Source organism: Asterias rubens, chromosome 8 (genome assembly GCF_902459465.1).
Source record: "Asterias rubens chromosome 8, eAstRub1.3, whole genome shotgun sequence".
Taxonomy (NCBI): domain Eukaryota; kingdom Metazoa; phylum Echinodermata; class Asteroidea; order Forcipulatida; family Asteriidae; genus Asterias; species Asterias rubens.
This window is the reverse complement of record NC_047069.1, coordinates 7,732,065-7,785,632: the sequence shown is the minus strand read 5'-3', so window position 1 is coordinate 7,785,632 and position 53,568 is coordinate 7,732,065. Positions and strand designations below refer to the sequence as shown.

Below are 53,568 nucleotides of genomic sequence, written 5' to 3'. Positions count from 1 at the left end.
TTAACAAAGCAAAATAGCAAACTTAAAATTATTTGATTTATGCTCAATCCTTATATGAAAGTAAAAAAAAAACTATTGACGTTTTGGTAATTAGTGTTTTTGCAGCTGTTTATTTGAGCAATACTAAAGCTTTGTTTTTTTAAGACAAATTTGCGGTCATCAGTTTTTGATTGCTCTTTTAAAACTTGATATAAAAAAAAGTCATATATATACACATATATTTATATATCTTTAAGTGTTAAGGCTATTCATTCAACCAATCACAACTTAATTGGTGTTAATTGGTATTTTTTAAGTCAAATAATTTGACTGTTTTTTAATAAGGTATTACTTAATTTTATTAATTTTTGAAATAAATCAATAGAATTGTGTAGTATAAAAAGTGCTTTACTTGCAATAAGGGCACCAGATTGGCTTAGTGGTTTCTTTTTTCTGCCTTTTGTCTCGGTGAACCGTTGTTCGAATCTAACATCAATCAAAAGCCTTGCCTATTGAATGGGTTTACAGTCCGATTCTACATCTAAAACTGGACATTTCTTGGTGTTTCCTATTTGGTACTTGGTGGTTATCCTCCTGAAACTTCCGCTGGGGAACTTGACAATAGGTCAGGAGAGCGTCGTCTAATTTGGTTTTGTGTTGTTTTAATTGTGATTGTAATTGCTTTCAAAGATTTGGTGGGATTTGGAATCTATTAGGGATTGTTGAAGATTATTCCATAACTTCAGTGTTCTTGGAAAAAAAAGGATTGTTTGCAGATAGTAGATGAGATGCTGGGTATTTTGAACTGATTGTCAATGCCCCTTCTTGCACTCTGTGGTTGCATTCTAAAATTCACCATCCCATTATTGCGCTGCGCCGTGTTTAATGAAATCAGTGGCGAAGCTAAGTATAAAGTTTATGGCAATTGTGATCGTTTGTTTGGGGATTGTGGGTTCAAATTCCACCCTAGTAACCTGCAGGATCGAAACACTCCAAATACAGAGCTATAGGCTATAGCAGCTGATGTCTTTTCCCTGGTCTTCCTATTAATTAGCCAAACTGAGGCTAGCAGGGAAAAACAGTCTGGTGCCATTTGTCTGAAGAGACACCTACTTGTAATTGCCTACTATGGGATTATCACATAATTTACTTGTGTAAAGAAACCAGTTTTGTTTATCTCCAGTAATCAAACGTATTATTTTGTGTAGATAAGTATCTTGTCAAAATCAAGCTATTATATTGAAAAGTCGTGAAACCCGCCAACTTAACATTTTGACTCTAGTGTTAAAGTCAAAGTTAAAGTATTTCTTTATGGAAATTAAAGTTATATTGTCAAGCAAAACATATTTGTCACATACTGTTTTCTAGCCTAAAAGATTATAGGCCTATATGACACCCCCCCCCCCCCCCATCCCTATACATTTAAATAAAATTATGAAAACATTTCAAAGGGCCTTATAATAACTAACATGTGAATATTTGTTGGTTCTACTCATATTTTGTTTATCAACAGTTTAGTTAGCAACCCCTCAACGACTATTTGAGATTAGGCTGTCTGAATTTATTTCATCAAGTCATAAAACAGCCGTTGTACCGACCGCCATGTTGACTTGACACATGCGATGTGTTTAAAAATGCCGACCGTTGCCCTTTGCGCGGTCACAGTATTGTTTGCATGCTCAAGTAAGACAAAAAGCTATTGTGTGGCTACATAGTGTGACACCTGAGTGCAGTGTGAGCTGTTGTCTTCATAGCTCAGCAGAACAATTAAAGGCGAATTTGGAATTTGACAGCTCTCCATTAACTTGTCTTCGTGTACAATAGCGGTTTTCAAACAACCACACAGCGGGAGCATACCCAATGCAATAACGACATCATGGTGAACACGATGAACATACACGAAGCCGGTGAGTACAAAATGACAATTTGTGTTTGGTTATTATTTTTCCCAGTGAAGGAATTTTCTATCATACGGGTAGACAGTTGATAAAACAAATCTCAAGGTTGATCCTGAGTGCTTGTCTGACTGCCTTTCCACACTGAGAAGGCATTTGGCTATAAAAACATTTGTAAAATATTGCTTCAATTTCAACCGAGTTCTTTTTTTTTAACTCGCTGTTGTACAAATTTATCTCTAAATTTATTGCACATTTTTAAGAGGAGTGCAAGGTTCATTTCAATCTGCTTGAAGTTTTTAAGTAAACATTCCATGTGGTTTTATGGACGTTTAAGAGAAACGGAAAATAACGGTTTGTGGTTTTAATTGTCGTTTTTGTTTTTGCCTTTTGATTATGATACATAATATAATATGAATATTTTCATGTGGCTATTGATTAAGATAAGGATTAAGATAAGAATTAAGTTTTAGGGAACAGTTTATAGCTATAAACTAGGGGCTCTGGCTCTTTTTTAATGGCTTTTGTATATTGTACTATGTGTGAGTGTGATAATACAAATGTTAACAAAAATTCAGTACACAGCACTAGATACGGTGTCTCTGTTCTAGGCAAAATTTCTGATATTACTCGGACGGTTTTGCAACTAAAAAATTTACCCAAAATGAGGATGATAGCGTCAGACTTGAATGAATTTAGAAGGCTGAATGTAAGTCTGGCTAGTGAGAAGGGCAAACTGAAACCTGTCATTTTTCCACGAAAAATAATGAAGTGTTTTAAGATTGTCATTCAAAACCTATTTTTATATTTGTAGTCATATAGGCTATAATACATAAATTAAAGTATTAGGACATGACCTTAAAACCTCTTCATGAAGGACTGAGGACTGAAGGCCCAAATTAACAATTTGCTCATCAGCATGGTCCAGGCATACCAATCTTTACCCGAGTCAAATTTCATATCTCTGCAGCTCTGCTTACCACAAGCAAAGAATCGGCGCTTGAGGGGAAGCAGGCAATTCCGCGCTAAAGTCAAGTGTATTTCAGGGTTTGGCAGGAATTAATAAATCTACACTAATTTTTGTCAGTATTATTGAATGATCACTTGAATAGGGAAAACTGATATTTTTTGCATTTAAATATTTGGTATATTGTTTTCGATTTAACCAACCATCTTCCATAAGTTAACTAAAATTGTTCTGTGACCTCCCCCCCCCCTTCCCCCCATTTTTGGGAGATAAGTATTAAAGTCACCTGGAAGTGGTATTTTTTCAAAATAAAGCTTTTGTCACTAATATATGTGTTTTGATGAGTGGAAAATCAGTTCTTATGTTATTTACAAATTTAAGAGTAGACCCCGACCAGAGAGGGCTCTGTTCGTGACGTCAATCAAGGCAGACTTTGCCTGTAATGCATAGAGTAAACACAATTGCAAAGTACATGTACGGACCAAGTCGTGAGTTTGTACGTTTCAAAAAAATTTTTTTTTTGCTTTTTTCTGCTTTTTTCCGGCAATGCCGACCAGGTGTATTGCTGCTGAATGCAGAAAAACACTTTTTGAAGCGTACCAACTCACGACTTGGACGTACATGTACTTTGCACGTACATGTACTTTGCACGTGTGTTTACTATACGCATTGCAGGCAAAGTCTGCCTCGATTGACGTCACAAAAGGGGTAGGCGGAGTCAGCCCCCCAAACAACTTTGTATATTTTTTAAACATATAAATCGTGACATTGACAAACAATTACTAAAAAAATTGTTTTATTGTTCGTAAGCATATATGTTTGAAAGAAAAAAAATTATATTTCCAGGTGACTTTAATACGGGTAATAGGTTTTTTTTTCTCGGCCAATTTCAAAATTTTAACACCAAGCTCCATTTTAACATTCGAGCGGTCAGAAGTAAAAAGCTGTAATTAAATTTTCAGTGAAAATGTCACGCTATAATTGCTTGTAAAATATCTATAAAAATATGCAAAAATATCAGTTTTCGCTGTTCGAAAGATCAATAACACTGAGAAAAATAACAGAGTGTTGATTGAACAAATAATAATAAATTTTGTTTTGATGCTGAATTTCCATGGTCAGTAAACTCCATACTGCGTGATTGCAAATGATATGCAGTCTCGAATATTAGTAAACTAAGATTTTCCTGCATAATTTAATTTAATTTTCCATTAGGCAAAGTTCAAAGCCTCAGAGAATGTATTTATCGTCTCCTTTCTTAAATATTTATATGGGATGAGGTCTGAAGATGAAGTTGATGGCTAATTTAAAGGGGCTTGTGGGATCAGCCATTATGAGTTCACGTTAAAGAATTTTTTTTTTGTACTTTTTCAAAATGTCCACAGATTTACATTAAACTTACATGGTTTGAAGATAATGATAGTAGAAAGCTTCCCTTCAAATATTACTTGCTGAGGTGCTGTAGTTTTTGAGAAATGAGTAAAACAATCACAAAATAATGTTCTTCTCATTAGACACAAATTATTTTAGCATGTAAAAACGTATTAACCAATTATGGTATTACACCATAAACATACTATACCTGGTTAATACGTTTTTACATGCTAAAACTGAGACCAAATTATTTTTGTGACATTGTTTTCCTCATTTCTCAAAAACTGTAGCACCTCATCAGTAAGTAATATTTTGAGGGAGGGGAACTTTCCACTGTCATTATCTTCAAACTGTGTAAGTTTAATGTAAATCTGTGGACATTGTGTTTTGTGTTAGAAAAAGTACATAGACATACATACCTTTGTTGTCAAAATACAATAAAACTAACCTTTGAAAAAAATTCACTCCAACAATTTGGGGTTTAGATAAGATTGCAATGCCTGACCCAGTGATAAGTAATGGTTATTTGTGCCAAGAAAGGATTTGTGAGGGCAAGGGATTTAAAGAACATCAAATCTTTTTGTATTGCTTCAATTAAAATAAGCATTATTATTTCATTTGCATATCTTTAGTTAAATGTACATATTTGGTTGTGTCCAATAAAACCACACAATTATACAATTAAAATGTCCTTGTAATTTATACAAATTCTGCATTTATAAACAGTTCTGCTAACACTACATGTTAACTACATTGTAGCATATTTTATTAGGTTAGACTCTGCTCTTACACTGCCTAGATCTGATCACTGATGTCATTTATTTTATTTTTTTTTATTGGTTGCCTGGTAACAGCCTTCAACGGTGACCACAGACAGTTGACGGTTGCCCTTGACAACGGTCAGGTAAGTGAACAAAAACCTCTCATATACTCAATTCTCTCTTGCATCAATTCTTTAAAGGTATCATACATTATTGGCTTTAGGATACTCATAAATTATTTATAATGTACATAGCAGTTCAGGTTTAAAGTATCTGAGTCTTGTATGTATCTTTCTGGTATGAATAGACCTGTACATGAACAGTATAGTGGCTGCTTAGGCTTTGTACCCCCCCCCCCCCCCCCCCCTGTCCGCCCTCCCATTTGAAATCTGGACTTCGAGATTTTACAAATAACCAAAGTAAAATGTAGCATTTACACTTTCGGCACAGAAAAAAAAAAGAATAAAAGTTCACAGATTTTCTAATAAACTACAGGGTTTACAGAAGGTTATGGTGAAAGACTTCTCTTGAAATATGATTCCATGAAATGCTTCACTTTTCGAGAAAACATTAAAACAATATAAATTCTCGTTAGCGAGAATTGCGGATTTATTTTAAACACATGTCATGACACGGCAAAACGTGCGGAAACCAAGGGTGGGTTTTCCCATTATGTTCTCCCGACTCCGATGACCGATTGAGCCAAAATTTTCACAGGTTTGTTATTTTATGTTGTGATACACGAAGTGTGGGACTTGGACAATACTGTTTACTGAAAGTGTCCAATGGCTTGAATGCAATTATTTTAATAACATAACTGTTACTTTGTCCATTTACTGCAGACATTTTTTAGTTTTTTACCACTTACTTGCATTGAGTAAAAAAATTGCATTGAAAAGGGCCTTGTTTAGGAGAAATGCAAATGAAAACTACAATTTGAATCAGCCCTTTTAATTGGCCAGAATTGCTTCCTAGAAAACAAATTGTGCCCCCCCCCCCTCGAGAAATATCCTTCGCAATCACAGACCCAAAATTTCAAGATATTTTATTACATTGTTCCTCATATTTAAATCATTACAGAGTATAATCATATTAAGAGTAAAAAGAGTCTCATATTTAGCGCTTGTATCTACAAATAAGGTACTCGGGGCCCTTGAACAAAGCGATTCATAGTTTGTTAATATCATATTCTATTCAATTCAATTTAATAAATCTAGCCCAGAGGACGATTTCACAAAGATAGTCCTAACTTGGGACTATTCCTGGGACTGTTAAGGAGTTTTTAAAAACTAAAGGGTGGTTCTAACTTGGCTGAACTCAAGATAGGACTAGTCTTAACCCCGCTGGAAAAGCGCTGAGAATTTTACTCGTCTTAAAGTGCTGAATCTGCAAGGAAAGGCGGTTCCCTGGGTCTGCTGTGTTGACTATCCATACACCTTGCTGGAACTTATTGCTGAGGGTTACCGCACAGTAGGTTTCTTCCTGAAGAACTTCAGAATCTTTAAGATTCCTCAGCGGTTTCTCATTGACCAGGAGAGAGGATTCCTCAGCACAGCGATATACCAGGATGTATTCTTTGACTTCACTGCCTGCTGTTGTGGGGGTGGCAGCAATTGCGCTGTCTGTGAACTGCTCTGTCGGCACAGTGAGAACACTGGCACTGTCTAGGAGTTTTTTTAAACTAAAGGCTAGTCCTAACTCGGCTGAACTCAAGATAGGACTAGTCTTAACCCTTTGTGGAATCCATCCAAGTAGGGGGATACCTTCCCCCTAGGGAACTACTCCCTAGCCTTGGTTGTTATGGGATTTCACTTTACTGCTTTATAGTAGGTATGCTGCACCTCATCGCCCAGGCTAAGCGTACTGTATCTGTTAGAGTTTGCAGTCTGAAGACCACCCTGGTCCTCAAGCGTCTTGCCTCTTGCTGATGTGCAGTATGAATGCTCAATGGGGGTGTCATTTCCAATTGACTCGTAGATGAGGAGCTCTGATGGAGTACCTCCTTCGTTTGGTGTAACGGGTTCACCTCCATGTCGTACCCCACTGAGGCTTGGTGTCCAGGGTTCACCTCCTCCACGTCCCCCTCTGAGGTTTGGTGTCCAGGGTTCACCTCCTCCACGTCCCCCTCTGAGGTTTGGTGTCTTGGGTTCACCTCCTCCACGTCCCCCTCTGAGGTTTGGTGTCTTGGGTTCACCTCCTCCACGTCCCCCTCTGAGGTTTGGTGTCTTGGGTTCACCTCCTCCCTGTCCCCCTCTGAGGTTTGGTGTCTTGGGTTCATGCACCAACCGAGGAGAGACTGAGAATCTTACTGCTCTCTCTTGAACCCTGAAGTTACGCCTTTGCCGTTTACGGCTGCATGATAAAACACATCAAACAAAACAAGATTGTAAACAAAACAAGCTATAGTCCTCGAATAGACCGTTCCATTGAGCTCCGCCCCATTGCATATTGACCAATCACAACCCATTGCACAACCAAAAGTCTGACACTATAAGGTCCGACATGTGTACGGGTATGCTTGGCGAGCGCGGCAGAGTTGTGCAGAATGGCATTGGAGAGGCTCACGTGCTCTTGCTCACACGTGCGCCGTGGGTGGAGCCTAATGGATCGTTGTATTAACCCATGGCGCCCACAGCAATTGCCGTTTTGCCATGTGCTTTTGCTGTGGTGCACCTCTTTAAGGTTCCGATACAAACTTACATTTTCTTAGTAGAAAGTGCCCCTTAGCAGAGATAAACTGCTGCCCCCATTCAAGAGCAAAGTTCAAGACCTGCGAGCTAGTTTATTATTATTTCAAACTTTTCAAAATTTGACACTTTAAAGCACAGCTCTTAATGAATTTTTCTATTTTGATTTGAAAGAAAGTCAATTAATAAATATTAGCAATAGGTTTGAATTGTTGATTCTGTAGTGTTGGCAGCTCATAAAGGTTGGAATAAAATTAGACAGGTCTTTGGAAACTCTGAACCCCCTTTCACAAGAGAGCAATTTAGCAAGGGTCCCTTGCTAAATTGTAGCGTGGTTTTTAAAATTTGACAAAATGTACCTCGTGTGAAAGGACAACAATTTGTTTTACTGTCCAAGTTCTTTTGCAAAATCTTGTCAAACATTGCTACATTTTACAACCATGCTAAAATTAAGCAAGGGACCCCAGTTGTGTGCATAGCACTGAAGTCTCCAAAATTTAAATGTTATAAATCATTATATGTGATGTGTAACACAACCACCTTTTGAAATTAAATTTTCAGATGTTAGTCTTATCATCTACACATCTATCATCTACACATCTACATTAAATGTTACGGATTCAAACAATCGATAAATTCCGAAAACCAAAGGATATATACATGACACAGTACTTTGCCTTTAAGGGGAAAAAAAAAACAGACTATGAAATGAATATTTTTGAAGCAATTGAACACCTACCGGACACAGGCTTTTACATGGCACATTAAAAAAGGGATTAAAACAACGACCATGGCGCCACACACTCCTAGTAAGAAGATTTCAAAGACAGTTAGCATTTGAACACCTGAACCTGTGTCAGGAGCAACAGTCGATCTGAAAATATCTCCGGAAGTAGGCTCTGAAGATTTGAGAGAGTAGAACAAGAAATGTTTGTCATTGATATGGGGTTTGAATGGTGGGATGGTGGGATATCAGTATATATTTGGTTTGCGGTAACACCATGTGTGTGTCTACTAGCTGGTAGATATTGTTCTTTTGAGAAATTGTCTAGCTTTCTATTCTTCTACCGTTATTTTTTAGAATTCGGGAGACATCTAAAAAGAACTGTAATGCTTTTCAGGGCGGTAGGTAGAAAATTGGGTGGGACTGCTACTTTTGCTTTAGTGGATCGAGGGGACTTCTCGTTATAAACTTCACTTCCGTGGAGTGAGTTCTTAATTGGTCTTTTTGTTTCGACTAGCTTGTGCTCTAGTCATCATCAGATGAGTAATTGATGATGCACTTTTGAATGTCGTAGGTGAGAGTAGTTTCCCAATGGTGGAGTGGTTTTGTTATGTTTTCATTCAAGTTGAGAAAGTTAAACATTTCATTTCTTTCAGCAACTCTCTACAAACTAAATGCATAGAAACAGTGTTTTAGCCACAATGGGCGGTGCCGGTTGAGCCTGCCCAGAACTAACAAGTTTCGCCCGGCACTCTGTGCAACAGCACATATTTCTTTAAGATTGCACTTCTCAGTAACGATGGCCCCATATCTAAACATACAGGTGGACTTAAATTGTCAAAGACCAGTCTTCCCACTTGTTGTATCTCAAACATATGCATAAAATAACAAACCTGTGAAAATTTGAGCTCAATCGGTCCTCGAAGTTGCAAGATAATGATCAAAGAAAGAAGATAAAAAAAACCTTGTCACACGAAGTTGTGTGCTTTTTGATGCTAGATTTTGAGATCTCAAATTCTAAATCTGAGGTCTAAAAATCAGATTCGTGGAAAATTACTTCTTTCTTGAAAACTACGTCGCTTCAGAGGGAGCTGTTTCTCACAAAGTGTTATACTATGAACCTCTCCCCATTACTCGTCACCAAGTAAGGTTTTATGCTAATAATTATTTTGAGTAATTACCAATACTATCCACTGCCTTTAATTGGATCTATAGAGCCCACCACCAAACTTGGTCTAGCGGCAACACTGCATAGAAAAGTTTTTTAACTGCATTTACCATGTTTGTGTTGCTGTGAGGTTTGATGTGCACCTGAGGATGAAGCTGGTGTTGATGCTTCAAGGGAGGATTGCCCAGCTATGTCTTTGTCTCTGGAGATCATGAGGCTTTGCCGGTTGAGCATCATTCCCGCTGGAAAAGCGCTAAGAATTTTACTGGTCTTAAAGTGCTGAATCTGCAAGGAAAGGTGGTTCCCTGGGTCTGTTGTGTTGACTATCCATACATCTTGCTGGAACTCATTGCCAAGGGTTACCGCACAGTAGGTTTCTTCCCGAAGAACTTCCGAATCTTTAAGATTCCTCAGCGGTTTCTCATTGACCAGGAGAGAGGATTCCTCAGCACAGCGATATACCAGGATGTATTCTTTGACTTCACTGCGTGCTGTTGTGGGGGTGGCAGCAATTGCGCTGTTTGTGAACTGCTCTGTCGGCACAGTGAGAACACTGGCACTCGACTTTCCACCTGCAATGTATTGGACTACCATGACTGCCCTGTCTGCCGTTAACATGACAATCTTGCTCGTTTCCAATTTGTAGTCGTACCAGATTGGGTCATAGACAGTGACACGTGTGACGTGATTGTCTGTGAATGTCAGAGTTGTGTTGGGGAAAGGCGCAAGGATTCTCCAGACATCGACATTAACAAGGCCAGGGCGACCATCCGTGTGGGCAAGAACGAAAGAGTGCCCCCAGGTTGAAACGGGGGGCAACTGCTCCACCAAATAAGAGCAGTAACGGAAAACTAGCAGGGTATCGGAGCAGTCATTGCCGGCTACCAATGCCACCGCTCGCGACGCTGTCACCTTTGACCCGGTGAGATCACTGGAACTCTCTATCTGGGCCGACTCCTTCCAGCGGAGTTCAAACTCGATTGTCTCTCCAGCCTGGTAGAGTGTATTAAAGGTAGCGGCTGTTCGGAGCTCCACAGACACAAGCGTGTTATCTTGTGTTGCTGTAATAATGAACTTGGACAGGTGTTCTTGATGATGTCCGAACTCATTCAAAGTTTCTCCTGTATCATACGTCACAACGTAATATTCTTTGTCAAGAGCATCCACCGGAATAGCCAGAAATCCATCGGCGTAGGTACCTACGACGGTGTCAACAATGCAGGTGACGCTGACATCTTTACTGGCGTAGACTACAACCGCCCCGTCAAAGAACCCTGCTCCCCTCGCTACTGCCTCTGATTTTAGCCAAAAGGATGCCACCTCACCGTAGCTGATATTCTGTTGGTAGGAGCGTTCGAAAGCTGGCTGGTCCACGCTGATCTCTGTCACTCCATGTGATTCACTCATCACTTCGATGACCGGTATTGAACTTGAGCCCTCGCTGTGACCGGGGATCGCAAAGATGAACTCACGCCCTTTGCTATCCAATGGAGGCACTGTATAAAAAAAAGTACAGGAATATTATTGTTGGTTTTTACCCATACACCGATGTGTGTTAGCACTGTAAACTCAGTACTTTCCCGAGTCCTGTGAACAAATATCACAGGCATATTACTCGGGTGGGATTCGAACCCATGACCCTTGCAATTCTAGAGCAGTGTCTTACCAACTAGACCACCGAGATTGCCCGGTAGCTAGAGGCAATTCAACTCCTATGTGTTGGCAGCGGGTACCGCAACGATATAATAGATGTTAAATTTGCATCGAAGATAAAAATTATTAAGTTTGGTTTTACCAATACACCAATGTGTGTTAACACAATTGAAAATCATAAGAATATAACAGCAGTTATATTTGCTACGAATAAAAAAAACTTTTAAAAAACGGTTGGATTAAAGTCATTATACACTTTCGATTAACAGTATTGTCCAAGTCCCACACTTTGTGTATCACAACTTATATATAAAATAACAAACCTGTGAAAATTTAGGCTCAATCGGTCATCGGAGTCGGGAAAAAAAAACGGGAAAACCCACTCTTGTTTCTGCGCGTTTCGCCGTGTCATGACATGTGTTTACTATAAATCCGTAATTCTATTGATTTTGTGTTATTGTTTTCTCAAAAAGTAAAGCATTTCATGGAATAATATTTCAAAAGAAGTCTTTCACCATTACCTTCTGTAAACCCTGTGAATTATTTGTAAATCTGTGAACTTTTTTGTTTGTTTCTGTACCGAAAGTGTATAATGGCTTTAAATACACTTGAATACAAAGTAAAATTACTTTAAAATAAGACAACCGAACTTAAACTGGGCCAACTGGACTCGTACAGGCCTGCAGTCAAGTTGAAATTATGAGCCAGCCCCACAAGTCAGCATTTTCTTAAAAAATGCAACAATTACCAATGATGTAATTTCCCATTAACCATTATTGCCTCGTCCTTCCGATGGGGCATAAAGTGTACTTTATGCCCCTTGTTTTGTGTATTCCAAGTAAAAGTAATCCGGTTACACATGACCCAAAAGAGAGGAGGGTAATTGACCTCATTGTTCCTTTTATGGCTGGTTGCAGTTTGCACCAATTCCCCATGTAAACCCTGTATCAGCCCCATTCAGTAAAATGCACTAAACAAGTTTGTTATTTTTTCAAAGACAAGTAATCTAACTTGGTGTGTAAAATAACAAAACTGTGAAAGTTGTAGCTCAATTGGTCATTGAAGTTGCAAGAAAATAATGAAATCAAAAACACCCCTGTTGCACAACTTTTGGTGCTTTGAGATGCATTATAAAAGTCTTCAGCAGATAAAGCCCTTATTGTTTGAGTGAGAAATGACCTCTTTCTCAAAAATGATGTAACCTTCAGAGGGAGCCTTTTCTTTTATACTATCAACAGCTCTCCATTGAGTGTACCGAGTATACAGTGCTAACACACATCGGTGTATGGGTAAAAACCAAAATTAATATTCTTTATCCCCGATGCAAATTTAACATCTATTATATCGTTGCAGTACCCGCTGCCAAAACATAGGATTCGAACTGCCTCTAGCTGCCGGGCAACCTCGGTAGTCTAGTTGGTAAGACACTGCTCTAGAATTGCAAGGGTCGTGGGTTCGAATCCCACCCGAGTAACATGCCTGTGATATTTTTCACAGGACTCGGGAAAGTACTGAGTATACAGTGCTAACACACATCGGTGTATGGGTAAAAACCAAAATTAATATTCTTTATCCCCGATGCAAATTTAACATCTATTATATCGTTGCAGTACCCGCTGCCAAAACATAGGATTCGAACTGCCTCTAGCTGCCGGGCAACCTCGGTAGTCTAGTTGGTAAGACACTGCTCTAGAATTGCAAGGGTCGTGGGTTCGAATCCCACCCGAGTAACATGCCTGTGATATTTTTCACAGGACTCGGGAAAGTACTGAGTATACAGTGCTAACACACATCGGTGTATGGGTAAAAACCAAAATTAATATTCTTTATCCCCGATGCAAATTTAACATCTATTATATCGTTGCAGTACCCGCTGCCAAAACATAGGATTCGAACTGCCTCTAGCTGCCGGGCAACCTCGGTAGTCTAGTTGGTAAGACACTGCTCTAGAATTGCAAGGGTCGTGGGTTCGAATCCCACCCGAGTAACATGCCTGTGATATTTTTCACAGGACTCGGGAAAGTACTGAGTATACAGTGCTAACACACATCGGTGTATGGGTAAAAACCAAAATTAATATTCTTTATCCCCGATGCAAATTTAACATCTATTATAGCTCTCCATTGCTCGGTACCAACAATTATTTTGTGTGTAAGTGTAGACCTCACTGTGAGGTGGTCTCTCTCACATAAAAAAATACCAAAGTTATAAAGTACTGTGAGTGACAGCTCTTTCTGAAGTTAAATTTATCTGACTCCAAAAATTGTTTAGTTGAATGTAACTTTGACAAAGTTAATTTCATATTTTCAAACTGCGAAATCTTACTTTCTATAGAGTTGTCACTGTTTGCACTCTTCTAAGTGGAATTTAACACTTTGAGTGTTTAGTAAAGAACTAGTTAGTAACGAACCTTCTGCAAATCCTTCTGTGCTGACCAATTTGAGATGAAATTGCAGAACTAAAAAGACAACAAACACTGGTCTGAGGTCCATGCTGCTCTCTTGCTGGAAATATCGAACAAATAAAATCCAACCAACATTTGCGTTCCTTTTTATAACCAGGAATCTAGATTCTGAAAAACAAAACTCGGCTGACAGCTAAATTTATTCATTCTTTCTGTTTCGGTTATTTTTAATTCAGATTTTTTTTTATTCAGATTGTTGTTTTATTCCTTAAAATATCTTTCACAATATATCATCTTTACTGAAGTCAGAACCAAGATTTTAGATTCCGAAACAGAAACGTTTTCCCCCCCTCAATTTTTTTTTATAAGCTCCAATATTTTGTCACAATTTCATCTGCGCCAAAAGTACCTAAAAAACGAAGTGTGTCAATCTTTCTGTTTCGGGTTATTTAAGTTCAGTTTTTCTGATAAAGGTTTTTTTTTCCCACCACATTTTCATATTGGCAGTAGAGCATAGATTCTGAAAGAGAAACATTTTTCCCCCTCAACAATTTTTGGATAAGTTCCAATTTTGTCACAATTTTATTTGTGCCATAGTCATCACTTTGTTTTACTTTTTTTTAAATCGTCGGCCACACTTATGGTATCCTAATTGCATGTTGGTCACGGGTGCTTAAAAGTTGTCTTTCAATTTCAAGTCCCTGTATTATCCCGATGGGAAATTCATTTTGGCATTAACATCAAATTTACAAAAATTACATAAACTTGTGGGTCTCTTGGATTTGTACCAGAAAGATATATTTGTAAAAACAAGTAATACTTAATATCAGTAGTTATAGTTTTACTAGTAGTAATGCACTATTATTTTTGTGTAGAGTAGTAATGTTAATATTTTTAGAAAGATATAGAGTATAAAGTATTAAAAGTATTAGTAGAAATAATAGTAGTAATATTATTATTACTAATTGAGAATATAAGGGATGTAAAAGACACTGGAAACTACTGGTAATTGTCAAAGACTGCTCTTCACAGTTGGTTTATCTCAACATATGCATATACCATTACAAACCTGTGAAAATTTGAGCTCAATCGGTCGTCGAAGTTGCAAGATAGTAAAATAAAAAACACCCTTGTCACACAAAGTTGTTTGCTTTCAGATGCTTGATTTTGTGACCTCAAATTCTAAATCTGAGGCCTCGAAATAAAAATTCGTGCAAAATTTCTTCTTTCTCGAAAACTGCATTACTTCAGCCGTTTCTCACAATGTTTTATACCATCAACCTCTCCCCATTACTTGCAATCAGAAGGTTTTATGTTGATAATTATTTTGAGTAGTTACCAATAGTGTCCACTGCCTGTAATGTTTTAGAGTTCTTGGATTACTTTAGGTTTATTACCTTAGAAAAAGTGTATCCGGGGTTAGCTTTTTGAACTGTGTCGCTTTGAATCGCTTTGAGCATCTACATCTACCGTATTTAGGAGTCTATTTAGCGCTATATAATATGTATTCTAATTATTGTTTTAATGAGCTACATGGTTTCTGTAATTTTTTTTTCCAGAACCCATGCGACAAAGACAGCACTGGTACATCCTCACTTCACAAGGCAGCTGCCAATGGGCACTTGGAGTGTCTGCAGCTGTTATCACAGCGTGGTGGCGAGCTGACACTACCTGACATCACAGGCTGCACACCGCTGCATTCTGCCGCCAGAAATGGCCACCTAAGTACGAACAGTTATTCTAAGTAACTCGGCCGTCGTTTTTATGTTGGCCAATCCTCCAATTAAACCTGATCTACATCGGTGTTATGTGCTAATTTGTATTTTTCATATTACTGTCAAGTTTCAATTCAAAATTTACAATTTGGCAGATGACCTTATTTATTTATTTATTTTGAAAAAAACTAAGTTAATTTTTTAATTTTAACCGTGCATGCTCATTAACATTTCCAAATCATCATTCTTGCTTAAAGACTCTGGACACTATTGGTAATTGTCAAAGATCAGTCTTCTCACTTGCTGTATCTCAACTCATGCATACAAAAAAAACTGTGAAAATTTGAGCTCAATTGGTCATCGAAGTTGCGAGATAATAATGAAAGAAAAACACCCTTCTCACACAAAATTGTGTGCGTTTAGATGGTTGATTTCGAGACCTCAAGTTCTAAATCTGAGGTCTCAAAATCAAATTCGTGGAAAATTACTTCTTTCTCGAAAACTACATTACTTCAGAGGGAGTCGATTCTCACAGTGTTTTATACTATCAACAGCTCCCTATTTCTCGTTACCAAGTACGGTTTTATGGTAATAATTATTTTGAGTCATTACCAATAGTGTCCACTGCCTTTAAAAGATTGGTTATTGTTTGGTTTTTGTCAACTCAATGCTGATAAATAATAGCAACATTTTCAAGAAGATACAATAAAAGTCACATGTGAAAGTTTCAGCTGAATTTAAAGGAACACGTTGCCTTGAATCGGTCGAGAATGGTCTTTGAAAAGCGTTTTTAATGTTTTTTTATAAAATGCATATGAGTCGAACGATGTTGTAAAAGTAGAATACAATGATCCACACAAACATGCCTCGAAATTGCACGGTTTTCCTTTTACCTCGTCGACTAACACGGTCGGCCTTTTATGGGAGTCAAGTTTTTGACTCCCATAAATGGTTGACCGTGTTAGTTCGCACAGTAAAAGGAAATCCACGCAATTTCGAGGCAAACTTGTGTGGATCATTGTATTCTACTTTTAAAACATCTTTCCAACCATATGCATTTTATAAAAAATTGGTTACAAACACTTTTTATAGACCAACTCGTCCGATCAAAGGCAACGTGTTTAGTATCTCCTTTTTGAGAAAACAAGAACAAAAACAGTACTTTTGCAAGAACGTCATATTATCATGGAATGAATAATTTCAGTTTCTACTTCTGTGTGTTTTTTTTCTAGAAACTATTAGGTGGCTTGTTGATGCAGGCATAGACATTAACATTGAGTCCCGTAAAGGCAAAACAGCAAGGGATGTGGCAAAGCAACAGGGAAACTTTGAAGTCGCCAAATTCCTAAAAGAAGCTGGTAAGACTTTGAATCTATTAACAGATTTTATAAGAATCCCACCCGAGTAATATACCTGTGATTTTGTTTACAGAACTCGGGTTAGTACAGAGTATATGTCCCAGTGCTAACACACATGGGTGTATATGGGTAAAAAGTGCTAACACACATGGGTGTATATGGGTAAAAAGTGCTAACACACATGGGTGTATATGGGTTAAAAGTGCTAACACACATGGGTGTATATGGGTAAAAACCAAAAATGAATATACTTTGAATCTTGTTCAAACAAACCAGTGGGTATAGTTAACCCATTGATGATTTTCCCCCCTACCTGTCATTTTATGAACCACTTTTCACTTGCTTTCACACTGCACAAAATCTCTGGGAAATTCCTGGGAACATCTATTTGACCTTTTTTTATTTTTGTTTTTATTTTTTTTATTACTCAAAACAAATGTAATCTTAAAAACTTACTTGGTAACGAGCATTGGAGAGCTGTCGATAGTTTAAAACATTGTGAGAACTGGCTTCCTCTGAAGTAGCATAGATTTTGAGAAAGAGGTAATTTCTCACTAAAATACTTCAAGCCAGAAGTCTTTTATTCCTATCTGAAAGCATACAAATTTGTCCAGCAAGGGTGGTTTTTCACTCATCATTTTTTTGCAACTTCGATGACCAATTTATCCCAAATGTTCACAGGCTTGTTACCTTTCTAATGTCACATTGCTAACTCCCTTTGCAAAGCCATTTCCTGGGACAGTAGCCCTTTTCATACTACTTTATTCCCCGGGGTTGCTACCGAGGAACAGTGGCCAGGCCTTCACCCCCAGTCTACCCCAGGGCCCAATTTCATAGAGCTGCTAAGCACAAAAATTTGCTTAGCATGAAATTCCTTCCTTAATAAAAACAGGATTACCAACCAAAACGTGTTGCTTGTTACTGGTATTCAGCTGTTGGTTACTTATCCTGAAAATCACGTGGACATTTGGTTGGTATCCTGTTTTTGTCAAGGCAATATTTCATCCTAAGCAAATGTTTGTGCTTAGCAGCTCTATGATATTGGGCCCTGGTCTGCCCCAAGCCAAAACGCAAACCCCGGGGAACGGCCACACCTTAGGGGTAAGCGGTGAAACCCTAAGGTGTTCTTAAAACGTGCAACCAGAGCCCCTGTGGAGTAGGGACACAGTGTGAAAATGTGGGGTTACCGTGGGGAAAAACAATTCCACTGCCCACAAGGAAAAAAAATATTCCACAGGGATGAGGGACACTGGGTGAATTGGAGAGATGTATAATTAGAATTAAATTTGACGTAATGAAACAAAACTAAGCAAATCAAATCAGGAACATCTCAGAAATAGTGAAATGTAGCATTGAAAGTGATGAAAACAACCGAAACTGTAATAATCTATAAAGAGAGTAAGTACAGAGATTATGTAAACATTACTAGGACCTAATACGGTTATTTGAAACCTCTCATCTATTTGATGAGGAAAACAAAACAAACCCAGTGTATAGTTATGGCGGGAAGTGCCTGGTTAGGACCTTGAGGAATCTCAAATCTCATAACATCACCAAGTAATCTATGCCTCTCACTGCCCACAAAGTACAAAAACCTGCTAAGCACAGGAAAATGTTACTTAGCAAAAAACAAGTTACCAGTCATCATTCCATAAAAGTTTGTTGCGACTGGTGGCCCACTAATTTTTTTGCTGACCAATTAAATTGGTTAAGCAGTATTTTCTGCTAAACTGCTTTGTGAAATTGGGCCAAGTTCACAATTTTATATGGAGGCGTAGTGTAGAAAATATTGCTTTACAATTATCTGCTGAGCAGAAATGAGCAGGTTCCAAATTCATAAACCTGTTACGCAGAAAATATTGCTGGATAAATTGCTTTGCTAGGCAAAAACTATGGGGAACCAGTCACAACAATGTCAAACTTTATGTCATTTTTAGTGGCTTACCTGTTTCTGTTAAGCAGTACTTTCCTGTGCTTAGCAAGTTTTTGTGCGCCAGGTCTTATGAAATTGGCCAGGGATACTAGTCACAAATTGAACATGTGACAGTTTACTTTGTAACCTTATTCTGGTAAGCATAATTGTGTTATGCTTAGCTATATTTTGTGCTTATATGTTGCTTTATAAAATTGAATCAATTAAATCCACTTTCCTTCCAGTTTTACCTTCTGTATTTTCAGGGACATATACTAGTAAAATTTTAACAAACTTTTGACAAATTAGTTTAACTTGGGAGGACAGTAATACTAAAACAGAATATGAAACTTTCCTTCATCAATTGTTAAATTCAGAAAACTTTGGGCAACCTCTGAAACTAGTTATTTTAGTAAAAAATAAAATGTGAATTTGAATAGATTTAAAGTGATTTAAAGTGATTTAAAAGATTTAAAGTGCGAAAGTTTCCTATGAATGCAGATAAGCATACTTTGTGAACTTTTTGAAAGAGTGTTGTCTAGCAAATTATAATTTTCCACTTCCCTTTTTTTCTGTTTTCAGGTCGTGAGAAGTTTGACTGGGAGATGGGAGATAAATATGGGAAACTCAACTATGTGACTCACTGAGTGAGTCAATCCCCTTCATGGGTCACTGGGCAAGTCACCTTAATAGTTGAACCCCATGAGTAAGGCCTAATCACCTGTTGAGACTGACTGAGTTGGTTTACCTAAGTGACACTCACTTATAGTATTGTATTATTCACTGAATCAGGGGTCGATTTCTCAATGAGTTAGGACCCGTCTTATATCAAGTTAGGCAGAGTAACTCTACCTAACTTAGGACCTGTCCTAGGGTTGGTTTAACTCAATGAGTTAGGCCTAATAACCTATTGAGATTGACTGAGTTTATAACACCCACTTGTAATATATATTTCCACTTGATCAGTCACCTAGCTTCTAATTGTGACTCACTGAGTCAATTATGATTACCTAAAAAGTTTAGCCACTCATGTGATTCCTTGAGTTGCTCCTTGAGGTGTGACTCACTTTGCCCCCTTGTTAAAGTTATTCACTTGAGTTGTGACCCATTGAGTGCGCCACATAGGTGTGAGAGACTCATTGAGGCTGTCACATAGGTGTGACTCACTTGGCCAGGACTGTTAAAGTTATTTCTTTGAGTTGTGACTTATTGAGTCTGTCACATAGGTATGGTAGACTCATTGAGGCTGTCACATAGGTGTGACTCACTTAGCCAGCGCTGGTAAAGTTATTTCTTTGAGTTGTGACTCATTGAGTCTGTCAACTAGGTCCGACTCATTTTCCTATCCCTGTTTAAGTTATTCTTTTGAGTTGTGACTCATTGGGTCTTTCACATATGTGTCACTCACCTAGCCACCCCTGTTCAAGTAACTCATAATATCAGAGCCAATGGTTTACATGACTAAGTCAGTCATCATTTACCCACGTTATTCCCTTGAGTTGTGCCTCACATGAGCCTGTCACCTAGGTGTGACTTACAAAGTCAGCCCTGTTGAAGTGATGAACAGAGTCGGCTGGTTTACATGACTTAGTCGACAGTCGTCATTTAACCATGTTACTCCTTTAAATTGTGGCTCACATTGAGACTGCTTGTGACTCACTTAGCCAGCCCTGTTGAAGTCACCCACAGAGTCGATGGTTTACATGACTGAGTCAGTCATCAATTATACTATGTTACTCCCTGGAGTTGTGTCTTACTTTAAATCTGTCACCTAGGTGTGACTCACTTAGCCAGCTCTGTTAAATTGACTAACAGAGTCAATGGTTTAAACGACAATAGTCAGTCATCAGTTACCCATCTTACTCCTTTGAGTTGTGACTCACATTGATTCTGTAACCTAGGTGTGACTCACTTAGTCAGTCATGTGGAAGTGACTAACAGAGTCAATGATTTACACGACTTAGTCAGTCATCAGTTACCCATGTTACTCCTTTGAGTTGTGACTCATTGAGTCTGTTACCTAGGTGTGACGCACTTAGCCAGCCCTTTTCACGTTATGCACAGAGTCAACTGGTTTTTATGACTTAGTGAGTCGGCCATTTTACTTTTGACGCCTGTGAGACACACTGAGTACTGAACACTGAAAATCTCCCCAAAATCTTCACACATTATTTGTATAATAGGGCATACAAATGTGCAATAACTACTAATCTATTAATTAGACCAAATAAGCAATAATGTTTTAATGCTCTTTGTAGTGATTTTACATAAACACCTGAAACTTCATTATCTGAATCTGTTTTGGTGTGGATTTTATTTGGTAGTACCACCAATGTATGATATGAAAATCTATTTACTTTTTCCAGTCTGTTGAAGTTGGACAGTGCAATACTTTCTTATAAAGCCTGCTATGGACCAAACCACTGTAGATATGTAATTTGGAAGTATAATAAATGTGTTGTATATAGAGAGATCACAAGTATTTTTTGGTTGTGGCAGTTTGATTGAAGTTGTCAACAGAGGGCGTTGTTATGATTCCCTGGCAATCGCGACTGGATTGCCCACACACAGTAGGCCTACAAGGTATACATCATTGATCACATTATAATTTGTCGTCTATTAAGTGAAGGACATTAAGGACACTGTTGGTAATTACTCAAAATAATGGTAAGCAAAAACACCTACTTGGTAACGATCAATGGAGAGCTGTCGATAGTGTAAAACTTTGTGAGAAATGTCTCCCTCTGTGAAAGAGGTAATTTCTCAGTCTGAAGCCTTTTATTAGGTATCTCAAAGTACACAATTAATGTGCAACAAGGGTGTTTTTTGTTTTGTTCATTATTCTCTTGAAACCTCTATGACCAAACGAGTTCAGATTTTTGTTCTTTAATGCATATAGGCCTATGTTGGTAGAATACTGGTCTTTGACAATCATTAAAGGTGTAGTGCCTTTAATGTCGAGGACCTCCTGCAAGAAAGAGTAGTTGCTTTTCTTACTGTTTACCGTACGAATTGGCGCTTACGGAAGCAGGGAATTTCGCGCTTATAGGTCAAGCTATTTTACGGGTTAGCAGATAATTTTGCTCGGGTGCGTGCGTCTTCACGGTATTAGGCATGCTTTGCTTACATAGCTATGTGCATTGTCACAGCAGAACAATGCGCTTATTGTGCTGTAATTGTTAGATTGATATTGATTGCTTGCCGCACTCGGGATTTTATTAGGTTACCTTTCCGTAAATAGTAGTCTCTTCCGCGAATCATTTATGTTTTCGAATACATACAAATAAATGTATTGACTGATTTGAATGCTCCACAGCTTTGCCGATACCAAGGACGCCTCATAAGTTAACTTAATCACTAGCTCGCAAGCCTGAGGAACCCTTTACACATTGGTGCTTGCTTTGAATTAGAAACACATGGGTTAACCCATACTCTAACCCTCTAAACTGACGAGTGACCTTCAGAAATATTATTAAAGTTTTGTGAACTAAAATTTAGACTCGCATTAGTCTTGTCACCTCACAGTATGGCTCTTCAATTAACACGACATGGGATCATGAAGGCTAAAGTAAACAGTCCCATCCCATCATAACTGGGGGAAAGTGCTCATCCTTTTAGCCCTTTGAAGATTCGTTGACAACTTGTCTTTTGTTCCTTTTTTTTCAAGATCATTCATTCGTAAGGATCGACCACACGTCGCCTAAACCAAACGTAAATGAGGCTAATTGAAACTCCCCAGGGCAGCCAGCCTTGGATTTGAGCCAGTTGCGCTATAGCATCCAATAGTGAAAGTCCTCCAACCAACAGTGTTGTTTTTGCAGCACAGGGGGCTGCTTACTTAACGCCATTATGGCAGATAGTCACGGTGCCTGCTGTAGTCGTGTCCATTTGTTAGAATGTACTGGTGGAATCACATAATTTGTAACCCGTCATTTATGCGTCACACTCTGTTGTAAAAATATAATGTATACGTCGGGCACACAATGTAGCGGCGACCAAATGCACAAAACAACACTTACAATTCTATTCGCTGAAAAGACAAAGAATTAATTTATGCATTAATGCGCCTTTGATGCATGCAAAATGTTCTTTATTTTGCAGCTTGAGTTTTCGTATTATTGCAATATTGTTGCTTCAAACTTTCCCCATTAAAACAAGGAAGATATGACTATATTCATTTTGTTTCTAAATTTATTATTAATTTTTTTTTTTTTTCTTGCGTCTCAAATCGCTCTTTTTTTTATTATTATTTTTACTGGCAGTAAAAAACTGAATTGCTGTCTTCAATTTACAATTTGACAATTAATACAATAAAAAGAAAGATTAATATATATAACTCTATATTTTTTTAAATGTGCGTCGCCGACGGATCGTTAAAATCACAAACATTTAATTGCAAAAGAATTTCTTTTACACAACCGAATTTCAAATCAAGAACCTATAAAAATGGTTGTTGGTGAGAAAAAAAAAGCATTTTCAAGGGCAGAAATAAGGGATAAGATCGTCAAAAAAAAACAAAATATTATTACTATTATTTTTTTCCTCCTTTCTTTTTCCGGAATTGTAACAAAATCGCAGGCGAACCCAAAATTGTTCGAATTGTTTTCAGCTTTACATTCCTTATTTTCCCTTAAACCTATTATTAAAATAAAAAAAAGGAAAAATCACACAAAAGTAGCTCACTTCTACCTGGAAAAATAGGTGTCAGAAATGCATCAGAGACCACCACAGAGCTTCTAAAATATCCAGAGCTCCCAGGGCCCTTAAGCGGGCCCTGGACCACGGCCGTAAGGGACTTCGCGCTGCGCGCTCGTATTGTGTGCTTCGCACACAAAAATGATGGAATATTGACATTTCCAATAAACTGAATTTGTTCCTGTTTTTTTATCATCACCCATTCTCATGCCTGAATTCGGCGCTTGACGTGTAAGAGGAGTGGTGATCGGAAGTGCCGAATTCGGCGATATGCAGTAAACACTGTTAAATAGTAGCGGCACAGGGTGCATGTGTTTGCTCAGAGAATGTGTTTGTGCTCTTTAAGGCTATGTATCTGGGCCGTAAACCATGGAGGAAGGTAATGTTTCCTTCCTACATGTTCCGCTTGCTCCACTGTCGCCAACGACATGAAGCATAGGGAAAACGTGACTGGTTTAAATGTCACCAACTGTGTATATATTACTCGCTGATAACGTCATTCTGACTTGCATTGAGAGCAAGCAAATAATGAGGGAGACGTTCGGGACGTGATTAGGACGAGCGTATAGGTTATGATTAATGTGTGTTAAATCGACACCCTGCAGATCTACCACTAATTGTAACCCCTTTTTATGTCAGGGCAACCAATGCGAAGCTGGGAGAAAAAAGCTTTTTGGACGATTTTTTTTTTTTTTAAATTATGCCTGATTTGGAGCAGAGCGGTACACCCACCCCACCCAACCGAGCAAATATTCGCCTTAAAGATAACTATCATGCAATAAGGGTCAATGGGTGGGTTTCACAACGTCTTATCTGCTCGTCCTAACTTGGGAAAATTTTTAAGTTTTCATCCCTAGATAATCCTATATGGACCAGTTAAGTTATAGCTATTACCATACAATTAGGATCCAGGGGTGGATTTCACGAAGAGTTAAAGGCGAATGGACAACATTGGTGATTACTCAAAATAATTATTAGCATAAAACCTTTCTTGGCAACGAGGAGTGGGGAGAGGTTGATAGTATAAAACATTGTGAGAAACGGCTCCCTCTGAAGTAACGCAGTTTCCAAGAAAGAAGTAATATTCCACGAATTTGATTTCGAGACCTCAGAATTAGATTTTGAGGTCTCGAAATCAAGCATCTGAATACACACAACTTCGTGTAACAATGGTGTTTTTTTCTTTCATTATTATCTCGCAACTTTGACGACCAATTGAGCTCAAATTTTCACAGGTTTGTTATTTATTGCATGTGTTGAGATACACCAAGTGAGAAGACTGGTCTTTGAAAATTACCAATAGTGTCCAGTGTCTTTAAAGTTTTTAATCGTCACTTATTAGTCCCATGACTAGTTAAGTCCCGAAATATGACTATCTTTGTGAAATCTACACATGATATTAATAGCATTGAACCTTTCATTATAAACAGCGAAAGTAGTAGTCCCAGCCGATGTTCTACCTTCCGCCCGGGTAGTAGTAAAGAATTAGGTGGTTCTTTTCAGAACTATGAAGTCACCCGAACAATCCGGGAAAAAAGTCTACCCCTTTTGGTAGTAGAATATATCTATAGCAAGAAAGTTATCTAAACAACAAACTCTATCCTGGCAAGTAGATACACACATGGTGTTACCGCAAACCAAATATTATATATTAAAATAGCAAGCTTATCAATATTATTCTTAGCGAGGAAAAGGGATTTCGTCAAAAGGTCTTTCAACTAAGTATTAGGCGTATATGTCATTCTGTACGTCATTAACCACAATTTGTGTTCAGTCAGTCACCCTGTTGAAACGCTCTCACGTTAGTATGCGCCGAGTGTTTTATTGACAGTACAACAAAATGGTTAATTTACCATAGTGCGAGATATGAAATCCTGGATTGACAGATAATTCAATAGCCCTCTGTATGCTAAATACAGCGTGGCCATTAATTTGATTCACATCGCATTATGTTGTCATTTTCCGTTTTCGTCAGCCGCTGCAAATGTTTCGCAGGAGTTGAGAGCAGCTCGACTCATCCTTCGCGAATTAATGTTGTTATACGTCAAAATTGCATTCGCATTTGTTTTAATAGCAGGAAGTGTGGACCGGGCTTGACTGCCAAGTGTGGTTTTTACGCTGCATTATACAACATGGCTATCAGATTTAAATATATAACTCATGCATCAATGTGCCACCCAAAATCAAAAGTACATTCTTCATATAAAAACAATTATTATGTTAATTATAAAATAATTTTGGTTGAACGTTATCAACAAAAGTACCAATTTATGCTAACCATTCGTTTTAAATGCACTGGACACTATTGCTAACTACTCAAGATAGCTTGCATGAAAACTGACTTGGTAACGAGTAATGGAGAGCTGTTGATAGTATAAAACATTGTGAGAAACGGCTCCTTCTGCAGTGACATAGTTTTGAGACAAAGGGGGTAATTACGTTCTCGAGTTTTTTAGGCATCTTAAAAAGAAATTGCAACAAGGGTGTTTTGTCTTTCTTTCTTTTTTCGTTCATTGTTCTTTTGCAACTTTGATGACCAATTGAGTCTAAATTTTCACAGGCTTGTTATTTTATGCATGTGTTGGTATACACCAAGTGAGAAAACAAGTATTTGACATTTTACCAAAGGTGCCCAATGCCTTTAAGGACACTCAACTATTGTGGTTAAACAAAATATTCTTTCAGCCATTTTGTGTGTTTAAAATGTCAATGACTGTGTCTTTGTTCTGTTGAACAAGCAATAACAGACTCTCAATTGCCGCAAAGTCTAATAGCTGTCAGAGCTCAAACAAAAAGTTTCCCTTCTAAGACACAGCTCGTCATGTATGAATACCCACTACTCCATAACCAACTGAGGTCCATGTTTATTAATTTGATTACTCGGAAATGAATTGTCAGCCGTAGTATAAAGATTGACGATTTTAATCAAAACCGGCCGATATGTCTCAAGCTGAAACGATGTGACTTTTAATTTGAACGTTGTAAAAGGTTTCCGGTTCGACGACGTATTGAGAAACGGTTTGAACGAACACATCCATTCGTGACATGACTGAAAAAAGGCAAATAAAGGATTATGGTATGCCATCTGGCTGGTGGATTTTCTTTAAAGCCATTATTCACTTTCGGTAAACAGTATTGTCCAAGTCCCACACTTCGTGTATCACAACTTATATATAAAATAACAATCCTGTGGAAATTTAGGCTCAATCGGACATCGGAGTCGGGAGAAAATAACGGGAAAACCCACTCCTGTTTTCGCGCGTTTCGCCGTGTCATGACATGTGTTTATAACAAATCCGTAATTCTCGTTAACGAGAATTTATATTGTTTTACCGTTTTCTCAAAAAGTAAAGCATTTCATGGACTAATATTTCAAGAGAAGTCTTTCACCATTACCTTCTGTAAACCCTGTAAATTATTTGTAAATCTGTGAACTTTTTTTTTTTTCTGTACCGAAAGGGTCCAATGGCTTTAAAGGGTTTGGGTTTTTTTTGTACGACACTAAACACAAACGTACAGGAATTTACTTTAAACTTACATTGTTTTAAAAGTAATGATAGTGGAAAGCTCCCCTAAAGATATTACGTGCTGAGGTTTTGTATAGTTTTCGAGAAATGAGTAAAACAGCCATCGACTAAAATGCCTTAAATGGTTTTGGTTAAAAGATCACTGGTCACTATTTGTAATTGTCAAAACTAGCCTGCACAGTTGGTGTATCTCAGCATATGCATAAAATAACAAACCTGTGAAAATTTGAGCTCAATCGGTCGTCGAAGTTGCAAGATAATAATGGAAAAAAGAAGAAAAAAAACCCTTCCCACACGAAGTTGTGTGCTTTCAGATGCTTGATTTCGAGACCTCAAATTCTGAATCAAATTCGTGGAAAATTACTTCTTTCTCGAAAACTATTTTACTTCAGAGGGCGCCGTTTCTCACAATGTTTTATACTATCAACCTCTCCCCATTACTCATTACCAAGAAAGGTTTTATGCTAATAATTGTTTTGAGTAATTACCAATAGTGTCCACTGCCTTTAAAAAACTTGACTATTTATGAAGCTGAAACTTCTTCGGGTAAATAATGCTACTTTATAACACATTCATACAAAGTGAGTGTGGATTCATGTCATGGCCAAAAACCTGATCTACAAATGGTAATCAAAACCCTTTCAAGTACAACGAACATTTATGGCATTTTCAATTTGGAGTGCCAGTAAACGACCGTGATGTACGCCTATGTGTTCTTTTCATCAACTTTCCGAACCATGATATTAATTTGTACAGCCATTCACTGCATTCAGGTTTGAAAAACACAAAACCGCCACGCGTAAAACTCAATAAGGTTGTGACCAACTTGGACCTGGACTTCGAGCAGTCTATCGGAAACTATAGCAATAACTGATTTCCCTCAGGAATGACATAATTCAGACCTTTTTTCTGAATTCTGACTTTTTTTAGTTGGCCTGTAAATAAAAACAATGCCGTATTTTCCCCCAATATTAAATGAGCCATGCTCTTTGGACTTCTTCTCTAGAACTGAGGATTGTTCCAAATAGCTCCCGGAATCTTAAACTCCCAGTAGTGTGAACGCCATCGTTTTAACGTACCTTCAGACTATCTGGGTCTCATTTTTAAAGGAACGTTACAGAATTGGTAAGAAACAAAAATCGTGAAGATCACAGATTTACACAAAACTTACACGGTCTTATGATGATGATAGTTTAAAACATCCCTTGAAATATTCCTGTCTGAAATGTCATAATTGATGAGAAATTTATAATCTAACTTCGTGTTTGGAGTTTATCGCTCAGTGAGCGTTTTATTAATTTTTACTTTGGCATCGATGCAATGCAAAATTGGTAATCGGTTTTTCACTATTCGCTCGTGACACAGATGGCCAGTTGAATTCAAACTTCTTGAGGTTTGTCAGTTTATGTATATGGTGGAATACATAAAGTGCTTACATTGCCAGCAACTGTTTTGTTAGCAAAACCAATTTTGTAAAGTTCCTATAAGGTTTTCCCCTGCGATAACTCATAATGTTCATTTTTTTAACAGAAAACAAAACGGACAGAACATTAACTAATGAGCTTTCCAACATTTGTTCCCCTCAAATTGCTGTAATGTGTCTTTAATTTGACTATCGACGCATTCTTGTATAAAGGCACTGGACACTATTGGTAACATTGTCAAAGACCTGTATTCTGTCTTGGTCTTCTCAACATATGCATAAAATAACAAACCTGTGGAAATTGGAACTCGTAGTTGGCCATCAAAGTTGCCAGAGAATAAAGAAAGAAAAAGAAAAAAAAGTATAAAACATCCTCTCCCTAACAAAACAACGTTACTTCATAAGGAGCCTTTTCTCACAATGTTGGATACTATCAACAGCTCTCCATTTTTCGTTGCCAAGTAACTTTTTATGCTAAAAATTATTATTTTGAGTGATACATTTTTTCTCCAGTGCATTTAATATATAGTGCCAGGTTTGCGGTTAGATATTTTTAACTTTGACTTATTAATACCCTTTTGACATCTGCACAATATCACGACGCTCCCCAACAGAACAATCTGCTTACCAATTTTTTTTTGCTGAGCAAAAATGAGAGAGGAACCGTGCAGTAACGAGTCAAAGCGTATGGCACTAATTTGGCTGGCAATTTGTTTGGATAAGCAAGCTAAGCAAGTTTCTGTGATGCGCAGGAATGTGCACTGGGATATAATACCAGTACAATTTAAACACTCGTCCCTGTGCTAATATGAACAATCTCTCTGCCAATATAAAGGATGTTTGAAAAGACAAATCGTGCAGGGTGTCTTTGGGTGTCTCAAGAATAAATGATAAATTAAAATATATAATGGGCTGTACTGGAACGTAAATTATGTCCTGGCAGAGTTATATAAAAAATAATTTAGCAATGGAGAGCTGTTGAAAATATGTATACTGTGAGAAACAGTTCCCTCTGAAGTGACGAAAAGTTAAAAAAAAAAAAAAAAAAAAAAGGTAATTTCTCTCTCAAATATTAAAAGAAGCCCATTTTAGACATCTGAAAGCACAACACAAATTTGTGCAACAACGACGTTTTTTCTATCATTATTCTCTTGCAACTCCTTTGAACCAATGAGTCCATATTTTCAAAGATTTGTTTTATTGTATGATTGGGATACACCAAGTGAGAATACTGGTATTTGACCAAAGGTGTCCAGTGCTTTTAAAGGGTGTAGTTTCTAGTATCCACTGGAAATATAATACCCTGAAGCTTCCTTCCTTGTCTTCCCATCTTTGAGTTCTTTGCTATAGTATAGTGATCAAGTTCGTTTTTAATATTATAGTCTAGTCGTTGTCTTCACAACCAGAATAAATTAAATTAAATTACCCGGACGTTTCCAGAATGAGTAGGGTCCAATTTGCAGTGGATTCACGGTATTATTAGGGAATTATAAAGACCTACAAATTAGCCTCATTTTCTGAAGTCTTGTCAGTAAGTGCAGGTAAACTCCTTTGATCTTGCGGTCCTATATGGTGCACTTACGTAGAATACAAAGTTCAACTTGACTTGTGTTATTGATAAATCTGGAACTCCTTTTGCAGTTTTTAATTTTCTTCGAACAATAACTAGTACTTGACACTCGCCCCTTGGGCATTGGTTCGTTTTCTGTCTAGCCGTTACAAAGGCCCTTGCAATTTATGTTAAAATTTAAACATAATAAAGTAAAGCAAACTATGAAAACTTTGGGGATAACGATTATAATAAATGTCTGTATAAATAAAAAAATTCTTTCACCGATGTATGATAACCACACTATTCTGTCAGTTCCAGTCTCCCGATGTAAATGTCATTACATAGTCTTTGTTATAATGGACTGATGGCTTTATTTCTATCCCTTTTTAAATAAGATTTCAGTGTGAAGTTGATGTAAATTATAGTTGTCCTATATGAAGATCTTTTTATCTATAGTTATGTTTATAGTGAGTAGGGTAGATGGCCTTAGCTTTCGATCCAAACCGGACCTTCTTCAGAGGCATAAAACCATGTTTATATATATCTACCGAGCTTTCAGATGGTTAACACAAAATTCAATATTTAAGTAAGAAATTACCTCTTTCTCAAATACTACGTTACTTCAGAGGTAGTCGTTTCTCACAATGTTCTATACTATCAACAGCTCTCCATTGCTCATTACCAATTAAGGTTTTATCTAACAATTACTTTGAGTGATTACCAAGAGTGTCCAGTGCCTTTATAATAATTGGGACTCGATGCAGAAAAAGCTCCGCAACTAAACAACATTTTGTTCTTGCTCAGACCCTAAGCCCGTTCGTACCAAAAAGTAAACATCAAAAGACCGCCACTTCCCTCTGAATGAAAATCAATCATCATCAGACTGCGCTTACCACTCCACAGAGCGTCACACCCCTATAATTAAAAACACTTCAAACAATCTAGTAGAAACAGGAACACTTTGAAACCTCATCTTATATTCGAAGATGTCTCTTACTAAAGCAGTAAGCAATATGTGACTGTTGTTCTCTATAGACACTGGACACTATTGGTAATTACTCAAAATAATTATAAGCATAACAACTTACTTGGTAACGAGCAATGGAGAACTGTTGATAGTATTAAAACATTGTGAGAAACGGCTCCTTTCTTAAAGGCAGTGGACACTATTGGTAATTACTCAAAATGATTATTGACATAAAACCTTACTAGGTAACAAGCGATGGATAGCTGTTGATAGGATATAACATTGTGAGAAACCGCTCCCTCTGAAGTGCCATAGGTTTCGAAAAAGAAGTAATTTTCCACAAATTTGATTTCGAGACCTCAGATTTAGAACTTGAGGTCTCGAAATCAACCATCTAAACGCACACAACTTCGTGTGACAAGGGCTATTTTATTTTCATTATTATCTCGCAACTTCGATGACCGATTGAGCTCAAATTTTCACAGGTTTGTTATTTTATTGAAATGTTGAGATACACCAACTGTGCAGGCTAGTCTTTAACAATTACCTAATAGTGTCCACTGCCTTTAAGTGGCATAGTTTTTGAGAAACAGGTAATTTATCTTTCAAATAATAAACTACTTCAGCTGAAGCCTTTCATTATGCATCTGGGAGCACACACATTGTGTGCAACAAGGGTGTTTCTTCTGTCATTACTCTCTTGCAACTTTGATGACCAATTGAGTTCAAGTGTTCACAGATTTGTTGTTTTATGCATATGTTTAGATACACCAAGTGAGAAGACCGGTCTTTGACAGTTACCAATAGTGTCCAGGTCTTTAAATCGTGATAATTTCACACAAAAATGCGTTCTTTCTTTAGCATGTTTATTCATTTATACATCTTTTACTCTATATACGTAGTTCACTCTTTGTACCGGGCGTGTGGTGAACAGCTTCACCGGCCGTTCGCCCCGCTGAGGCCCCACGCCGCCGCCAACACGATAGGGCATGTTTGTCTTTATAATAACTCATAACTCAATTACGTAGAATAATGAGCAATTTGTATAGGACCATGTTATAGTATAATTTATACATTATGGACAATATTATTATAATAATTGCAAAACTTATACGCACACATATCTACCGATAGTGTGTCTAAGGCGCCTACATTGGCAAAAATGTATGACATTGAAGGAAACATGATTTTGATATTAATATCAAAAGGAAGTATAGTGTTATGTTTTTTTGTTTATGTACACTCAAAGTCATAAGGAAGTATAGAAATGATTTGTGTTTGTTCGGTTTTTGTAATCATATTATGCCATAAAATTAACCCCCCCTGTAAATTTCATTTCAAGAGGTGGTAGCAACATATCGCCGAATAATATGGAGCGGTTCAGCTCACGCAGAAAGATGAATTTCTAGTAACTTGAGTACGCAGTCTGAGAAACGTTACTGACAGTAACGTTTCTCAAATTCAAATAGTTGGGGGAAAAATTATATTTTGTTGAATAACAACATTTTCTCTTGAAATTGTTCTCAAAATGTTATGAGGGCCTACTACCGCAAGCTGTTGTACTTGTACAACAATAAGTTGTTTCCCTTCTGAAGTCCGTTTTTATAGTTGAAACAAAAAAGAACGCATGAGCTTGTTCTAAGAGGTTACTTTCCAAACCCTCTCTGAATAATTGTAAACTTTTACACGAGTTGTTGCATTATTTTATTGGAAGGGGAAAATTATACCCTCAGTGCCTCCCCAACCATAGAACAGCATTGAGCCACTATACCTATAGCTCTTCAAACGAAAAAAAAAAAAATGCTCTTAAAAAAAAACAAGGAAAGTATATACATTAATAAATTTAATTCAACGTCTAACTCAAACTGTAAAATACACAGTTTTTAAACGAGGTTCCTCACACAAAGAAGGTCCAATGGCTTTTTATAACTTACTTTGTTCGTAAAGTATAATTGTTCAATCTGATGAAAAGGGCATCTGTCAGCCGCGTGATACATCATCAATCTTAACAAAGAACCGTAATGTATTTACAAACAATCATTTACAATCATATGGTTTATTAATTCATTACACATTTAGCGCTGTCTGTATAGTATATACAATGGCTTAATTGCATTGCTTAAATTTGCACAGAGTTTACAATTCACAACTTTGCGAGCAGATTATTCAAACAAACTAACAACGCGTTTTAAAGTGTGCGTGCTGGCGTTCTTAACAATATATTGTCTATTCTGAAATTTTGTATACGAAAGCATGTCCAAATTTTGTTTGTATTGAGTCCCATGCCGGTAGAGCTTTGTTTTATTTAGCGTTAAAACAGAAATTTAGTCTTAACACGATTTGTTGTCACAAGAGGACAGTGAAGCACATTTTGTTGACTTGTTTAGAGATAGGCCTAAGAGATGACACGAAAACTCACAGTCTTTTTTGTATTGTCCCCTCTATTCAACACCAATCGAAAACACATGTTTTGGTACGCAAATTAAAGCACCATATACCTTTCGTCAATCATCCTCGACATCCTTACATGAGAAATAAAGACTTTAATGTCTTTATTTAACATCCATTTTGTCGTGGACCCTTAGTGGTAGCTACCATGTTGTACTTATTACAGATGAGTAATGTACCAGACTATTGTTTGCTAAGAGCCTCGGTTTGGGCTACGTTGTTTTGAACGGGAATACCACTAGACGGCTCTTCGGTAATAAAAGTTTGTTACAAGGAAATAACCAGACCTAATAATGTTATGTTGCTGCAATCTTGAAGCACATAGCACAAGTTACGCTGACAGGGAAAAGGCAACAATTTGGTCCTTACCAATTTTCTGGATAAATGTGATCCGGAATGAAATAGTGTCAGAATGAGCCAGAAATGGTTCGCAGACGCAGAGTTAGAGTCGCCACATTTTGGGACTAGACTTTCCGGGTTTGCCTGACCCAGATACGGGAATCCCGATCACTCTTAATCATTTTATTGCATGAGTGTACTTCCTGCCTACTTAAATGAACACCACTGGTAGAACTGGTGGTTTTTTTAAGCTTTACTAAGTGCCAACATGCATTCATAGTGAATGTATACGGATTTGTAGAGTAAGCAAGAAGTAAACATTTGAGATTTCAGTCACGTATAGGCGAATCTGTAGCATTCCAGAGGTTGTTTCGATGTCTCAATATATCAGAAGTTCAGTTTGGATCGAACTGACTCATAGAGTCCACATTTTGGGACTATAGAAGTTCCGGGTCAGCCTGACCCAGCAATGGGTCAGGTTCCCTAGGACGGAAATCCGGATTAACCCGGATTTGTATAGTGAAAGGCACTGGACACTATTGGTAATTACTCAAAATAATTATTAGCATAAAATCTTACTTGGTAACGAGTAATGGGGAGCTGTTGATAGTATAAAACATTGTGAGAAACGGCTCCCTCCGAATTAATGTAGTTTTCGAGAAAGAAGTAATTTTTCATTTTGATTTCAAGACCTCAGATATAGATTTTGAGGTCTCGAAATCAAGCATCTGAAAGCACACAACTACGTGTGACAATGTGTTTTTTCTTTTATTATTATCTCGCAACTTCGATGACCGATTGATCTCAAATTTTTACATGTTGGTTATTTTATGCATATGTTGAGATACACCAAGTCAGAAGACTGGTCTTTGACAATTACCAATAGTATCCAGTGTCTTTAAGCTCGAAAAGTAGCTAAGCACAACGAAGTAATGTTTACCAGAATATGCTTACCAGTCAAAATACCAGCTCTGTGACTGGTATCCTGCTAATTTCTGCTCAGCAGAAATGTTTAAAGCAATATTTTCTGCTTTAAAATAATTCACTATGCAATTTGGCCCTGGACATTTCATACAGTCTCTTGGGCGAATCTGTTGCATTCCATTGGTTGTTTTACGGTCTCCAACTATCATAAGTTCAGTTTGGGTTTTCCGTCGCCTGGTGTAAATGCACGTCATGCAAAGTTGAGAGATGGTTTTGTCTACTCCGAGATGGCTCCGCATCCACGCGGTTATTACGGGTCAGGAAGAAGGTCACTTTAAAGGCGTGTCTGTAGCGTGAATTGACCATGCCGTACACGTACGGATTGATGGCCGAGTTCACGTACGAGAGGACCCGGCATATTTGGAGACCCGTTTGTTTCTGGCTGTAGTTGATGAACTTGCGGTCCTCTCGTAATAGATGGTTGTAGGAGAGCAGCAGGGAGAAAATCTCGAACGGGGATAAGAGGAGGAAGAACAGGGTGCCGTTGACGACCAGCATCCGCGCTACCTGGTTGCGAATCTTGACGGCGCGGTCCGAGAACTGGTGGTTGTTGTCGCTCTGCTGTCCGTGGGGGTGGTCGACGCGCTGGCTTAGCCGCCGGACGATCAAGGAATACATGGTCGCACTGAGGACAAACGCGGTAAAAAACGGTATCGTCTGGATTGTGTTGGCATAAGCGTCTGCCCAGTATGCTACGGGGCCACAGTACGCGTAGACATCGTATAGATGCACGTATAAGTCACCAGGAGGCCACATGAAGCAATAGTAGTTGAGGGTGCAGTAGCTGGGTACCCCGGTAGCAGCAACCAACAGAGAAAGCAACCAAGCACAGACCGTTAGTTTGACCGTCCGGTTCCACCCGCTGACCAGGCGGTGCCGTATCGGCCGACAGATCCCGTAGTATTTCTCCAGCGACACCAGCGTCAATATGAACAGCGTGGCGAAGTATGACAGACTCACCACGGAGTTGCTGGCGAAGCAGCTAAACAGCCCGTGGTACGCCGGGTGGAAACTCACCGACGACTCCCAGTACTCGTGGATCTTGGAGATGATGCCGAACGCCAGGAACATCGAGTCGGAGACGGCAAGGTTAGCCAGGTAGAAGTTGGTGACCGTCCTCATTTTCGGTACCCGATACAGCATCAGGATGAATGAGGCATTGCCAAGTAAACCGATCAAGAGTATGATCGGCATCAGCACAGTAATCACCACATCGTCAAACTTGGTGTATAATTCCACCAAAGCGGCCTTCTCGTCTGCCGTGTAGTTAAAATAGCCGTCGACACACCTTTCATCCATCGTAAAGTAAACCAGTCTCCTGTCGATGACTAGAGCAAGCTAGTCGAAACGTTGAGACCAATTACGAACTCAGTCTCCTGACGATGACTAGACCAAGCTAGTCGAAACGTTGAGACCAATTACAAACTCAGTCTGTTGACGATGACTAGAGCAAGCTAGTCGAAACGTTGATACCAATTACAAACTCAGTCTCCTGACGATGACTAGATCAAGCTAGTCGAAACGTTGATACTAATAATTACGAACTCAGTCTCCTGACGATGACTAGAGCAAGCTAGTCGAAACGTTGATACCAATAATTACGAACTCAGTCTCCTGACGATGACTAGAGCAAGCTAGTCGAAACGTTGATACCAATAATTACGAACTCAGTCTCCTGACGATGACTAGAGCAAGCTAGTCGAAACATTGATACCAATTAAGAACTCAGTCTCCTGGCGATGACTAGAACAAGCTAGTAGAAACGTTGAGAAACAATAATTAAAAACTCAGTCTCCTAGAGCGGTAGTTAATATCGATCCCCCATAAGCAAAGCTAGAGTAGTAGTCCTAGCCGATTTACCTTCCCCGAGGATAGTAGTTAAAAAGCAGGACAGTTCTTTTCAGAACTGAGAAGTCTCCCGAAATTCACAAATCTACTCCGTTGCAGTAGAATATAAAACAAGACAGTTCTCTAACGAGCACAATCTACCTGGCAAGATACACACATTAGCTTACCGCAAACCAAATATTGGTACCTCACCATGCAACGCCTCAAATCCCATAAACTCCCACACAGAAACTCTCACCACGAAACACCTGTTGACGGATACAAGTATAGTTCTGATTTTTTTTGTGGGTATATCATCGCCACGTACCCGCAGTCACGTCGACTGTAGCTTTTAGATCACGGAGGTGGGAAGAAGATAAACTCACGTCTGGATTGGTACAACCTGATGGACCCTGTAACACCCATCCTCACACCGCGATCAATATGCTCTCTCCAGCTTAGTCTGGTTTACGCATCAGTTGTCCCCCAGCGATCAGATCAAAGTGACATTTAATACTTCCGCTCACACTACGCATCCCTGCTCAACTCTACAAGTGCTGTCTTTTACATGGCTACGTCATACCACAGCCAATCATGGCTACGTCGTCACTCGTCAAACCTTGTGTCATATAAAGATCAAAGTCATCCACAGCGGCAATATGAAACAAAACTCTTGGAGAATTTGTTCATTTCTCCCCACATGCAAAGAGCAAGACAGAGCATCATCACAGCTCTACAAGTACCTACTGTCTTAATATCGCTGTGTATCAGCCAATCATGGCTAGTCATACACCGCATAAGGGCAACGGCATCCACAACTCTAAAACACTCACATATCTTGATGTGAATTTTTCTACGACCTTTTATCTTTCCCCTGCATGCAAGAAGCAAGACAGAGCACCGATGAGCCCTCACTACCTCAAATCATCAAATTAACCCGATTGTCAATGTTCGTCTCCGAACACATTATTAGCCATTAGTGCTACAAGCTGTTAAAGGCACATGACACTATATACTATTGGAAAATACTCAAAAGAATTATTAATCAATAGAGAGCTGTTGATAGTATAAAACATTGTGAGAAACAGCTCCCTCTAGAGTAGAGTAGGTTTCGAGAAATAAGTAATTTTTACACTTGGAATTAGAATTTGAGGTCCCGAAATCAAGCATCTGAAGCACACTTCGTGTGACAAGGGTGTTTTCTTCCATTGTTTTCTCGCAATTTCGGCGACCAATTGAGTTCAAATTTTCACAGGTTTGTTAGTTTATGCATTATGTTGAGATACACAAAGTACTGGTCTGTGACAATTACCAAAGGTGTCTAGTGCCCTTAATACCGTTCACTGAGCACTAAGGCAGGGCAGTGTGTACATAATCAATCATAGGTACTTTTACTGACTGAAACTAGCAGTACAAGTAATTACGGTTACGAGAAGTGATCAGTGATATATGCACAGTCAATAGTGAGTTCATAAGTGACTGTAATCCGGTCGTTCGGTCTGACGGGCTTTAGTTTGCTTAAAGGCACTGGACACTTTTGGTAATTTATTGTCAACAAAACAGTGTTCTCACTTGGTGTATCCAAACATAATAAGTTGGGAAACACCAAGGTTTGTTAACCAGGTTTGTTATTTTATGCATAATTTGCATAGAATAACATACCTGTGTGAAAATGTGGGCTTAATTAGTCATCGAACTTGCAAGAGAATGATGAAAGAAAACCATCCTTGTTGCATTAAATTGTGTGCTTTCAGATGCATAATAAAGGGCTTCAGCTGAGGAGGCCGTTTCTCACAATGTTGTATACTATCAACAGCTCTTCATTGCTCGTTACCAAGTCATTTCTACGCTAACAGTTATTTTGAGTAATTACCAATAGTGTCCAGTGTCTTTAAAGCCCAATCCATCAGAAAGTCAGCACGGAAGTGGCTGCAGCGGTGTTTTAATCAGCCATGTAAGAACAAATCAATTTGTGGACCTTTTTTTATGAGAGGCCATCTTGAAGTCAATGTCAGTAATGCTTCTCAGATTTAGAATTCCTATTCGGGAATACCGGTGCTTTCTGTGTGGAAAGTAAATTTAAATGTTCACATGTTTAATAGTTTGTATTGTAGATGTTTAAACATAGTTTTGGAGTGGAACACCCCGATATTTTCTCCACGATATTTTACCTCAAAGTGGAACCATACAACCGATTTTCAAATTTGTGCAGAACTATAGACTCCTTGAGCATCGGAGATTAGCCTTAAGTAACCGTAACCTCTAGTTGACCTTAACTTCCGGGTCAACCGGAAGTGGGGACATAACTCAAGAATTACACTGCCGGTTTTCAAACTGTTTTCAGTTATATACTCCTTGGGCAAAACCAAACCTCTTCTGTCTTGAAATCAGACCAAGTATTATCTTTGAAGAACTCAAAAGTCTAAGCAAAACTGCTTTGTGTCTGTACACAAACACCTAATGTCTAGTACCGTAAATAAAAATGCTGAATGCTTCCAACCAAAAGTTATAATTGGCAATGGTTCTAAGAGTGATTACCAAACGGGTGCCCTTTACTATTTTTACCGTAACGTAAATCATGTGCATATGGAAACCAAACCGAACTTGGTTGATGGATGTTTATGCAAACAGTCCTGTGAGATACCGTACTTTATTATCTTTGCATAGAGGTCATAAAACCTGCACGCTGAAAGTAAGAGTAAATAACCACCGGGATGAAAACTAGACGGTTTGGGGAAATGAAGCTCAACGAACACGAGAAGTGTTCCTCACAGCATTGACAAAATAAATCTAAGCTACGCCGTTGGCGCGCATTCACTGTACACACAAGGGTTTGGATAGCCTTGGTCCATGACGTCTCCATCCCATACTCGTAATGTAATGTAATGTAATGTAACGCAACGTAAGCTTAAATACCCACCAGGAGGGAAAACTAGCCGGTTTGGGGTAATGAAGCTGTTAAAGCGAACACGAGATTTTTACTCGCAACATTAAATTGTTTGGGGGCAGGTCTGGTTTAACACTTCCTCTAGATGGCAGTTTTTATACTTTTTTTCATAACATTGACAACCCCTGTCCTACTTGTTTTTAACTGTGTATGTCTAAAGATTTAAAATAAATAAAATTTGACAAAATATAAGCTGCGGCACTGGCGCCTATCCACTGTACGCACACGGGAACAAAAAAATTATCTTACTTACTCCCCCCTCGATTTTATTAGAAATTATGATCCAAGCCCTTTTTCAACCAACTCCTAGACATGCATGCACACGCGCCACCGTCTTTTCTTGAATCGTGTCATATCTTGTTCTGTAGATATACAATCCGTCTCGAGTAGGTTAAAAATTGCCTAGTAATGCTTTTTTTTTAAACCGTTTGTTTGCGTCAATACTTGCTGTACGTATTTGTGGCGTGCCGTGGTTTTTAAGAACACCGGATCCCAGTTATGGTGATTCTGATCAGCAGAGTGGGGTTTCGAGTCCATGTCGTGACAACTGTGTCATTGAGCAAGACTCTAAACCACGATGATTTGTCCTTCGGATGTGACGAAAAGCCGTTGGTCCCGTGTGTTGTGTAACGCACGTGAAATAACCCAGGGCACTTATCGAAAAGAGAAGGGGTTCACCCCGGTATTTGAATGGCTGCATATTGCGCTACAGCACCTTGTAAACCAGTACATAGTAAAAGGAGTAGGGAGACTTTCGGGACGCTTGGTGGCAGCAGACTTACCAGGTGAAATCCATTGTTCTCGGTAATGTGCGCATGCCCAGAACTACGTCAACAATGGAAATTCACTTGGTAAGTCTGCTGCCACCTAGTGTTCAAAAGTCCCCCATTCAAACGGTAGTCCCACATACCTTGCAGGAAAAAAAATGTCTATTAAAGCGCCTTGAGCGACACTGGATGATGGATATTAGCGCTATAAAAAAAAACCACTATTATATTTATCACTAACAAAAGAAGCAATGGAATATATAGAAACCTGCGTGCCATGCCAATGTTCCCATTCAATTAAATATAATCTCGCTCACTTTCCCTTCAGACCGATTTACAAAACTGAAAATGATTTCCTTAAACCCGAGAGACACTTCTCACGTCCCCGTACAAAATTAACTTCCGTCAGTAAAGCTTCAGTTTTTCGCTCTTTTGTCCCATAGTTTTTGGTCAATTGTGTATCAACTTCCTTTCCTTAGTTTGGAAAGGAAATACTTGAAGGACAGTTCTTACGTCTTTAAGAATCGTCTGCACTGCTTTATATATTCGTTTTTTTGTTCCCCCAACATCTCATATCAATTAAACATGTTTCTTTCTAATTCAACTACTACTAACGTCTTATGTTTCCCATAACGCAATGATACTTGCGTGACCTTCAATCTAGTGGGCTTTCGGTTTCAAAGTTATCTAATCTCTATGTAACAATCGTACTTTCAATGGATGTGTCTGTCTTCGAATCGACTTCATGTGAGAGAGCGTTTTGACACTGGTCTGAAATTTATAAATAATAACAAGCTTGAAAAAAGAGTTATCAGTTTGTTCTACCACTACCAATCTGGGCCCAATTTCATGGCTCTGCTTACCGTAAGCACAGAATCGGCGCTTACGGAAGCAGGGAATTATGTGCTTACGGCACTCGTATTTCACGGGTTAGCGGCAAATTTGGGCTTCTGCGCGTGCGTACTCCACGTTACTAGGCATTCTACGCTTACAAGGCTAGCGCAGAAATTCGGCGCTTGCACGTAAGCGGGGAATCGCGATCGTAAGCGCAGAGTTCGGCAGTAAGCAGAGCCATGAAAATGGGCCCTGGTCCTCATGTCTTTGATGGTCAGTATTTGAATAGTTTTCCCATGGGATACTTTTATTATAAATTATAGCACTCATTCACACAGAGAAAATTTGTAATCTATTTTGTTTTATATATTTTGTTTTTGTACAATAATGCCGATTTCTTGCTGATTTAAAAACCAGCACGAGCTTATTTCCATGCTGAAAGTGAACTGTTTGTTTCTACTATATATGTATATATATATATATCCTCCTACCAATAGAGTTGCTTTGGTCACCACCTTCCACCCCAAACTACCCAAACTTCCCTCAATTCTCAATAATAACATGCCTATACTTCACTCCTCCAGCAGGTTACACTCAGCAATCACTGAGGTTCCCATGGTTGCATTCCGCCGCCCTAAGAACCTTGGTGACATACTAGTCAGGGCCAAACTTCCCCCAGGTACAGTCCAAACACAACCCCCGACAGATATACTGGGCTGTCACAAATGTACCCGTTCCAAATGCAAAACGTGTCTGCACATTAAGCCCTCACTTAAGGTGAAGAGTCATACCACTGGCTCTTCATACAACATCAAGACCGACTCTGAATGCAGCACGTCTAATGTAGTCTATGTCATATCATGTAAGAGATGTGGGCTACAATATGTGGGAGAGACTAAGACCAAACTTAGTCTTCGCTTTGCGAATCATGTCTCTTCCATAAAGACTAAGAAACCGTACCCAGTCTCTATCCACTTCAACAGCCCCAATCATAGTGTCATTGATGTTGAACTTCTGGTGATTGAAGCTTGCAATGGTGATGACACACACCGCAAGAATAGAGAATCACACTGGATTCACCAACTCAAGACAGTCAAACCCTTTGGACTTAACATAAACACTGGTGTTAAATAACTTCTCATTACCCTCCACTTCACTTCTGCCTAAGAACTCATATGTTGTATATATTCTGTACATAAAATATAAATTAACCTAGTTTAAAGTTGTTTTTATAAATTCATCACTGTAACTATCTGATGTAAGTAACCCCCCCCCCCCTTTTTTTCCACAGGTCCCTCATACCTATTTTTAAAATCATCATACCTTTGATCTTGCTATTCTTATTAATTGACCATTGTTAGTTGCATCATGATGCAACTTGCTCTCTAATCCTACCCTTTCATGTCTCCCTCCATTGTTGTCGAACAATACATTTACCACTTTTATGGTCCAGTAACCCTTCCTTTCATTCTAAACATCCTTTGTCCTCGCCACTTCACTCCTATTGGTTCATAGCCCCCAATATTGTTTCTGAAATAGGAACTTTGATTGGCTGTTATTTTCCCGCTTCTTTCTGGATCCTTTCCTTAATCCCTTTCCCCCTCTCTTTTTCTATAAATGGATATGTATTTGTTTGTACTTGTCTTATGCCTCTGAAGAAGGTCCGGATTGGATCGAAAGCTAAGGCCATCTACCCTATTCATTATATATATATAAAGATAGACAGGTTTTGAACGGTGGACCTGAAAAAAGTCGCATCCCCTTAAGGTGATCCCCTGTCTGCCGCTTCCCAGGTTGTATCGTTACCCGGGTGTGATCCCTGGCTACACGGCAGTTTGCGGTTTCATGGCTTCTGACAGGCACCCCCGAACAAAGATATTGACAAAATTGGGAGACCACCAACATAGGGCTAGATAGCTCAGTTGGTAGAGCGCCGGCACGTTAAACCGGAGGTCGTTGGTTCAAATCCCGCTCTAGTCAATTTTTCTTTGTTCAATCCAAAAATCATTTAAAAATGTTCCCAGTCAGTTTCCCTTGTGGTTTATTATTTGATATCTGATATAAAAAGTCGCATCCCCTTAAGGTGATCCCCTGTCTGCCGCTTCCCAGGTTGTATCGTTACCCGGGTGTGATCCCTGGCTACACGGCAGTTTGCGGTTTCATGGCTTCTGACAGGCACCCCCGAACAAAGATATTGACAAAATTGGGAGACCACCAACATAGGGCTAGATAGCTCAGTTGGTAGAGCGCCGGCACGTTAAACCGGAGGTCGTTGGTTCAAATCCCGCTCTAGTCAATTTTTCTTTGTTCAATCCAAAAATCATTTAAAAATGTTCCCAGTCAGTTTCCCTTGTGGTTTATTATTTGATATATATATATATATATATATATATACATGGTTTTTTTTTTTTAATATTGTTTGTCCGATTTCTTGCTGGATTTGAAGGGAAAGTATAATTTTCATAATGAATTTTTGAACTGTGGAAAATATACTGCATTGCCAGTTAGCTGCATTGTATAGTTATATTTCTTTTAAATACAAATAGGCCGATTTGTTGATGAGTTTGAAGGAAAAGCACATTAGCAAGCCAGCAAGAGCACATGTTCATGTTGAAAGATAGACAGGTTTTGAACGGTGGACCTGAAAAAATAAGGTCACCGCCCTTTGGAAGTATTGACAAACTCATAGCCAGCAAGAGCTGCCACTCATAGCTTCTATAGCACTCGGGTGACTTATTTGTTTAGTTTTTTTTTTAGTTATTTGTTTAGGGCAGCTTTTTGTCTAAAACGGTACAGGCTTTATCGACCATGTAAGAGGGTCGAGTTAGTAATTTCACTGCCGTCAAGTAAAATTAACTTTTCAACATTTTCATGATCTCCATGATATAATATTAACTTACAAGTAGTATACAGCAGAATTTAGAGTAGTTGCCGTTTTAAAGTGCATCATTCGGTTTTGATGACGCTTGACGTCCGGGTATACTTTACTGTAATTTTTTACAGAGATGTTGCAATTTTAGAAATGCCACTGAAAGTTTGTGAAAAAAAATGTGGTAAACCTCCCGGGCTTTAGAGCTCCCTCTTCGGCGTATAAAAACCCAAAAGTCAAACCCGTGTAAAGCTATTGTTTCGAGGGCCCTTTTCGAATCCACGATTTCGGCTTTGGATTCAGCTTCAGGCTCCGTTCTCTCGTCTGAAACCCTGATCGCGTATATACGCAAAGCTCGCGCAGTTGTCAAAACACCCGCGGGGCCTAGCTAGCCTGAGCCGAATCTGGAGTCGAAGCCGTGGTTTCGAAAAGGGCCTATGAAGTATCATTGATTGCACTTGATCTTCAAGTGGTCATGTAATGTCTTGTTGAGGATGTGGTTGCTGTAAGAGAGGGCACGCCTTATTTAACACAGTGGACGGTCGAGTTGGTTTGTTTCACGGCCGGGCTTAGCTAGCCAGGAATTCGTTCAATGAATCACCCTGGAGAGCGGCACATTCTCCCCACCAACTCAGAAACCGTGTATTAAGAACCATTTAAAAAGCATGGTTCTAAAACACCGAGACTATACCTTAAGAATTAAAAAGGAAACAGTTAATACAAAAATGGCTGACAATCTTATTGACCATAAGGCAGAAATGCAATCAAAACATTATTTGCTTAAAGGCACTGGACACTATTACTCAAAATAGTTGTTATCATGAAAACTTTCTTGGTGACGAGCAATGGAGAGTTGTTGATGTATGGTGACGAGCAATGGAGAGTTGTTGATGTATAAAGACATTGTGATAAATGGTTCCATCTATGTTAACGTAGTTTTTGAGAAAGAGGTTTAACTCACTCAAATGTATAAGAACTTCAGACCTGAAGCCTTTTTAAGCATCTGAAAACACACAGATTTGTGCTTTTTCATTTTCTCTTGCAACTTCAATGACACAATTGAGTCCAATGATGTTCCCAGATTTGTTAGTGTGTGTATACTATGATGGGATACACCAAGTGAGAAGGTGTCCTGCCGTCGAACTCACCAAACTCTTCCAAACTTGTATAGGACTAATCTTAGCATATAAGTTCCGTATATCCGAAGACGTTAAGACGCATTGAACCCATCCTAGATTTACTCGTCCTAGGCGAGATATGATTCATCCTAGCGTTTCGTTCAATCGCCTGCTGTGCCTTTAAGCGTTTTGTAATTTAATAGTTAGCTTTCGCGCTCACCATGGATTTGCATTGTTAGCTTCCATACAGTAAACACCTTACCTTGTCAAGTGCTTACGGCAAAAAAATGGAAAGTCGCGCAAACACAAAATCTGCTCTATACGGTGATACTGAGCTCTGTTCTGATTTTCAGGACAGTGTCCTATAAAGGGGCAATGTCATTACGATCATAGTCCGTTTGCGGCTTCACATGTAAACATTAACTCTCACTCAGTTACTCAGTAACTGTGTGGGCGTTCAGAGTTTAATAGAGAGGTTTCGCAAGCTTGCGAATACACAGATACGGATATGCTAAACGTATCCGTACACGTCAGCCACGTGTTGAATTTTGTTTCGCAAAATATAGGTATGTTTCACTTGAGTGCGCTTGCATTCATCATGAGTGTTTTTCTGACAAACATGACCGATAGAGACCCCGTGTTTTATGCACTGCATTTTCTCATCGTTTTGCTTGCAAATGACCAAAACAATTATATCTATATCACGAACGATACCAGTGAAAGCTATTCCGTGGGAAATGTTTTTGATCTGGGACAAAAATACATCTAAAAGTCTGTAAAACAGTATCCGTTTATCAACAACGTGTATGAGCTCCCGTATCCGTTACGAACGTGTATGCAAAATACGATAGTCGCGGATACGCGTCACGTGAACACACAGTGTCGACGTATCAGTATCTGTATGTGTATCCGTACACTTGCGAAACCTCTCTACTGTCTGGCTACCGACTCGCTGTGATCATGACGGCAAGGTGCCCCTTTAACCTACTTAAGTTCAAAACTAATTTTAGTTCTTCAGGCATATGAGACAAATCTCCCCAGTACATCTACCTATACAAGTGGATTGACAATAACGACTGGTCCCATTGAGTTTAAAATTGCTTTCCGACAATTTGTCAAAATGCATTCTGCCAATTTTGGGATTCCAAGCAGGCTCTCTACCGCACTACAAACAAGATGTCGAGAAATTCTATTTTATTGTCCCATCATCAGCTGATATTGCAAAGTTTTTCATTGTCTGTTTTCCCACTGTCCCATCCAACCACACTCAAAATAGAAACACTTGACACCTTTGGTAAGTGTCAAAGACATGTCGTGTCAAAAGAAGCATAACATAACAAACCTTTGAACATTTCAGCTCAATTGGTCGTCGAAGTTGCGAGATAATAATGAAAGAAAAACACCCTTGTCGCACAAGCTGTATGCTTTCAGATGCTTGATTTCGAGACCTCGTGATTTTTGAGAGTGGCAATCCTACATAGAGAAAAACTGCTTGGGTATACTATGAGGTTTTTTTTCTAAAAGGGGATGCCACAATTTCATCCCATTACACATAATTAAAAACGTGTTATCCCCGACTCTTAATGAAATGTCCTCCCAGCTAATGATGATGTTGTACTTTGTATTGACTAAGGGGCCGTGTAATTGCCATGACAGGCTCGTCGTAAAAACATGAACGGTTCAACAGGTTCCAACCATCGCACTTTGACGTATTACAACCCACGCGCAAAATGTTGAGAAGTCTGATGGAAAGTACGCCACGAGTGTTTGGTGTTAGTTACGGTCATGTTTAAACAATGCTTTCCTGTGGCAAGACTGTTATAATAAACGGATACAAATGGTTGTCACTTGCCATGTTTGATAAAGATATACCCTGCATCATAACCCTACCATAAACTTGATCCCCCCCCAATCCTAGCCTCAATCCCGATTCCCATTCAAAAAAGCCCTTACCCCATTTTCAACCCAAACCCAAACTCCAAACTGTTTTCTGCTTTAATAAGATCGATTGAAGTTTCACATTATACCAAACTGTCTTCATTGTTTTCTGATAAGGATCTCTTTGAAATTTCATTGCTGCTTAGCAGACAACTGCTATGCAACTTTTTCTGCATTGTTTGCTGATGAAGAGCTCTTTGAAATTTTATGTGTACCATATGTGACTGGTATCCTGCTCATTGCTGCTTAGCAGACAACTGCTAAGCAATATTGTTTGCCAGATATTAGTTCAAGACACTGTGGACACTATAGGTAATTGTCAAAGACCAGTCTTCTCACTTGGTGTATCTCAACATATGCACAAAATAACAAACCTGTGAACATTTGATTTGGTCGTCGAACTTGCGATATAATAATGGAAAATAACTTCTTTCTCGAAAAATACGTTACTTCAGAGGAAACCGTTTCTCACAATGTTTTATACTATCAACAGCTCTCCATTGCTTGTTACCAACTAAGTTTTTATGCTAAACATTATTTTGAGTAATTACAAAAAATAGTGTCCAGTGGCTTTAAACACAACACACATAGGAACAGTTGCTCCGTGCTTCTTTGAGAAGCGTTCCAGCTTAACTGAAACCGCACTAACATCACAACAGCACTACAATAAAAAAAAAAAGTCCCCGGACAATTTTTAATTATAATGTACGTGTACCACTTTAACGCTACGGGGACACCCGAAGCAATGTGACCTATCAACAAACATCTGCATAAATAAAAAGAGAAACTGAAACAAAAGAAAAGAAAAACAGCAGTATAAGACTATTGTGGGGGGGGGGGGTCGCTTATTCACATGTATAGTGTAAACTCATCCAATGTTTAGCCGGAGAGACAATTGTCATTGAGCAGTGACAAATTACACCCTTGATCATTGATCTTGCACCGTGGCCTCATTATATTGGTATATTACACTTTTTTTTTCCTTCTTCTTTTTAAGTCCTTTTGTTCATAAACGATTCTTTATATAAAAAAAAGGTCCCAGTAGCTTTGTGTCAAAAACTCATGAGGTTGATTTTTTTCCCCATACAAGGCGAGACTCATTCAGTATTTCAACCATCACACTTCACGTGTGAAACAATATACCCACGTGACTTGTCCGGGTGATCGGGGACGGGACACTTTTCCCAAGGCAGCCTCGTTTGTCATCTTCACAAGAAAAGCAAGCCCCATCATCTTGCGATGTATTGTCAATTATTTTGTTCTGTGCATTATCGCTATAGCTACGCAAAGTAAATACTTATTTATAAAAAAGAACGTATTTTTTGTTGGCACTGACAGTCATCGGAGGGAAGCCTTTGTTGTTGCGTTGTTTTGCAATCATGGAGAATATTATTTTTCTACGGATAGTGAAAACTATTGTGGGATCGTTTGGCATCCTGGGGAACACCCTCGTCTGTCTGGTCATTTATAAAGTGAGCTTCATGCACACGCTGACGAATGCACTGATTTTCAACCAGGCCGTTATCGACCTGTTCGGCTCCGTCGTGCTTTTACTGGAGAGCAACGTCCCCGTGCCGGAGACGCTCCACGACACTCCGGCCAACTGGATTCTCTGCCACATCTGGCTGGGGAACTTACTCCTATGGGGTGCGTTTAACGCGTCTACGCTGAACCTGCTCTCCGTGACTTTGGAGCGGTTCTTCGCCATCGTGTTCCCCTTGAGATACTGCGGTCTTTTCACCCGTCGAGTCGTCATCGTCTTGGTCTGTTGCTCCTGGATTATGGGAGTCTTCTTGCAAGGATTGTACATTTCGGTAGTCCATGTCTTCAGCGGAGGCAAGTGTTACTTTGAGTCTTCAGGAAGGACTCAGCTTATAGGAGCAATCTTCATATGCATCAAGTTCTTTCTCCCGGTGTTCATCATGGTTTTTGCATACGCCAGCATCATGTTCGTGTTGAAGAAGGGGGTCCAGCGCCTCGCGGTGGCACCCCGGGTCATTACGGTAGCCCCGGTCGATACGGCACCCCGGGTCGTTACGGTAGCGGGGTCGGTGACGTCGACAGCACCACCGGCCGTCGAGACACGAGATAACTCACTCCGACGCGCTCGACGGAACACCTTCAAGACGCTACTGATTGTCTTCATCTCGTTCTTGGTCTGCTGGGCTCCCAACCAGATCGTCTTCTTTCTCTTCAATCTTGGCTGGCCGTTGGATTTCGGTGGAAACATCTACGTCATTTCGGTCTCACTGGTTGCAGTCAACTCATGCATCAACCCGATCATCTACGGAATCAAATATAAGCGGTTCAGAGAAGGGGTACGCAAACTGCTGGGACGTCGTCAGGAGGAATCAAACTCTTTCACCATGTGAGGCCGGAGAGTAAACTCAAACATTACAAAGAGGCTATGGCAAGTTAATAATTGAAGTACAGCAAATGGAGCATTTTTAAGGACTTTTAACGCCAAGTCAGACGTGGAAATTTCAACCACTTTTATGCAATCACCATGAAGAACAAACATCCACATGTTTATTTGAATGCAATACTTGGGGACAGAAATATGGTGTTGACAAACGTATATGTTGTACTCAAGTGTCTATTTTGCATCCCATGCATTCGGTTGCCTCCAAGACGCTCTGAAGGTTTATAACTTAGCTATACTAAATGTAGCGTTACAGAGCCTTGTCACACGAGGTAATTTTGTATATTTTAGGCAGCTTATAGTTTCAGGCAACCAACTGCAGTGCATGCGGCAGGATCACTTTGGTAACACAGGGGTAATTTCTAATTTTGTCTTACGAAATTGAAGAAAAAAACAAATAATGTGAACATTCAAATGAATGATTCTACTCTTGGAGATTGCCTGGAACTGATTGCCAGTAAATTACTTAGGCGCTAAACGATACTGTGTGCATACGCCCACAAGCCACTTGATGGATGGACTACCAGAACGTTCCGATGGGCCACTTAAAGCCAGTGGACACTATTGGTAATTGTTAAAGACTAGTCTTCACAGTTGGTGTATCTCAACATATGCATAAACTAACAAACCTGTGAAAGTTTGAGCTCAATTGGTCGTCGAAGTTGCGAGATAATAATGGAAGAAAAAAACACACTTGTCACACGAAGTTGTGTGGGTTTAGATGGTTGATTTCGAGACATCAAGTTCTAAACTTGAGGTCTCGAAATCAAATTCGTGGACAATTACTTCTTTCTCGAAAATTACGTCATTTCAGAGGGAGCTGTTTCTCACAATGTTTTATACTATCAACCTCTTCCCGTTACTCGTAATCAAGAAAGGTTTTTTGATGATAATTATTTCAAGTAATAACCAATAGTGTCCACTGCCTTACTATTGGTTATTACTTGAAATAATTGTTACCATAAAAACTTATACTCGGTAGCAAGCAATGGGAATAGGTTGATGGTATAAAACATTGTGAGAAACGGCTCCCTCTGGAGTAACGTACTTTTCGAGAAAGAAGTAATTTTCCACGAATTTGATTTCGAGACCTCATAGTTCGATTTTGAGGTCACGAAACCAAGCATCTTAATGCACACAGCTTCGTGTGTTTTCCCCCCTATATCTCGCAACTTCGACGACCAATTGAGCTCAATTTTTTCAGGTTTGTTATTTTATGCACATGTTAAGATACACCAAGTGAGAAGACTGGTCTTAGTCAACTACCAAAAGTGTCCAGTGTCTTTAAAATGTTTGAATTGGATTTGGATGTATCCATCCCAACGCTCTTTATAAGAGCCAAGAGTGAGAAGACAACGAAGAAATTCCAGTTGAGATGTGGGAGGAAAACCCCAGAGAACCATTCTCATGAAAAACCCACGCAGTCAATAGTGACTGAAAACCCAACCCACATTAGTGCCCCGAGTGAGATTCAAACCAGGGTCCCAGAGGTGGAGGGCGAGGCAAGACACCGCTACACCAATGCTTTAGAGACTGTTGCTATAGGTCAAATGAATTGAGGCGAGTTGACCGCCCTAAGTACGAGAGCATTAGTGATGGTGCAGCCATCTTGATTTTCTCTCATTCGAATCAATGAACAAGACTGAGGCTGGAAGTGCAAATAGTCTGGTTATTATTTGCGCAATGACTCTTAGCATACTTTACTGATATTGAAGACAAGGAACATGACGCGCTTGTAGCATGATACAACGATTATTGTCTATCCCACCACAACGATTGAATCATTCACACATCAGGTCCAATGTTTGGGGTATTATGTACATTTTCCTAACAAAAAAACACACAATGTCCACAGATTTACATCAAACTTACACAGTTTGAAGATTGTGATATTAGGTAGCTTCCCTTAAAATTTTACTTACTGAGGTGGTGTAGTTTTTGAGAAATTAGTAAAAGTAATCATTTTCGTTAGCATGTAAAATCGTATTTAACCAGTTATGCTAGGGTTTTGGTATAAAATCATTACTGGTTAAGGGGATTTTACATGCTAAAATAATTTTGGTCTCATGAGATCAAAATCATTTTGTGACTTGTTTTACTCATTTCTCAAAAACTACACGACCTTTCGAAGAGAAGCTTTCCACTTACCATTATCTTCAAACCATGTAAGTTTAATGTAAATCTGTGGACATTTTGGAAAAATTACCCGAATCCTTTAAAGAGCTGCTGAAGCAGATTTGTTTTTCTAAACAACTCTCTTCTCAGCAGAAATGAGCACCAGTTAAACAAAGTGGGACAATGTGTTGTGCTAAGCATCTTTAATTAGGCACTATTTTGATCCCAAACTTTGTATCAACCTTTTTGTTTCGGTTTCTTTTCCTCTCGAGCGCCTCGGATTAGTTTTCTCGATAATTTTATGAATCACACACTGAATTAATATTATTTTACTAGAGTTTTGTAGTTGTTCAGAGCACCATGTAAAATCGTATTTGTAGTTTTCAAAGACCACAGTTTGCACTTATGTCACCCAACATAAAACATAAACAAAAACTGTGGACGTTTAAGCACAGTTGGCCATGGGAGTCACGAACAAAATAGGCATCCGAAATGATATGTCTTCACTGGTTTCGGACCTCGTTTTTGTTTTTAATTTGAACCCTTAAAGGCACTTGGCAACCCTGTCAAGGAACAATATTATCGCTGTGTGTATCCTAACATGCATGAAAAAGCAAATCTGTGGAAGTTTAAACTCAATTTGCCATGGAAGTTGCAGGGGAATAAGAAAGAAGAAACATCCTTGCACGAAGTTGTGTGCTTTCAGATGCTTAATCAAAGGCGCCATGTATGAAGTGTTCTATTATTTGAGTGAGACACTACCTCAGAGAGGGGCAATTCTCACTATGTTTTATACTATCAACAACTCTCCACTGCTTGTTACAAGAAAGTTTTTATGCTAACAAATTACTTTGAGTAATTACCAACAGTGTCCAGTGCCTTTAAGTAATTGAAGTCCTGTGTGTAATACGCGCTGCTGCTTTCCTTAGAATTCTCTGTTAAAGGCAAGGGACACTATTGGTAATTACTCAAACTAGTTGTTAGCGTGGGAACTTCCTTGAACAATGGAGAGCTGTTAGAACAAAGTTAGCTGATAGTACAAAACATTGTAAGAAATGGCTCCCTCTGAGGTAACATAGTTTTCGAGATGAAGTAATTTTCCAATAAAATATTTTAATTTGATTTCTAGACCTCATTAGATTTTGAGGTCCCGAAAACAAGCATCTAAAAGCACACAACTTCGTGTGACAAGGGTGTTTTTTCCCCCCATTAATATCTCGCAGCTCCGACGTCCAATTGAGTACAACATTTCACAGGTGTGTTATTTTATGCATATGTTGAGATACACTAAGTGAGAAGACTGGTCTTTGACAATATTTCCGAAGGTTTCCAGTGCCTTTAAGGCGTAAAGTGCAATGCCACGTTTGTGTTATTGCCATCAGTGCTACTGCAGATCACTTAGCAGATTATCTGCTGCATTGAATTAATGACAAAGGTACATGGTTATTCAATAAACCTTCAGAATGTTATACATGAGAAGGTTTTGTTAATAAATATTTGGGTTTAATTTGTTTCACCTTTCGACAGTTCAAATTATGTCTCACCTTTTCACATAATATTACTACCTTTTTCCAAACAAATCTTGGAAAATCGTATAATGTTGTAACGTTTGTGTGTGTGTTTTTGACAACACTGTCTACGACTTTGTCTATTCTAATTATTAAATGTTGAAGGCACTGGTCAATATTGTACGCAAAATAACGTAGGCCTACTTAGTAATGAGCAATAGAGAGCTGTTAGTTTATAGTATAACACATTGTGAGAAACGGCTCCCTCTGAAGTAACACAGTTTTTGAGAAAGGGGTAATTTCTCACTCTATTAAAAGACGTCAGACCCGAAACCATTTATTACGCATAATTGATCTGATAGCACACAAATCAGCAACATGGGTGTTTTTTTTTCATCCTTTTCTTGCGACTTTGATGGCTAATTTTAGTCTATATTTTAACAGGTTTGTTATTTTAGGCATGTTGAGATACACCGCTGAGCATAATTTTTTTGGTCTTTGACGATTATTACCCAAGGTGTCACTGCCTTAAAGGCAGTGGACACTATTGGTAATTACTCAAAATAATTATTATAAGCATAAAACCTTACTTGGTAACGAGTAATGGGGAGAGGTTAATAATATAAAACAAACGGCTCCCTCTTAAGTGACGTAGTTTTCGAGAAAGAAGTAATTTTCCACGAGTTTGATT

The 53,568-nt window shown here is 38.8% G+C and overlaps 4 protein-coding genes across 4 annotated transcripts; 2 read left to right on the top strand and 2 right to left on the bottom strand.

Annotated features, from left to right (window-relative positions):
• Positions 1-5,713: 5,713 nt before the first annotated feature.
• LOC117293552 lies at positions 5,714-13,724 on the bottom strand. The gene is made up of 4 exons (XM_033775912.1): positions 13,619-13,724; positions 9,666-11,051; positions 8,403-8,562; positions 5,714-7,328 (listed from the first exon to the last, which is right to left on the bottom strand). Exons 1-4 carry the CDS (start codon positions 13,698-13,700, stop codon positions 6,785-6,787), a joined length of 2,172 nt encoding a protein of 723 aa, XP_033631803.1. The 5' UTR covers positions 13,701-13,724; the 3' UTR covers positions 5,714-6,784.
• A 770-nt stretch (positions 13,725-14,494) lies between these two features.
• On the top strand, positions 14,495-19,244 carry LOC117293551 (ankyrin repeat domain-containing protein 65-like). The gene is made up of 4 exons (XM_033775911.1): positions 14,495-14,521; positions 15,172-15,337; positions 16,560-16,685; positions 19,180-19,244. Exons 1-4 carry the CDS (start codon positions 14,495-14,497, stop codon positions 19,242-19,244), a joined length of 384 nt encoding a protein of 127 aa, XP_033631802.1.
• Positions 19,245-34,627: 15,383 nt separating this feature from the next.
• LOC117293199 (type-1 angiotensin II receptor A-like) lies at positions 34,628-35,833 on the bottom strand. The gene has a single exon (XM_033775420.1). The coding sequence runs from the start codon at positions 35,829-35,831 to the stop codon at positions 34,686-34,688; it is 1,146 nt and encodes a 381-aa protein (XP_033631311.1). The 5' UTR covers positions 35,832-35,833; the 3' UTR covers positions 34,628-34,685.
• A 12,480-nt stretch (positions 35,834-48,313) lies between these two features.
• Positions 48,314-49,204, top strand: LOC117293550 (dopamine receptor 1-like). Its single transcript, XM_033775910.1, has one exon. It carries the CDS (start codon positions 48,314-48,316, stop codon positions 49,202-49,204), a length of 891 nt encoding a protein of 296 aa, XP_033631801.1.
• Positions 49,205-53,568: the final 4,364 nt, after the last annotated feature.

Coding starts and splice junctions, on each gene's coding strand:
- LOC117293550 (XM_033775910.1), top strand. CDS start 48,314: ATGCACACGCTGACGAATGCACTGATTTTCAACCAGGCCGTTATCGAC.
- LOC117293199 (XM_033775420.1), bottom strand. CDS start 35,831: ATGGATGAAAGGTGTGTCGACGGCTATTTTAACTACACGGCAGACGAG.
- LOC117293552 (XM_033775912.1), bottom strand. CDS start 13,700: ATGGACCTCAGACCAGTGTTTGTTGTCTTTTTAGTTCTGCAATTTCAT. Junction 11,052..13,618: donor CACAGAAGGATTTGCAGAAG/GTTCGTTACTAA, acceptor TTTTTTATACAG/TGCCTCCATTGGATAGCAAA. Junction 7,329..8,402: donor CATGTAAAAGCCTGTGTCCG/GTAGGTGTTCAA, acceptor TTTATCATGCAG/CCGTAAACGGCAAAGGCGTA.
- LOC117293551 (XM_033775911.1), top strand. CDS start 14,495: ATGTTAATATTTTTAGAAAGATATAGA. Junction 15,338..16,559: donor CGCCAGAAATGGCCACCTAA/GTACGAACAGTT, acceptor TTTTTTTTCTAG/AAACTATTAGGTGGCTTGTT. Junction 16,686..19,179: donor CAAATTCCTAAAAGAAGCTG/GTAAGACTTTGA, acceptor TTCTGTTTTCAG/GTCGTGAGAAGTTTGACTGG.